A 60,948-nucleotide genomic window follows, 5' to 3' on the forward strand; every position below is an offset into this window, starting at 1 on the left:
ACAAAAATAACAAGTGTGAAATTTGTGTTGAGACAAAAATAACAAAAGTACCTTTCAAATCGGTTGAAAGGGAAACTGAACCACTAGAATTAATCCATAGTGATTTGTGCTATTTGAGATCAATACAAACAAAAGGTGGTAATAAATATTTTATCACGTTTATCGATGATAGCACACGTTATTGTTATGTGTATTTGCTTAAGAGCAAAGACGAAGCCTTGGAAAAATTCATTCTTTATAAAGAATGAAGTTGAAAACCAACTTAATCGTAAGATTAAGAAAGTTAGAAGCAATAGAGGTGGCGAGTATGAAGCACCTATTGGTGACTTTTGTGCAAGTGTTGACAGTGACGGAGCTATGTTATGGGGTAGGGGGCCCTGGCCCCCCACCCCCACCCTAAATTTTTTAGCAAATATGTATATATATATTGATATAGTAGAGATAAAATATACTTTTGGCACCCCCCCCCCCCCTCCCCCCCTCTAATTTTTTAAAATAAAACAATCTATTATGTTTATATTAAATGAACTCAAAATATATATTAAAGTTCACTATTTTTCATTAAATAAAAATAAATAAATCAAATAATTAAAGTCACAATTTTTCCTTATTATCTTATTTCTTTTATCAAGATTTTAATAATGAAGAGCATCAAGTATACATTTTAATTTTAAAAAATCTCCAAAACATAGATATATGCTTTGATTTTATTAGTTATGCTGATTAATTAATTAGTGATTCATTGTGTGTTTTAATTATTTATTTACATTTTTAAGATAGATGTACATTTGTTACTTTAAAACTTAAATGATTAGTTTTGAAATTGACAAAAATTAATATTGAATGTTTAATTCGTCTTGATTTTTGTCTTTATCTCTCAAATTTTGAAATATTCAGTTAATCAGTAAAATGAATATCAGTTAACTATGAAAAAATTTGGTGACAAAATAATTGACAAAACTTTTTATTTGATGTTAAGAGACCGTATATATTTAATAAATGTTGTTGCTATTCTTATTATTATATTTTGTGTTATGTGAAAAATTTATAAAGTAATGATCGACACATGTGTCGATCGTACTCATATAATTATGTATTTCATACTTTATTACACATAGTATAATTAGAAATTATTATCAATAAAAATCACAATAATGTATGGTATATATATAATAGTATGGTACGATTAATTATAATGCCGGCTAACATTGTAAATTTTCTCTACTACTCCCGCCCCCCAACTCAAGTTTTCTAGCTCTGTCCATGAGTGTATGTATCATACACGAGCGTACGACGCCTTACGCACCTCAATCGAACGGTGTTGCCAAATGAAAGAATCATATATTGAAAGATATGATGAATGCGATGCTTATAAGTTCGGGCCTACCTCAAGGTATGTGGGGTGAGACGATTTTGACAAGTAATTACCTTTTAAATAAGGTACCTTGCAAGAATCTCGATAAGACCCCTTATGAGTTCTGGTTGGAGCGGTAGGAAACCTTCATACCAGTACCTGAAAGTGTGGGGGTGTCTTGCCAAAGCGTTGGTGCCAACAACCAAAAAAGTAAAGATAGGTCCTAAGACGGTGGACTGTATCTTTATTGGCTACGCACATAACACTAGTGCTTATCGGTTCTTAGTACACAAGTCCCATAATCCGGACGTACATAAGAACACAATAATAGAATCAAGGAATGCATTTTTCTTTGAAAATGTATTTCCTTGTAGGTTCAACGAGGGACTGAGTACGTCAAAATGGACGTTTGACGAAGCTATGGATAATGATAGTGGGGAATCTGAGAAAGAACCCAAGCTCGAGCCGAGACGTAGTAAGCGGGCGAGAGTTGAAAAATCATTTGGTCCTGATTTTCTAACTTACTTGTTGGAGTATGATTCGAGTAATGTAACTTGTTTATTAGAAAATGAGCCTGATGTTCTATCTTGTTCGATAGAAAATGAGCCTCGAACACACACAGAAGCCGTGACCTCTACGGAAGGACCAATGTGGAAAGAGGCTATTAAAAGTGAAGTGAATTCTATTCTACATAATCACACTTGGGAACTTGTTGATCTTCCTCCGGGTAGTAAACCCTTAGGATCCAAGTGGGTCTTTAAAAGGAAGATCAAGCCGGATGGTTCCATTAAGAAGTATAAGGCTAGGCTTGTAATCAAGGGTTACAGGCAACGGGAGGGCCTGGATTACTTCGACACGTATTCTCCCGTGATGAGAATAAACTCCATTAGGATGATAATTGCCATAGCCGCGTTGCGTAATTTGGAAGTTCATCAAATGGACGTTAAAACTGCTTTCAATTCCTAAATAGCGAGTTAGATGAGGAAATCTATATGGAACAACCCGAAGGGTTTGTGGTTCCGCGCCAAGAAAGGAAAATGTGTAAGTTGGTTAAATCGCTCTATGGTTTGAAACAAGCGCCTAAGCAATGGCACGAGAAGTTTGACCATGCGATGTTGACTAATGGGTTTAAAATAAACGAAAGTGACAAATGTGTCTACGTTAAGGAAATGATAGACGACTATGTCATTCTTTGTTTATACATAGATGATATGCTCATCGTTGGTAGTAACGATCAGATGATCAAGTCTACCAAAAACATGTTACATGCGAGATTTGACATGAAGGATATGGGTTTGGCTGATTTAATCCTCGGGATTAGAATCATTAGAAGACCTGATGGTCTTGTGTTGAGCCAATCACATTATATTGATAAAATCCTTGAAAATTTTAACAAGGATGATGATCAAAAGACTATGACGCCATTAGATCGTAGCATTCATCTAACCAAGAACCACGGAGAGTGTATTTCTCAAGTAGAATATGCTCGGGTTATTGGTAGTTTAATGTATCTTATGAGCTGTACTAGGACAGATATTGCCTTTTCGGTTAGTAAACTCAGTAGATATACGAGTAACCCCGGTGCCATGCACTGGAAGGCAATAGTGAAGGTTATGAGATACTTGAGGTAAACTCGGGACCTTGGACTGCACTATGGGAGATATCCTCCTGTACTTGAAGGGTATATCGACGCTAGTTGGATATCTGATATTAAGGACTCTAAGTCCACGAGTGGCTACGTGTTTACACTAGCCGGTGCATCCGTTGCATGGAAATCCTCTAAGCAAACCTTGATAGCTAGATCCACGATGGAATCTGAGCTGATAGCCTTGGACAAATGTTGTGAAGAGGCTGAGTGGCTACGTCATTTTCTAGAGGATATTCCTAACTGGGAAAGACCTGTATCTCCAATATGTGTGCATTGTGATAATCAAGCGACAATTGGGAGAGTACAGAGTCATATGTATAATGGTAAGTCTAGACATGTGCGTCGTAGACATAATACCATTAGACAACTTCTCACAACTGGTGTTGTCTCGATTGACTACGTAAAGTCAAAAGACAATATAGCGGATTCGCTAATCAAAGGGTTATGTAAAGAAGTTGTTGAGAAGTTGAGACGAGGAATGAGTCTAAATCCCTTAGTATAAAGTTCTATAGTGGATACCCAACCTAGCTGGCACCTAGGTTCAATGGGACAACAAAATTATGGAACAGAGCGTGTCACTGTGGGGTCTCGAACTCCCTACCACTCCTTGTTAAAATAGTGGCTCCCGCACGAGGTTAGCACATTGATGCTTTAATGATTCGAATGTCGGTTGACATGTGTGAGTATGTGGGATACTCGGAAAAGAATCAACTATGTGAGAGAGAAGTGAGGGCCGCTTCGAGGGAGAATTGAATGGGGCTCAATTCTTCACAAACTCTTGCAGAACCAGGAACGGTGACCCACGACCAAAACGGGCACAGTCATGAGAACAAAGTATGGTTGGAAGGTTCCTGTGTGAGATATGTCATCGTCTACACAAACGGTAGTCGGTTCAAAGACATTGCGTTATACCATACAGCCAATAGAGTAAACATATCTTCACAAGGGAAGGTCCAAAGGGTGCGGTACCCCCTACCTATCCTATGTAGGGATCGACCGTTGAACACAGTTGTTTCTGATTTTAAAAATACCTTGAAAATCAATTTTTCATTCATGTGGGGGATTGTTGGAAAAATAGCATAAATTGGCATATAATGATATTTTAAGTAGCTATCTTGTGGTACAGATATCAGTGGGTCCACTTTCGATTTGGGTCGGGTCAAAGTGGATTCGGGTTCTTCGTAGTGAGACGAAGAGATTGATATATTGTACGCTCAAAACGGATAATGGGTGAATGAGATATTGATTCTCAAAGTATACCCATTTGAGTTGGGAAATGAAGGAAAAAGGTGAAGCTTTTGTCCCACATTGGTTTGGGAGGATTTGCCCCACAATTATACAAGATCTCTTTTAAAGCTTATTGAATTGTATAGCATAGAGGTTCTCTCTCGCGCGCAAGAAAGGGGGGGGGGGGGGGGGGTGCAAATCAAATCCCAAAATGAGATCGGAAAGGCTTGATCCAAGCCTAAACTCGTGTACGCCGGCACCTGCGGGCTATGTTATGCCAACCTTCCGAATAATTTTTCCAATGAGCTACTAGTCTGGCCTTACGCGGTATGTACCGCCCTGTTCTACCGGTACGGTACGGACCTGTACCGCCGATACACGCTTCCGGAACGGTTCGTGACTGTTGGGAGGATTAATTCAGCTGTTACGGAATTAATTTTAGATTAATTCCAATTTTGAATTCCAGAATTAATCTTCATATTCAATGGTCATTTTTGAAGGTTTTGAACATGGGTTTGAATGCCTAAGTAAATGCTATTTACACCATCTTCTCCTATATAAGAAGTAATAGTAGCAGCAGAATTTAACACAGAACATAGACAATTGTTTTCCAGCTCCAAAATCTCTGCTTCTACTCCTCTCTTAGCCTACTATGTTCTAAGCTTTGCTCTAGTTCACCGGGTTCAAATTTTAGGTGTTCAAACGTTGAACCGTAGCACGTTTTATCCTGGGAAACCTAGACTACAACGCTCCTAGCACTTCTGGGAGGTAGCAAATAAGGTTTTAAGGAAAAGAACAAACTGTTCAACTCATGCTAACCTCTAACCGAATAATCCACCATTTCCTTCCCTATTATTTGCCTTCCATATAATAACAATCTTTTCGTAGGATTATTATTTTTGGGGTATACCAACGGAAGTTACCCAACAACGGTCAAGTGCTAAACTCTAGAGGAATTTGGTAAGATTTCTGAGAAATGGGACAGGGATATTTTTACCTTTAGATCAGGATTGGTTACTTGATTCTAAACCATGAACCAAGTCTAGATTTACGGTCTTTCATAGGCTAAAGCCAGGGCCGCTTTTTAGATTTTGGTGGCCCTGTTCTGGTAAATAAATGATGCCCTACTAAAATCACAATCTTTAAAATCAATACCGTATTTAATAATAATAATAATAATAATAATAATAATAATAATAATAATAATAATAATAATAATAATAATAATAATAATAATAAGGTGATAAAATGTTGCATTGTGCAAAGAAAAAAAAAACAAAAAACATATTATGGAATAAATTACAATAATAATAATAATAATAATAATAATAATAATAATAATAATAATAATAATAATAATAATAATAATAATAATAATAATAGTGTGAGCAAACTCGCCATGCAAAATGATTAAAAAAGAAAGAAAGAAAAAACAAAAAAAAAACATATTATGGAATAAATTACAATTATAACAACAACAACAATAACAACAACAACAACAACAACAACAATAATAATAATAATAATAATAATAATAATTTTTTTTTTTAAAAGGGAGATGTTCGCAACACTCAAGTTTCAAACCTCTGACCTCCAAGTTGAAATACAATTGGACCCAAGTTTCAAACCTCCAAGTTAAACTACAATAAAAATGTTAAAATAAAATACAGAATAAACCAGGGAGAAAGGAGGATATCTCTTCATATCTCATTCATCATACTACAATGATATATATACAAGATACCATAAAGACATATAATAATGAATGATAATTACATCTGTTACATCCGTTACAAACGTTACAAAACTATTATTAATGTCCACCATAAATCTATTTATAACACTCCCCCTTGGACATTATTTGTCCATGACCTTGCCTCATTAAAAACTTGCTAGGAAAACCCCGTGGGAAAAACCTAGACAAGAAAAGAGTACAATAGAAAAAAATATTCATGTCTCATTAAAAACTTCACTAGGAAAACCGCATGGGAAAAACCTAGTTGAAGAAAAGAGTACATGATATTTGTAAAATCATGTATTGTATTGATTGCCTCATTAAAAACCTTAACTTAAGAAAACCCTGTGGGAAAAACTTAGTTAAGGGAAAAAGAGTACATGATGTATGTGTCGTTAGTCAGCAATCTTCAGGATTGATTCATGTAAAATTATACTCCCCCTCAAGATAACAATCTTGATATCCTATACATTAAATTTCCAAAATGTATAGAGAAATCTTGTAAAGAGTACAACCATAAATATTGACTGAGATAATAAATAAGTCCATTATCAACTCTTTATTGAGCACATAATGGTACATATTATTCATTCTATATGAGGATAATAACCCCATTCGCAACTCTTTAAAGAGTAAATAATGACACTTAAATAAATCATCATTTCGGGAATTATAAATCCATTAGGGATTTTTCAAGATGAACTAGAGGATATATTTAGGATATTTTCAAGAGGAAACAATATTTAAGTTTCCTAATCACATTTAACATTACTAGGCATTTTTATGATAATATGTTTTCATAATTTGTTATGGGGGAGAAAATACCTTTAGTCAATTTATTGACTATAAGAAAGATCATAGTTAGTAACTTACTAACTTTTATACTTCTTATTTTGTGATTTTCATTCATCACATTTTGAGAAAATCCATCAAGGATTTTAAATATAAGTAACAAGTTACCCATATAAACATGTGATAACTATAACTGTTAGCTACATATCTAATTTATTTACTGCTAGTTTTATTGAATAGCGGAATATAAAGCCATGACTAATATTGGGTCTCTGCGAAAACCCTCCACTCGCCTTTTATTAGCGAATTCTGATTTGTATGCCTTAATTGCTATTTTCTATGAAAACAGTTAGCACGCTGCAGGCGTTATACTACTATTTTCATTTTCTGGATCCAGACTTAAGTATTTATGAGCAATAAAGGCAAAATATGTTGTCGACAACTGTAACCGCTTTGTAAATATCTTTTATACACATGGCAATTTTGTATCAACCAAATATATGGCATTTCCCAAAAGTATTTGGATTTTGTTGTTCCGCTTCCCCAGTATTTTAGTTATTTGGTGCACCTACAATTTTACTGGGGGTTTTCGCCTCCTAGACGAATATCTTCAGGATAAAATTTCTATATTTTTGGAGTGACGAAATTTCTATACTAGATCTAGTTTTGTAAATTCTTAAACCAATATATGCTTCTGGCATAATGGTAGAGATGTTTAGTCCTAGTTGGGGATTTCAACTCTTAAAATATTTTTTTATGGACTTAGTCACTCTTTGGAATTTCTAGCAGATAATTTGTTCAATGTCTGAACTTCTGGTTTGATAAGGCTAGTACATGGGTTTGAAGATTTTTATCAATTTCTCGGCATTTAATTAATTAGAAATTACAAATCTCCCCCTAATGCCGAGAAAAGATCTTATAATGCAACCATCATTGTTGATTTCTCATGATGGGATATAGCTAGAAGGGTTGCATACTAAAAAAAATGAACGCAGATAGGGAAATGCATCTTGTACTAGCGTATGTGATATGTAGTGGATCACCATATTGATTTTTCAAATTTGAAGGTCCCCAAAAATATATTTCCTCCAAAAATGCTTAATTTACTTTCCGAAAAAAAAATGTCATAAATAATATGAGCAAAAACCTGCATGCATGGAGCTAACATCTCGTAGTATGTTGATGAAATTAGACACCAAACATTCAAAAAAAATCTTGTCGAATTTTCACTTCTGGTGAAGCCACAACTCTCATAATATAATCCCGCTCCATATCATTGTTAAAATTTTGCTTGAGCAAAGCTAAGAGCATTGTACAATGCCCGGGCAGCAGTAAGCCTAACAAATTTTATGCAAATAAATTTAACAGATCATAGTAGCATTTAATCACATGCAATCTAAGGTTTAGCAACGACAGGTGCACCTTAACAGAACTATCTCAATGTTTTATGATTTAAAGCTCAATAATACTATGCTTTTAAAAATATTTGTCTTAAAAGTTTGCTTGACTTTGTAGCATTCATGGCCTATAGCAAATATTTGTTATCAACAAGAGAAAACAACAAATCCTCTTTGTTTTATGGTTCACATAGCTACAAAGCAAATTTGAACAAATAGAAGTTATCAAATTCTGAGCACATTATGAACAAATGAAATTGTGTTGCCAACATCATAATTTGCTATCCCAAAAACTAATTAGGCATTCAAATACCAAGTCTGATGCAATGCAAGTATTGCTATCATCATGCAAATATATGTGTATATTCTCAAATAATCAACTTCTCAAGGTGCTCAAATAATTCAAGATACTGAAATTGATAGCAAATTTCAGCAACTTTAACCCAAATTGCAGAATTTTCTGGGGGGAAACGATAACACATTTTGGCAAAAAAAAATTTTGAGATACGAAGTTCAGCAAATCTAGAATGTACATAAAAATTTTCATGCCAATCCAAGGTCTAGAAGTATTTTTCGCGAAATTTTTCCCAAAACCGCGGCAGATAGAAAATTAACTGCCAGCATACTACCAAAAACTTTACAGAATTTTCTGGGATATCTGGAGCATATTTCAACAAAATATTTTTACAGATATCAAATAACACAAGTCTAGGTTCTCCAGAAAAAAAATCAGGCCAAAAGGAGTTCAACAGGCATTTTCACGAATTTAATTTTCAAGCTGTGCCGGTCAAAATTTTCAGATTACTATGTGTGAGGATCATTCTTTATAGACATCATACACTCACAACAAAACCACCATAATTTTTCGTGAAATATCAAATATCCAGATTATACCTCAAAATTTACACAAATAAATTTAATACACAAGAGGTACACATTTGACTAAACGACAGCTATTAAAAAGCAGATAACATGGCCTTCTAGGCACCCTAATTCCACATTGAAGTCACATCAATTATCTTAGTGTGATTATCTTATAGTTAAGAGTTATGAATTTTGCCTTCTTGGCAAAGCCATATCCAATATTCATACTATAACTTCACTTAAACATATGGTGTCAGATATATTATGTACAATATTTATATATATATATAAATCTTTCGGCACGTTGACATCAAGAAAGCGCATCATCACAATATCATATGTTTCACTTATGCTTTCAAAATTTAAGCATCAGCATGGTGCAAAGGCATATGACATATTTCTCACTTAAATAATGGTTATACAGAGACAAACTATCACGTAATGATGATCGCTCTTCAAGTCCTAATCATGTAATTGAAAAAAAATTTAAGGGTAAAACAACCATTTACACATAATAAACATTTATCATATATACGCATGTATAAAATTTTTGTTGAGAATGCAAATGCTTTAGCCTTTCAGGGAGTGGCAGAGAACCAAGAACCCCACACGCAACACAAAAGCATGCACTTGACCACCAAATCATAAAGCCCAGAAAGTTTATGCATGAAATCAGCAAATTAAAGCTAATTAAAATTTGAATTTAAACGTGTGAGAAAACATAGTGGAGAAATTAGAATTCTTTTGTCTGATCCTATCTTTTGACTTTTCTATGGAAGCCAGGTGAGCAGACATTAAACCAAGAAATTCACTGCAGTTCTCCTGGGAAATATTATGTTTAATCACAAAGTACCAACTCATATTAGCATAAACATTAGCATCTCTTTCTATCAGTGAGGCAATTAATGAGATGCCAAAATTCCAGCAGGCATATTAAAAAAAAACCCACATCCAATTATGAAAATTGTAAGCTAACCGTACCTTGCCGGAGTAAGGATGGATCCCCGGCCACATCCCAAAAGATCAATATTCTCAGTGCAAAGCCGAGTAAAAGGCGACTGTAAAACGCCACCCTAGCTCCATTCGCAACCGCCGCATTCGAAGGCAGATCGCCGGCCGCAAAGCCGATCTGATATCGTCTAGGTCGCCGGCAGATTCTCAGGCGAAGAGTTCGAGGAATACGCTGACTGCGTCTCTTGCCTCTCGGCTACGCGATCGACCATCGGCGTCTAGCCTGGATCGCCGGCTGATTTCAATGCGGAGATGCCGATGATCTGGAGATCGGAGGAACACCGCCGCAAGCCTGCTGTCGTTCCCGTCGCAGCCAGGTCCACCCGCTTCGACGCGTCCAACCTGGTCACCGGACTGCGAAGTCCGTTCGCTGGTTCCGAGGCGGTTCGGTGAGAAACTCCCAAACGCCGCCTCACGCCGGAGCGGGCTGGAGTGGTGATTGGTGAAGCAGACCAGGTCGCCGGATCGCGATAATCCGGCTGCGAATGTGGAGCCGACTGGGAAGGCGGACAATCATCCTTTGAGCGTCGAACGAACACGCTGGAGATGGTCCGGAGTGGATTGCAATACTTGGACACTCTGATCGCCGGCGCCTTAGCCGATGGTCATCGATCGGAAGGCGGGAATGATTGTACTGCATATTTAACGTTGGAGTGGATGTCGGCTACCGACGATGTAGAATCCCGTGCGTACGATCTGAAAACCGATAGCAATCCGGAGGCTAGCATCACGGTGGAGGAAATCAAAACCGATCCATGGCTCCGCAAAGAGTACAACTAAATGCATTCAATCTCATCTCCTTCTCCTCCCGGCATCAACTTCTTCCGTCTTTTCGTTACTCACAGCGGCATCGCCGACATCGAACGGAGTCTATCCGCGGAATCTAAGGATCAATAAAATAATCTACAGTATAGGCTAGGGAGGATAGCTAGGGCGTAGGGATTGATTGCAAAACTCCATTAGATAGAGCAAAGTACTGATAACGTGTTAAAATAAAATACAGAATAAACTAGGGAGAAAGGAGGATATCTTCATATCTCATTCATCATAGTACAATGATATATATACAAGATACCATAAAGACATATAATAATGAATGATAATTACATCTGTTACATCCGTTACAAACGTTACAAAACTATTATTAATGTCCACCATAAATCTATTTATAACAAAAAACAAATTCTTACCATTCCTCCACGGAGCCTTTTAAGTTTAATTGAAAACTTTTTGTTTTTATTTCTAAACTAGCTAAGTAAAACTTAAATATTGGACCAAGTTTCAAACCTCTAACCTTTAAAGTAAACTACAATAACCACAAGTTCCTACCATTCCTCCATAGAGCATTTAAATTTTAATGGAAAACCTTTAGTTTTTATTTCTAAACTAACTAGGTAAAAATTAAATATTGGACCCTCTAAAATTTGGGGGCCCTGTACGGTAGCCCAGCTTGTACATCTTAAAATCCGGCCCAGGCTAAAGCAACATGCAAATTATGCTGTGGACTCGTGTCCACATTGCATTGTGGACACGAATCCAAAACGACGTCGTTTTAAGGGAAAACGCGGCCTTTCAGTTAATTTTTTTTTTTTTATTTTGTCTCGGCGTTAACAGCGTTATTCGTTTGTAGCATTATGAATGTACAGTTATGGAATTATGAATGTACAGTTATGCAATTATGAATGTACAGTTATGGAATTATGAATGTAAGTTATGGAATTATGAACACAGAGCTCTGACATTATAAACTAACAATTATGAACATATAGTGATTGTACTAAAAAATGAACATATAGTGATAAAATTATGAACATAGAGCTCTAAAATTGTGAACATAGAGTTTCGAAAATTATGAATTTACAGTTATTGAATTATGAATGTACAATTACGGAATTATGAATGTACAATTATGCAATTATGAATGTACAGTTATGTAATTATGAACACAGAGCTCTGACATTATGAACTTACAATTATGAACATATAGTGATAAAATTATGAACATATACTCCTATAACAAAGTGATCTGAAATTAAAAAAAAAAAAAAAATGGAAGAGAACGGTGCCGGTAACGGTGTACCGTGACTGTGTGGACACGGGTCCATAGCATAACGATTGAAAGCAACAATCATACTCCCGGGTGCTATTTTTCATAAAATTGTTTTGAAAATTAAACCAAGCACCGAAATGATTTTCATGTGTTTATTATGATTATACTATTTTCAATGGATTTGAGCCACCTAATTAGATTGTGAAAAGTAGTGTGCCCTCCACCTTGATTGCAGTTTACCCTCATGGTAACTCTGGTACTCTAATAAACCAGCTCAGTGTTGTGGCTTGAGCATCGAGACTAATTCCATTGCCAAATAGCCCAATATGCCCAAATGGTAATGAACACCCAGAGATATATTTACAATCTAGTCCATAGATTTAACTCGTTCAAAGTTATTAGAAGATAAGTAAGATAATGGTTATACATAAAGGTTGCAGGAAATTAAAGACAATTAATTGGCATCAATTACCTCATAATCCCATCGATCATGTCATCTTACCATATTGCTTGATTACTATAAAAATGCCCTTGTTTTCACATTATAATTTTCACGTCAAAATTCCTGAGTTTATTTTTTTTCAATTTTTTTTATTTTTTAATTTTTATAATTTGAGTTCACGTTAGACCAACCCACATAAAACAAACATTGGCACACTATGTGGGCATAGATTCAAAAATTCTATTTTACTCTTATATATCGAGAATGTGCAACATTAGTCCTTGGTGTTAAATGGATGATTATTGTTATAATTATTATACTTATGGCCATTAAAATGTGAAGACTCTTCATTTGCTTTCTATTGATTACATTACTTATGTTATGTAGTTGAAGGGTTGTATGAACCATTATATAAGTGGGTGAAAGCTAAATGATAAGCGACACTTACATGATTGTTATGTTCTAATTTGTGGTGTTCTTCTTATTCTCCCTTTCCCTCTCTTTACGTATACAAACACACAAACATATACTACGAAACTCCGGACTAATTACCGTGCAATCATCACGCGAGAACCAATGAGTTGATAGACCAAAATTCAACACGTTATTAACACGAATCGCCAACATATTCCTCGGTGAACGGTATTCATATAATACATGTTTTATATGACACATATTGATTCTGCACATCTTGATATGGTTCTGAAAGGCATGATTGATATGATACACATTGATTCTGAAATTTGAAATATGAATTGCATATATTGGTTCGTATATATATGTACGTATAGTTTGTATATGTACTTGCAAATTCTAGAATATGGCTTTCCAAATTCTTTTACTTATGCGAATGAAATGTATGTATGGCAAATTGAGCGTTATATTTTGTTTTATTGCAAAATTGACATGTTGTTTGAATAATAGCCATAGTCTCTAAAAAAGGAGAATATTTTGCTTATTGCATTATGATAGTTTAATTTGATTAATTGTCTTAGCAATTAAGTTAATTTGCATGCATACAAAATTTCCAGTATGACATACATCATAATGATTAAAGGAAAATGACCCACTGTTTTTGTGTTATGTATGTATATGATGATCATGATATATATATATGCATGTTAATTCACGAGCCCCTTTCCAGCATGTGATATATATATGTGTAAATAAAACTGGTATTTACGTATGTAGATGTAATGTATGTACACCATGTATTGGTAATGCTTAATGATTAAGCACTAATTTGGCATTAAGTTGGCACCATTGCTCTAATGAGCACTAATCCATTACGGAAGGTGAATAATGCCAAAACTTGTATGCTAAATCATTACGGTAGCTAAGGTTGATGGTACTAAATTGTTAGATTCATGGATGTTGTTGCTAAATTACGTTCTGTAACAAAATGATTTATCATGGTTATTTTGTAATTTATTACTGCAATATGAGCATGTTACTAGTAAGGTTGCTATGCTTCAAAATATTTTTCTTGTTTAAATATGAAAGTTTCCCTCTTGCATGAATCCGAAAGGATAATCTGTTCTATCGAAAGTTTGTTTTCTCGAAAGGTCAACTTTATGATCTTTCGTGTTTGTTTCTTTCGGGAGGTCAATTTTATTGCTTCTTGTGTGTATCCGAAAGGTCAATTTGTTTTTCAGATTTTACCTTTTAATTTCATCTCTCGAAAAGTTTGTTTACATCTAGATCGAAGATGTTAAATTCCTTATTTTGCTATGAACATGTGATGTTATGAATATATGTATAAGAACATATGATATATGTTTCGTATATTATGTCTTCTATCGCCAAAAGAGAATTTAATGAGCTCGCACTTGACGGCAGCAACTTTTTGACTTGGGCTCTAGACATCGAGATTCATCTCACGTCTAAGGAACTAAGTCAAACCATTGTTGTCGAGTCACAATGTATTAACACCCATAAGGCGCAGGCTCTCATTTTTCTTACGTCACCACTTGAACCACGACCTGAAAAATGAATACTTGACTAAAAAGGATCCTTTTGCATTATGGAAGTCCCTGAAGGACCTTTTGCATTATGAGCTTGAAGACTTTGGTGATCAAGAATGATCTGTTTTATTTTCTTGGTTTATGAACCTATTTTTCTTCGTAGAATTTCTTTTGGATTATGAACCTATGTTTTTCATATCATTTTTATGACTTGTTATCCATGTCTTTCTATTTTATCATGGTAAATGGTTCACCTCCCTTTTTTTTTTAACCTTCACATGGTATTTTTTGTGCCAAGGCATTGGTTAATTAGTAACAAACAACTACTGTTCGAGAAGTAACCCCGAAGATCTTACAACATTGCAAAGTTGTTGTTCGCACAATGGAGCATAAACCAACATTGTGCTTGGTGGATAGTGCAACAACGCATACTATCTTAATGGATATAAGATTTTTTCGTACCTTAAACAAATCAAGTAGTAATATTACTACCATTTCTAATTATCAGGTACAAATAGTGGGCTCCGGAAGAGCATCTATCATCCTCCCTAAGGGTACAAAGCTACTAATTGAAAATGCTTTGTTATATCCTCAATCTAAACGAACCTTGCTGAGTTTCAAGGATATTCGTTTGAATGGTTCCCATATTGAAACCAAGACTAAAAACAATGAGGAGTTCTTAATCATGACTCAATTGATCACTGGTAAAAAACAAGAGGTTGAGGAACTTGCCTCCTTATCTTCTGGGTTATATTATACCTATATACAACCCAATGATTCATTTGTTGCACTAACCATGAAACTCAAAAATCCACATTCTTTTCAAATGTGGCATGACCGTCTAGGTCATCTTGGGCAGAATATGATGGGTCAGATCATATCTAATTCTGCTGGACATAATCTGTCGAGATCTCAGGTACTTTCGCCACATATGTTTACATGTGTGGCTTGTGCGAAAGGTAAATATATTGTACGCCCGTCGCATACTAAGGTTAGACATGAATCGCCTATATTTCTGCTAAGATTGCACGGCGACATTTGTGGACCTATTAGTCCACCTTCTGGACCATTTAGATATTTTATGGTCCTTATTGATGCTTCCACTCGTTGGACTCATGTTAGTCTACTGTCCACGAGAAACAAATCTTTCGCTAAATTTGTTGCAAAAATTATTGAGTTGAATGCCCAATTCCCAGATTATCCCATTACATCAATAAGAATGGATAATGTTGGAGAATTCACGTCAACGGCTTTCAATGATTATTGTATGGCCTTGGGCAACAAAGTGGAGCATCCTATACCTTATGTCCATACTCAGAATAGCTTGGCTGAGTCTCTAATTAAGCGTATTAAATTAATCGCTAGACCATTACTGCAGAAGTCAGGTTTACCAGTCTCATGTTGGGGACTCGCAGTATTACATGCTGCAGCTTTAATACAAATCCGACTTAGTGCATATCATGATTATTCCCCCTTGCAACTACAACGTGGTGTGGAACCTAACATTTCCCATCTACGTGTATTTGGGTGTGCAGTCTATACCCCCATACCACCTACAAACCGTACCTCCATGGGCCCGCAGTGAAAACTAGGTATATATGTTGGTTATGAATCTCCTTCCATCATTAAATACCTAGAGCCCAAGACAGGAGATCAGTTTACCGCGAGGTACGCTGACTGCATTTTTATGAAGATCATTTTCCAGCATTAGGGTGAGATAAAAGATCTTATTTATCGAAATGCAGGGAAATCTCATGGGATGAAAAGGATCTTCAGTATCTAGACCCACGTACTAGTCAAATTGAACTAGAAGTTCAGAAAATTATTAATTTGCAAAATTTAGCAAATAACCTGCCAGATGCTTTTAATGATAACAGATGAGTGACTAGGTCCCATATCCCTGCTGTGAATGCTCCTTCGAGAGTTGAAGTCCCCGAGGGACCAAGTATGCACACTGACACTCCCCATCGCTAGAAGCGCGAGAGACCACTTGGTGCAAAAGATTCAAATCTCCCAAATCCAAGGAAGACGAGAATTGGCAAAATATCATAGTCACTCCAGAAAAATGTTAACCGTCCTGAAGACGACCGTCCCGAAGACGAAGAACCCAGTGAATATGCACGTGCTTTAAATAATATGAACACTGGGGATGCGGAACATCCAGATCATAATATTTTGGGAAATGACGATGATCTGGTTGATGTCAATATAGAAACGGCCATAAATTTTGTTGATACAGGAGAAACATATAACAGAGATTTAATAGTCGTCGACGACACTTTTGCCTATGCAGTTGCCTGTAATATTCCACAAAATAATCTGGATCCAGAACCAAAGTCAATAACCGACTGCCGGAAGCGCACTGACTGGTTGAAGTGGAAACAGGAAATTGAGGCAGAGCTCAACTCGCTTAATCAAAGAAAAGTTTTTGGTCCCACCGTACTTACCCCAAAAGATGTGATCCCAGTAGGATCTAGGTGGGTATTCGTACGGAAGAGGAATGAAAACAATGAGGTGGTTAGATATAAAGCAAGTTTTGTAGCTCACGGGTTCACGCAGAGACCCGGAATTGATTTTGATCAAACAAACTCTCCTATTATTGATGGCATCTAATTCCGCTATTTAATATCATTGGCAGTAAGTATTAAATTAGATAAGCAGTTGATGAATGTAGTGACAGCTTACCTTTATGGGTCACTAGATGCTGATATATACATGAAAATACCCGAGGGTATTCAAAATTCTAATATGAGGGATAAAGATCGAAACATGTATAACATCAAACTTCAAAGGTCATTATATGGCTTGAAGCAATCTGGTAGAATGTGGTGTAACCATTTGAGTGAATTCCTCCTGAAGAAGAGATATGTTAAAAAGGATATTTACCCTTGTATATTCATTAAGAAGTCACCTAATGGCTTCTGCATTATATCTATCTATGTCGATGACATGAACATTATTGGAACAAAGGAAGACCTTATAGAAGCATGTTCTTGCTTAAAAGCAGAATTCGAAATGAAAGACTTGGGAAAAACTAAGTTCTGCCCCGGCCTGCAGATCGAGCATCTTCCAAATGGAATTTTCATTCACCAAGCTAACTACATTAATAAATTATTGGAGAAATTCTATATGGACAAATCTCATCCCCTTAGCACCCCAATGGTAATCCAGTCCCTTGAAGCGGAAAAGGACCCATTTAGACCTAAGGAGGATAATGAAGAGGTACTAGGACATGAAGTTCCTTACCAGAGGTACTAGGACATGAAGTTCCTTACCTAAGTGCTATTGGAGCCTTGCTTTACCTGGCTAATTGCACAAGACCTGATATTGCCTTTTCAGTGAATTTACTTGCTAGATTCAGTGGCCCTCCAACCAGAAGACATTGGAGTGGAATAAAGCATATCTTGAGATATCTCCAAGGGACAAAAGACCTTGGTCTTTATTTTGAAAACAACCAGGACATTACTTTGACAGGGTATTCAGACGCTGGTTATATGTCTGACCCTCATACTGCTAAATTGCAAACTGGTTATGTTTTTCTTTGTGGAGGTACATCTATATCTTGGTGGCCCATGCAGGTCCATACAAGTCCATTAAACAGACCTTAGTTGCTACCTCATCTAATCACTCGGAGATAATTGCTTTATATGAAACCGCACACAAATCTGTATGGTTGAGATCACTGATACATCATATCCATCGCTCATGCAGAACAATGAGCAATGTTGATTCCCCGACTGTCCTATATAAGGACAATGCGGCATGTGTTGCACAGATGAGTAATGGGTATGTTAAAGGAGGTCTTACTAAACATATTGCTCCTAAGTTCTTTTTTACCCACATGAATTCCAGAATAGTGGTGAAATACTCATTGAAAAGGTTCGCTCTAGTGAAAATATGGCAGATTTGTTCACTAAATCCCTGCCTACATCCACTTTTGAGAAGTATGTTTATAAAGTTGGGATGCGGAGGCTAGGAAGACTGTTGTCTTCAGGGGGAGCGATAAACTCGATCCAGGAGACTTTTTAAATCTTGAAGATGATGCCCGGAAGGCTTATGGTTGTACTCTTTTTCCCTTAGCTAAGTTTTTCTCCCACTAGATTTTTCTTAGGCTAAGGTTTTTAACTAGGCAACCGATGCAACACATGTTTGATACTACATGTACTCTTTTCCTCGACTAGGTTTTTCCCACAGGGTTTTTCTAGCGAGGTTTTTAACGAGGCATGGGTATAGTCATTTAATGGCCAAGGGGGAGTGTTATAATTATTATACTTATGGCCATTAAAATGTGAAGACTCTTCATTTTCTTTCCATTGATTACATTACTTATGTTATGTAGTTGAAAGGTTGTATGAACCATTATATAAGTGGGTGAAAGCTAAATGATAAGCGACACTTACATGGTTGTTATGCTCTAATTTGTGGTGTTCTTCTTATTCTCCCTTTCCCTCTCTTTACGTATACAAACACACAAACATATACTACGAAATTCCGAGCTAATTATCGTGCAATCATCACGCGAGAACCAATGAGTTGATAGGCCAAAACTCAACAATCATGCATATCCTATTCAAGTCTATTTATATTTGTTACCAATTTATTTATTTTATAATTTGGGTTCATGTTGGGCTAACCCACATAAAACCATCGTCCCCAACATGAACCCAAATATTAAAAATAAATAAATTTTGAAAAATAAACAAACACGAAATTTTTTACATGAAAATGATAAAGTGAAAACTCCTGGCTTTTTATAGCACTACCAAGTTAAATTCACTATATATGTTTCAAGGAATTTTTGTACATGTACATTTTGTATAGAGTGTTATTGGGCTTAGAATATTTTAAGATTTTTAAAGGAATGTAGGGAGTTTTTGGAAGAACCCGAGGATGAAAATGCTGAGGGTTGGAAGTCTGAATAGTATTCACAATGAACAGTACAAAGACAATATAGGAATACAAGAGAGAGTCCTAACATAACACAACTACAAGACTTCTAACACTCCCCCCCCCCCCCCCCCCCCCCCCGCTCCCCCTCAAGAATAAGGTTGATGAGCAGCAACATTGAGCTTGCTACGTAGAAATGCGAAACACGAACCCAACAAAGCTTTAATAAAAATATCAGCCAACTGATCCTTCATTGAAATAAAATGAATTTGTAGCTCCTTCTTAGTAACCTTTTCACGAACAAAGTAGTAATCTATCTCAACATGCTTATTTCATGCATGAAACACCATATTAGCACACAAGTAGGTGGCACCCAAGTTATCACACCACAACTTGGGCGAAGAGACAGGAGCCATACCAAGCTCCATCAGGAGCGAGACCAACTAAGTTACCTCAGCAGATACATAAGCTAACGCCTTGTACTCAACCTCAGTCGAAGAACGAGCCACGATGCGCTACTCCCGACACACATACAAAATCAAGTTCTGACCCAAGAAAACCACAAAGCCGCTAGTAGATTTTCGATCATCCGGATCGCCAACCCAATCTAAGTCAGAAAAAGCATGAATATCAAAAAAAAAAAGCAAACTTACAGATACGCAGAGTGAAGACTCCCTTTAACATAGTGAAGAACACACTTGAGCATGCCCTAATGAACAATAGTAGGCGCATGCATGTGTTGGCACAACTTATTCACCGCAAATGACAAATCAGGCCTCGTGACCGTGAGATACTACAGAGCCTTGACGAGACTCCGATACTGCATGGGATCAGCATATGGAACAGCAAAACCATCATCCATACGATATAAAGAAATAGGCTTGACAAGAGCCTTGCAGTCAACCATATATCCACGCTTCAGAATATATTTCATATACAACTGCTACAAAATAAATAGACCATCCGGGACCAGAATCGTCTCAATACCGAGGAAAAAAGACGGGGTACCCATATCACTAATCTTAAATTCAGTACCCATCTTGACAACAAGATCACACACTCGAGCAGAGTCAAACCCCATCACAAAGATATCTTCCACATACACAAGCAAATATAGCTGAACAGATCCACAAGCATAAATGAACAACGAAACATCAGTCTTTGACGGTTTAAAACCAACCAAAACTAAAAAAGAATGTAACCTATCAAACCAAGAACATGGAGCCTACTTTACGCCATAGAAGGGTTGCTGCAATAAACACACATGATCCAGAGCAGCCTTGTCCTCATAACTAGGCGCTTGCCGCATGTACACTGTTTCAGCAAGGTTACCATTCAAGAAAGCATTGTGAACATCCAACTGTGTAATGGACCAGCCACGCGAAACTGCCAACGAAAGCAAAAGCCCAACTGTAGTTAGCTTGACCACCGGACTAAATATCTCGAAAAAATCCTATCCAGCTACCTGGTTAAAGCCCTTGGTAACCAAACGGGCTTTGTGACGCTCCACTATTCCATCAGCCTTCCTCTTTGTATGGAAAACTCATTTACATCCAACAACATTCATCCCAGGTGTAAACGGCACTAGTCTTCAGTTCTGATTCTGCAACAAAGCATTGAATTCGAGGTCCATACCCTCACGCCATTCTGGATACACAACCGCCTACGAGTAGCACGTGGGTTCCGGACTTCCGGGATACCAACCTGAGTAACCAAAGCTGATAGCTGTGAGCCACGACCGACTCCGCAATGCCATATCATGAGTCAGAACTAGAGGCCGATTCACACTACGAGCACGAACCAGCTTGAACTGCACCATTGTGGGAGCTGGATTAGAAAAAGTGCGCTAGCTGGACGGTTCCGGAATCGAGCCAGGCCGAAGACATGAATCCGGTTGAGGAACCGAGTCAGGAAAACCAACAAGCGCAACAGGCAAGTCATTAACTGGAAAGGTGACTCGACCAACACCCCATGGCTCCTCCTTCTAAGAACAAGTACCCTGTACAGACATAGCAGAAGCAAACAGAGAAATAATTTCATCAAACCGCACATGGAGACATACAAAAACCCTATTAGTATTAAGATCCATACAACGGTAGCCATGAAAAGACACAAGATATCCTAGGAAAACACACGGGGCTGATCGGAACTGCAAATTATTACGATTCTATGGACACAAAAGAGGATAACACAGGCACCGAAAACATGCAAAAATGAATATGAGGGACGAGAGCGAAAACCCGAAGTGTGGACTATCATTATTCAACACACGAGTTGGAATTTTATTAATCAAATAAACCGCAGTTTCAAATGCATAATCCCAAAAACTAGTGGGAACCGAAGCTTGAGCCATCAAAGCAAGCCACGTTTCAACAATATGACGGTGCTTGCGTTCAACCGACCATTTTGTTCGTGGGTATACGCACACGACAACATATGATTAATCCCAAGAGAAGACAGTGTATTATGCAACTTTTTGTACTCCCCCCAACCCCCACCCCCCCCCCCCCCACCCCCCTCAAAAAAAAATCAAGGTGAATAGAAATAATTTTGCGATTGAAAGAACGCTCATCAAGACAACGAAAATGATCAAAAATAGCATATAAATTGGTTTTCACATGCATAGGATAAAACCAAACATATCGAGTAAAGTCATCCACAAATAACACAAAATATTTATAGCCAGTAGAGGAAAAAATAGGCGTTGAGCCCTAAATATCTGTATAAAGCAACTCCAAAACATGCAAAGTAGATGTTTCAACACGCAGTGAAGGAAATCGTGAGGATTTTGCTAGCTAACACGTAGAACACAATGAAGAAAGACTACTAACACTAGATGAACTAAGATAACTGAAATTTAAAATCTGTCGCAGAACTCGTAGATGTGGATGACCCATCCTATTATGCCAAATCGAGGGAGAGACTCGAGCAGCAACAAATGCAACAGGATCCCGAAGCCCGACTTTAAACAGAACCTCCTTAGTTGTAAGGTCCTTCATAAAAAAACAATCAGAATTGAAATTCAAAAAAGACATTAATATATTAGACAAACCAGACATTAATGACGCAGACAAACCAGTAACGTGTAATATATTAGCCAATTTAAAAACCCTACGGGAAGTAGCTACCGAAGCAGAAACAATACTAACGATGCGCAGACATATACCATTGCTGACCCGATGAGTGTCAGGCCCGGTGTAATCAACTGAAGAGGACATCACGGAGGTGTCCAGAGTGGCGTAGTTGGATGCGCCAGTATCTGGGAACAAGTGCTGCGGCGCCACCAAATTCGCATCATCTGCCGAGAACGCCATATTGGCCTGGGGACCTGGTGCGTCGGTGTAGCAGCGATAACATGTCAACGCCGAGTGCCCACTGCCATTGCAAATCTAGCAGTGGACGTCGGAACGATTGCGCCATCGGCCACGACCATGCTGCCGGCCACGACCTCCACCATGCTGATTGGACTGATAGCCACCTACTCTGCTACCGCACTGAGCAGCCATAGTGGTGGGAACCGCCGCCCCTCCACCATCATCCGCACAAATAAATTTATGTGCAACCAGAAAGACCGACAGCTCCGTTAACGTCACCGAAGCACCTCATGTTAGTCCGGCTACCAGAGGCCAGAACTCAGGGCGGAGATCATGAAAAACATACAAGTTTTGGTGGTCCAAAATGACCGGACGTCGGCCAAACGCGAGGTCCTCGATCAAAATTTGGGCGCGGCCGAGGTACTCGGAAAAGGACGCATCACCCTGCCTCAACGCCTGGAGCTGACTAAGAAGGCTAAGTGCGCGAGCCAGTGTGGTGGAACCTAGCGTTTGCTCAATAGCCATCCATAGCTGCCGAGACAAAAACCCTCCCAACAACAAGATGTATGATTTCCTCGGACAAAGACGAAATCAGCAGCGGCACCGGCAGATGAGAGGAAGCATCGTCGGCCGGCGGCTAAACCAGTGGTGCGTCGACCGGATAAGGGAGGGAGCCATCAATGAACACTAATAGGCATTGTCCACACAGAAACATAATCAGCTGGGTTCTTTAGAATAGGTAATTTCGGGAGGATAATTTGATAGAGATGAAATGGTGCGCAGAAGAAAGGGAAGTATTGGATGACATCGAGACTGACATGGAAGCCTCGGAGACGGTCCGTTCATAATAAACCCCAACAGAGCCGTCATGAGAACCGGAGTTTGCCATGCCAAGCACCTGGAAACCTACTTATACCAGATGAGGATTGGAAGTCTAAATAGTATTCACAATGAACAGTACAAAGACAATATAGGAATACAAGAGAGAGTCCTAACGTAACAGAACGAACTACTCTTTATCCTTGGTGAACCTAAACGGTTCCTATTTGCAGTCACACACGGCGGCGCCTGGTGGTTCATATATGTCTAGACTCTAGTAACGGATTATTGGATATCGTGGGCTCTTCCTCACCCAGGTTTCGGAAGCTCTCCCCAACAAAGGAGGAGACTGTTTTGATCAAAGGCTGACTCCGGAGCCGATCAAGACCATCCCCACACTTAAACCTCCGCGACGACATAAACTCTAGTGAGGTCCCTAACTTCAAGTCATCCCTAACATGCCACAACATTCCACCACCATCGCCATCTCTCACTCCCCACACATTGTCTCAACATCGACATGATGGAGCTCTGGAGCGTCATGGACGCCAATGTGAACATAAAAATCACGAAGAATATACAAATATAGAACCAGGATTGCCTCTGAACTAGAAGAACTATGGCATCCTCCTAGTTAGGGACCGGTGGTGGTGAGATCAACCGCCACCCGACGCCTTCCACTGCCGATGATTGCGGCTCTTTGGAGACGCGTGGGAGGATGCCGTTCTAATTCGGCGCCGGCGCAAGCACAAAATTGATCTGTCCGGCGAATTCTAGGTGCAGCAAATTCTAAACAGAAAGAGAGTTAATCTCTAATGTTGCACAGACAGTCGTTGAAATGTTTGTAAGTATTTTCCCTAATATAATATATTATAATATATTGTATTAATTAAGTGGTTGTGGTGCAAGTGGAAGATTAAGTCATGGCTTAATCTGTTAGGTAACTCAGGATATTCAGTTAAGCTTTAACTGAATATCTGCCTACGTTGATGGGATGTAGGCTTCTAAGCAAAATAGTCCTCCCACAGCTCCCGTGTTCAGCATACACGCACCATCGAGTATTCGGGAGAGAAGTGGTAGACAAAATATTAGTCTTTATTCTGCAGGTTTACCGTCCCATGGCAACAACAACAACTATGGTTGGGGATACCCGGGCGATCCTAAAGCTTCCGCTGTAACGAGGCAGGTTACTCGTTTACTACAGTTCATGTTAGACTAAATTTATTATCTAACATTTGGTATCAGAGCCCTAAAAATCTCTGCCTAGTTGTTTGTATTGTTGAATACAAAATCTGTTTTGTTTCTCCAAAAACTAATATCATATACATTAATTTTAGTATATGTTGTTCTTCGAAATATTGTATTTTGATCTCAATTTATTGTTGTTTCTATTTTGTTGCCGTTTTTTTGGAATCCACCGCAATCAAATTTTGGACAGAGGAATACGGCTCGAAGGTAACAACTTGCAGAGCAGCCTGGTGACAGAGGAGTTCGTTGGAAATCAGTCATCGATTTTCCAGTAGTTGCTGCTGCTTCTTCATTGGGCTGCAGTGGAGAAGGGGAAGAACTGTTCATCCTCTCCGTCTTCCCTTCAGGCGAGCCTTCGATATGGCGCTGGTTTCTGAAAACGGCAATTGGACGGCGGCCGTTAGTTGCAATGCAGATGTGGCGTGACGTTGCGCCATTGTGTTTTTGGAAGAGGCTGGAGACGCCATGCGATGATCTTGTGTCTCCGGCTGGGCGTCGCCATGGAAAAGGAACATCTGGCATTTTTTTTGGGTGACGAAGGTGCGACGATGGCGACAAGCGAACGACTCGCCAGGCGCTATCGATCGTCAGCCGGTTGTGGCGTCGCGATGAAGAAGACTGGAGCGGTAGGCTACAACGTGACTGAGTTCCCGGCGACTGTCGCCACTCTCCGTCTTCCTCCATCCGGCGGCGCTGGTCAATTGTTCTTCATGCTTTGGGCGACGTTAGCGACTTCGGACGACGGCGACATCGGACTCCAGTGGCGTCCCTGATTCTTCGCTGCTTCAGCTAATTTTCCGGCGATCAATTTAAGATGACGGATGCATGTCTGGTAAGTCTCCCTTTTAAATTGCAATATCTTTTATTTACCATATTAATATTTGTCTCATTTAAGAATTACATATTAATTTTGATAAATGGTAATTATATTAGGATTTAATATTACCGTATTAATATTATCTTAATTAATATTGTGAATTGTTTAGGCAAATGGTAAATATTAGTAATTGTTTAATTTTGAAATAATAATGTCCTTTAGTTATTCTTTAAATTTTGGCATTAAAAATTTCAAATTGAGATTAATTGTGACATTATTTGTGATTGAATTGTTGTCGCTATTAGTTCAATTACAGTAATTCATGTTACAATTAAATTATTATTCATTTTTTGAGCAAATATGAAGTTTTGATTTGCTATTTGAATTTTAATTTAATATTGAGAGTTGTATTAATGCCTTTTAGTTTTCTCTCAATTTTGGCATTATATTCACAATTAAATTATTATTCAATTTTGAGCAAATATTAAGTATTAAATTTGATACTTGAATCTTAATTTAATATTGATGTGCATATTAAATTGCTTGAATTATTGCAATTTATTTAGTATTTATGAGTTAATAATATATTAATTTGAAAAATCCAAACATGCTTTGTATATTTTTTAAATTATTTTATTATAATTGTACATTTAGAAAAGCATTTATTAAAGTTGGATATAGCATATTATTAACTCATAGATTTTATATCAAATATCATTCAATTTTGGATCCTTAGGCTAATTTTGGACAATATAGCCTATTAAGTTAGTTTGTTGGTTTCTCATTTAATTTTGAGCATATTTTAGTCCTAATTTTCACTTGAGACTTTAAAACCTATTTTGAACAAGCTATTTAGGACCTATCTTGGTCAGCATGGATCCTACTATTATTTGATTGATATTTTAATAATAATTGTAGCACATTCTTTTTATTTTGATTATAACATGTTTATTTAGTTTCAATTATTACTAACTACCGTATTTTGTTAACGGTATTTATCGTTGGTGATAATATAATGTTTGGATCTATTTCCATATTAGAGCATTTATCATTTATGTTATAATTAACTTGGGACATTAAGGTTTATGGGTCTGACTTAAGCAATTTTGTGCTATAATTATTATCATTGTCTGATTTTGAGTCATTAAGTATCTAAGGATTACAATTACCATTTGAAGTCATTAAGACTTATAATTATTGTTTTGGCCATTAAGAATTATAACTATTATTTAAGTTAATTATGTTTTTAATCTATTAATAGTTTTCAGGGCCTTAACAATAATATTATGTTTTCTTAATGGTAAGCAATGTACATAATTATGTTGCCTTTACATTATTGGTAATTTGGTTATACCTTAATTTTAGTCTCCGACTCATTACAGTCTTGATTAATTATTATGTGGTAAATTGAGATTAGTATTTAGCATCCCTTAATTACAGTTTTACATTTATTGTAATTATTATTAATTAATGTTATTAAATTTTGGGGCTAATCTCATTTATTATTTTTCAAAATAATTATTCATTCATGGTAATCTACTATATTTGGTTCATTGGTAAGATTACTCATGTCACTTCATTTTTCAATTATTATTAATAATGGTAATTAAGTTTTACCATTAAACTGTTGCGTACCATTGAGCGATTCATTGAGATTACTAGCATCGACGTGTCAACTAAACTCTTCGCGAAAGTGGAAGATTTTGGAGCTATCGCTGTTAGTGCTATCGATAGATGCAGTTTGCATCATTAAGGTACACAAATCATTAATTACAGTTTATTATTATTGGTAACTACTGTTATAGCTGTTAACCATTTTGAACTAGTCACATTTTATCCTTAAGAATATGGAAACATTAAGATATGTATTACCATGTTTTTCATTATTAAAAATGTTCATAGTGATTATAATGCTCCTTATTATAACATTATTTTTATGGTATTAAGTCATGCATTGTTTCCAAATTGATTTATGTGACATTTATTTTCGGACTTAAGTTTTATTCCATTTTAAAGTTATATCCAAAAATGTTTTAAAGGTTAACAGTATTAACTATTGTTTTCCATATTTAGTCTCCAAATTAGCATAATAATATTATTATGACTATTTATTGCTTTTTTGGTTTATTTGCAATTTTATGCCATTAATAATATTATTAATTGAGTTTTGGAGAGTGATTTTTTGAATAAATTCAGAATTTTGGAAAAACATGTTTTCTAGGCATTATTATACATCTATCCCATAATTTATTTCGTATTTGAATTATGTTTTTAGATGTTATTGCCCACATTTAGTTAAGTATGAATAATTGAATACACATTTTGTGTTATTCATATTTTTTAGATTGTTTTATGCCTTTAATCACAAAGTGCATAACATTAAGTTTAATTATGCATTAGGATTTGTGAGTTTTTTTATTTACGAATAAACATATACTATGACTTGATATTTGTGAGTTCAGCCCGTTTCTCACAAATTTGATTTTATGCAATTAAAACTTTTTCATGTGGGCTTATAGTTTTTTAACCTTTCAAGTATATATCTATTACATTATTATTCAAATTTTGGATTTCTTTTGGTTAGAAATCATACTAGTTTTGAATATTAATTGTATACTTTGAGGTTATTGCTCATATTTAAAATTTTTTGGTTTATGCAATTTATTTAGAATATATGAGTTTAATGTTTGATTTTATGCATACTTGTCCACAGCATAATATTATGTTTTTTTAAATTATGCAATTTTATTATGCCTTTAGAAATGCATACTTTAGGATGGAATTATATTAGTTCCTTATTAAGTTGGACCTATGCATAAACTTTAGTTGCGGTAGTGCTTGAATTTACGCACGTTTAGTCCATCAATTTAGTTCATCAATTTAAAGCCTTATCCATAGGTGAATCTACAATTTTATAGATCTCCCAAACGATTTTACTTCAAACATGAGAACACATGACTTAGGGAAGTTTTTTGGGGAGGAATACTAGTTCTATGGCCCTGGCTTAAAAGCCTTGTTGCTACTAGTCCCCTTGCGACGCTACTCTGTCTAAGGAGTTGGTATTTAACCGAGCTTCGTCTCGACCAACTTTCCTGGGAGTATACCTAATAATTGTCTATCATGTGTTGGTTTAATTCGTTTGTTAGGCTTTAACTTCCCCTTTTGCCAAAGTGATTACAATTTCTAGATTAATTAAAGAGTAGCCACAGCATCTTTAATTTACTAAAAATTGTCTAAAGTTCAAATCACATAAAGATGGCAATGATAAATGTTTAGTGATCCTATAATTTTAATTAGTTGGGGAGTAGCCACAGCATCCTTAATCAGTTAAAATTATATATTGAGTTGTTGGGTCACATAAAATTTGATAAATGTCTAGTGATCTTATAATTTTTTAATTAGTTGGGGAGTAGCCACAGCATCCTTAATCAGTTAAAATTATATATTGAGATGTTAGGGCCACGTAAAGTTTTAGACATATCAATTGTGATTAATTGTATGTAATATGACAGAATTTAGCCCACAGGTAATTTCGTTATATTTGTATGATTAATTAGGATGAAATACTGAACTATGATCATAATTTAGCCCCAGGCAATTATGTATTGGAATGTAGTTTAATAGGTTTATCAGTGATGATAGGAATAAAGATTCACCTCTATCATGAAGCTTAATTTTATGATGTAAACTTTAGGTCATATATCTTAATTTGCCCACAGGGATTAAGATAAAGAACATGATCTCTTAAGTTTTTTTTGTCTTAATGGTTGTAATGAATCTAATTGAATTAAAACTTCAGCCCACATGCAAGTTTTATGTCACTTGATTCTTCAACCCATTTGATAATTGTATGGTTGTAATGAATCTAATTGAATTAAAACTTTAGCCCACATGCAAGTTTTATGTCACTTGATTCTTCAACTCATTTGCTACTTGTTTCATCATAAAATTTCAGTTGGATCTAATTGAGTAGAACTTTAGCCCACAGGCAAGTTTTATGTCACTAGATTCTTCTGACTATTTAGTAATTGAGATAAAATACTATCATAAGTGTTTAATTGAATTTAATAGAATTAAAACTTTAGCCCACAGGCAAGTTTTATGTCAATAAATTCATCAACCCATTAGATAATAACTTTATCCCAATTTCTTAGAATTTATAAATTTAGTTCAATTATAATTCTAAGTTTTCATGGTTTGCATTGGCAAAACATGTATTTAGTCACTTTCCAAAATTTAGATACACCTTTTATTAATTATTTTTCACGAAGCTTACTTGGTTATTTGGACTAACTATAGTAAGTTGCGTGGTATGATATACCTCTTATGGATTCCAATAATAAAATATATCTTCTGAGCCGAATTCCAACTTGGTTTTGGAAGGCGTATTTTATTATTTTAGTATGTCCAACTATGGTGGAGAATCATGTCCTCATTAATTATTCATGTAGTTGGACTATAATTAGAACCAAATATTGATTATTTAGTATGCCCAACTAATGGTGGAGAATTATATCTTCATTATTTAGTTGGTCAAATCAATTATGAGTGTTATATCATTAATTTGGCTAAAGAATATCTTAATCAGTGGGAGTGATCATTTAGGAAAGATCATTAAGATGCTCCACTAAAGCTGATGGATTTAGTTGTTTTCATACATTCCAAATTGGATTGTGCGTCTAACAATAAGTCCAAAAGTTTCCACAAGTATTAATTTAGTCTTTTGTTCTTATAATTCATAAGTTCATTTCATTGAACGTTTGGTTGTACAACATATTTATAAAAATGTTGTAACAATATTAATAAATTTATTAGAACGAAAACATTTAACTTGTGGTGCACTGCCAATTAATAAATTCTTTAGCAATTAACAGAGTCTTTAGTTTCTTATAAATTGATCCTGGGCCATTTTTGGTTTGTAAGGCTCAAAACAATTTTGTAAGACATAATAAGACTCGTAATGTTCAATTAATTTTGAGGTGGACCTTGAGATTATTTGGGAAGTTGGTGTATGTTTAAGATTCCAAATTATTGACTTAGACCTTATGGTTTATGTTATTGGAATGTTTCTGTGACTTGACCATCTTTTGGCTATCTTAATGAGTGGGAGTGACAGACGTGTCAACTCCAAGCTCTTAGCCGTTAGAGGTAGTGTTTATGTAAACTTATAAAGAAGTCATAGAATATAGTTAGCATTATATATGCTAACATTAAGAGATCTCTACTCAAGGCATGCTTCTAAGATTTTAGAGATCATACAGTGAATTTGGATGGTTTCTTCTTTCAGTTGTGCACATAATATATTTTGAGAAACATCCCTTAAGGGACTAAGAATAAACGTAGGGTTTATTCATAAAGAACCTAAGTTAGGGAATTTAAAATGCATGTGATCATAGAAGATATTACTCACTTGATTAGTAGATGACGTATTACTATGGTTCATGTATTTTGTTCTTTAATGAAGGTTGTACCAGTACTTGCACCAAGTGGGAGAATGTAAGTATTTTCTCTAATATAATATATTATAATATATTGTATTAATTAAGTGGTTGTGGTGCAAGTGGACGATTAAGTCAGTTAGTGGCTTAATCTGTTAGGCAACTCAGGATATTCAGTTAAGCTTTAACTGAATATCTGCCTACGTTGATGGGATGTAGGCTTCTAAGCAAAAAAGTCCTCCCACAACTCCCGTGTTCAGCATACACGCACCATCGAGTATTCGGGAGAGAAGTGGTAGACAAAATATTAGTCTTTATTCTGCAGGTTTACCGTCCCATGGCAACAACAACAACTATGGCAAGGGATGTTCGGATGATCCTGAAGCTTCCGCTATACGAGGACAGGTTCCTCATTACTACAGTTTATGTTAGTCAAATTATTATCTAACAATGTTTGTACTCCCATCCCACGCAAGTTTTCTCATCTCTCACACAGTACGTCGTAGCTGTGTTCTTAGCCATTGTCAACAACCACTTCTCCATTATATTATATATTGTATTTGTGTGTGTATATATTGTTGGGCTGACAGTATACTACAGGGATACCGTGAATGAAACAGTAGCAGCTGACAACACTTGTTAGAATGTGGCTCAAATCAAATCCATGCATGTAGACCATAAACTGTTCCGTTGCCGCATTTATCTCCCCCACATAGCATGCATTCTCTATTACATGCTCAAATCTTTCACTAATCCACCACATTTGTCTCTATATTTTAGTGTATAAATTGTCAAGCATTTTTGCTTTGTATTCACTCATCAATATCAATTCAATTGATTCATTTCATTCTTTCCTCTTCTCACGTGTGATTGTGTGTGTGTATATATATATATATATATATATATATATATATATATATATATATGTATGTATGTATGTATGTATGTATGTATGTATGTATGTATGTAATACATACATACATACATACATACATACATACATATATATATATATATATATATATATATATATATATATATATATATATATATATATATATTTCCTTTTGTGTTCTCTCTTGAGATTAATATATATATTTATTTTATATTATCCCAATTTAGTAATTTTTTTTGTCATTTATATATTTTCTCTATTATTTAACTTCTATAATTCTCAATTTACGATTATTCGCTTCCATATTATTCCGCTATATTCCTAACAAGTCGTATCAGAGCAGTTTAGCTTTTCAAAGATGTCAACTGTTACCAAGTTTGATATCGAGAAATTTGACGTGAAAATTAGCTTTTCTATCTGGAAGGTTCAGATAGAAGTCGTTCTAACCCAGAACGATTTGAAGAAATCGCTAGCTTGGAGGAAGAAGAAACCAGCTACAATGACAGATGAAGATTGAGAAGATTTGGATGACAAGGCACGTTCAACCCCTCAATTATTCTTGACTAAGGAGGTTCTACGAGATGTGGTAAGTGAGACGATTGCATCAGATTTATGGTCCAAGCTAGATTCACTTTATATGGCCAAATCTTTGGCGAACACACTGCGCCAGAAGGAGCGTTTGTACACAATCCGTATGACGGGAGGTACTTCTATTAAATCTCACTTGGATGAATTCAATTCTATTTTATTGGACTTGGAGAATATTGGTGTCATAATTAAAGATGAGGATCATGTTATTTTATTGCTTGTCTCTCTCCCTAAATCATACAAGCATTTCAAAGAAATTATGTTGTATGGTAATAGTAGTGATACCCTTACTTTCGACAATGTTAAGTCAAACCTATTGTCCAAAGAAAAGTTTTACTTAGAAATTAAGTCTAAGGACAAAGGTGAAGGCTTGACTGTTAGGGGGCGTTCACTTGAAAGAGAGAGTAGCAGTAAAAAATTTAGATCCAAGTCCAAAGGACGTAAGTCGAACAAATCATGTAAGTATTGCAAGAAGAATGGTCATGATGTGACTGAATGCTTCAAACTTAAGAATAAGCAAGAGAGAGAAAGAAGTCCGTTGAAGCTAGTGTCGTTGAAAGTGAGTGAGAGGGCGATGTTTTGTTATCTGTTAGCTCCGATGACAAACGGAGCGAAACTGAGTGGATTCAAGTGGAGTTGTCTTAATGGGTAATGATACCCAATGCAAGGTTAGTGGAATTGGAAGTGTTCAGGTTAAAACTCATGATAACTTTGTCAGGACTATTACTAATGTTTGGTATATTCCTGATTTGAAACGGAATCTTATATATATATCCCTGGGCACCATGGAATCTCTGGGTGCAAGTACATAGCTGAAGGTGGAGTTCTGAAGGTCATAAAAGGCTCTCTTGTTATCACGAAAGCTTCTCGTTCTGGAAGCTTATACATGTTGTATAGCAGTACTGTGATAAGTTCAATAGCGGTATCCCCATCGATGTTTGATGCTGATCTCACCCAACTATTCCATATGTGTCTGGGGCATATGAGTGAGAAAGGCATGCATATCCTGAGCAAGAAAGGTCTCCTGGGTGATTCAGGTACTGGTAAATTACAGTTTTGTGAGCATCGTGTTTTTGGAAAATAAAAGAGGGTTAGTTTCTCTATTGCTACACACCGTACCAAAGATGTATTGGATATATACATTTCGATTTATGGGGACCGACTAAAGTCTAGTCTATGGGAGGTTGCAGATATTTTATGTCTATTATTGATGACATTTTCTCGTATAGTCTGGGTCTATTTCTTGAAACACAAAAATCAAGCATTTTCTATTTTCAAAAAGTGGAAAATACTTGTTGAGACTCAAACAAGGAAAAAGGTGAAGAAGTTTAGGGGGACAATGTCTTGGAGTTCTATGAGTCAGATTTCAATGAGTTCTATGTAGCAAATGGAATTGCTAGGCACAAGACCTTGCCTGGTAAATCCTAGCAGAATGGTGTTACCGAACATATAAATAACAATCTATTGGAGAGAGGTCGTTGTATGCTCGTTTTAGGCCGATGCCGTTTCTACTACGTGTTATTTAGTGAATAGATCTCCACATTCGTCCTTTGATTTCAAAATTCTAGAGGAGGTTAGGTCAGGTAATCCTATTGACTACATTATCTTAAGAGTTTTTTTGATGTCCTGCATATGCTCATTCCAGTACGGGTAAATTAAACCCTAGAGCTGTAAAATGCATTATCATTGGTTATGCTTCTGAGTCAAATCTATGGTTTCCTGACTTGATTCTCAGAAAATCATTCTGAGTCGAGATATCACTTTTGATGAAAATGCACAACTTTTTTCTGGAAAAGATTGTGTTGTTCCTAGTACAGATGATACACAGAGTACTATTGAGAAGATGGAGTTCCAGTTGAGGCCTAGTGATAGTATTACTGTTGTTGATAGTATGTAATACTAAAGATGATGCATCTACAATTACCGCACCTCTCGTAGAGCCACAACAAGAGTATTCTGTTGCCCAAGATCGGCCTAGGAAGACAACAACAACAAAACAAAACAAAAAAAAAAAACAAAAAAACAAAAAAAAAAACCAAAAAAAACCAAAAAAAAAAACATGCTAGGTAGGTTCAATGGACTAAATTATGGAACGAAGCGTGTCACTGTGGGGGTCTCGGACCCCCTACCATTCCTCGTTAGAACAGTGGCTCCCGCACGAGGCTAGCACGTGGATGCTTTAATGATTCGAATGTCGGTTGACATGTGTGAGTATGCGGGATACTCATAAAAGAATCACCTATGTAAGAGAGAAGTGAGATCACTTCAAAGGAGAATTGATGTGCTCAATTCTTTAGAAACTCTCGCAGAACTTGGAAGGTGACCCATGACCAAAACGGGCACACCCATGAGAACAGAACAAAGGTTGGGAGGTTCCTGTGTGGGATATGTCATCGTCTCCACAAACGGCAGTTGGTTCAAAGACATCAAGTTCTACCATACATCCAGTAGAGTAAGCATATCTTCATAAGGCAAGGTTCAAAGGGTAACACCTACCTATGTTATGCAGGGATCGACCGTTGAGCACGTTCGTGTCGATTTTTCTTCGTCCCGAAAATCAATTTTCATTCATCTAGGCGATTGTTGGAATTTTTAGCATAAATGGCGTTTTGAGTGACTATTTTGTGGTACAAAATATATGTGGGGTCCAATTTCGATTTGGGTCCGTTTAAAGTGGATTCGGGTTCTTCGTAGTGAGACGAAGAATTTGATATAATGTACGCTCAAAATAGGTAATAGGAGAATGAGAAATTGATTCTCAAAGTAAACCTATTTGAGAGAAATCAAACTTTTAAGCTTAGCATTCGGGTTATTTATAGCACTGAAGGTTCGTGCCAATAAGGCATGTTGATGTTGAGCTTAATTTGTTAATTAAAGCTCATTAAAGCTTAAGCTTTGGAATTTGGACGAATGATGATTGATGCATGGACGAAAGATGCATGCACGAACTATGGTCTTGAACGCTTCATTTTAAGCTTTGGTTTTGATGCCTTTGATTTTTGGAGCACGAAGTAATTAAGCTTTGGCTTAGGCTCCTTTCGTGCTGTGGATTCGATGAGCACGAGTCAATGCTATATGCATTGATTCGTGCTGCACCGTTTCGGTGCTTGCGCACCACTAGAGTGTGGTTTTTGGTCCTAATTCGTTAAACCTTTCGGGTTTGTACGGACTTCTCAGTCACTCAGGTATTTTGAAATGAATTGTTATAGTCGGTACGAATTAACCGTATATTAATATCGTGACCGTTGATATTATTTCAATAATAAGTATGACCATTTCAACGTTATAATCCTATTATTAAATTGGATTAATGTTGGTTAATGAGCCATTATAATGCTATTTATTCTCTTTTCCCTACAAATACTTAGTGGGTGGTAGAATGTTTTGGACTGCAAGTTTTGAATCTCTCAAAATAATTTTTTGTTTTCTCTCAACACTCAACTTGTTTACAAAAGAAAAGAATTCTGGTAACACTTCTATAAAACATCGGAGTGCTCAACTTGTGTTCTTGTTCGCCGGGCTTTGGATTTGAGTGCTCGAACGCCAAAGTCGTAATCCGTTTTATCCTGGGAGACTGACGCTACAACGCTCCTACCACCCTCAGGAGGTGGCGAATCGGTTTTAAGGAAAATGTGTGTAAACACGACTCGAATTTCTGCTTCTTCTATTTCTTCTCTATGGGTTAAAACCTCAGTTTAGAGACCCTTTCTTGTTACTTTGTTCTTGGTTTCGTACCAAGTAGTGGGATTAATCTAGTAAAGATTAAGTCCCTTGTACTAGTTTCGTACTAGTTGTGGTGGGATTATTTTTTTGATAAAATAGATCCCTATTTGGTTAATATATATACGTCGTATAGATATGTAATTTTGGTTTTGTACCAAAATTGGTTGGAATTAATTTTCTATAAATTAAATTTTATTTTTCTATATATATATATATATATATATATATATGTGTGTGTGTGTGTGTGTGTGTGTGTGTGTGTGTGTGTGTGTGTGTGTGTGTGTGTGTGTGTGTGTGTGTGCGCGTGCGTGTGTGTGTGTGTGTGTGTATCGTTTTATTGTCCAATATCCAACACTATCGTCCTATGTTATTTTCATAATTGGAACTTTGTAAGCAGGACATTACAAAGTGAATGAATTAACATCCTTTCTTAGCCTTCAAGATTAGTCATTTTGACCCGCATAGGCAGCTCAACTAGTCACAGAGGTGAAACTTTGGAAGAATGACCAGGGATCGAGTCTCACCAGCGGCAGTGTGGGAGCAACCTCTCAGAGTGAGGGGGATTCCTTGTGCACAGTGAGCACCGGTCTAGCCTCTGTGGTTCATGTTCAGTTGAGTTACCATGATTTACATCCTCCCAAATGCTCTGCCGGGTCGGGGTGTGGGGGGCCCTTAGGGTTGGGGTTCAGCCTTTTTAGAAGATTAGTCATTTTGTCTTTTATCCTAGTCACCCTGTACTACAGTAGTAGTACATAACGAGACTATATTATAAAGTTAGTCACATCAGGTTAGTTGGACATTCAATTTTAGATACTAATGTTTTTTCCAAATCTGACTCACTGCATATCACAATTATACCCCTTTCACCTAGTCTTACACCTAGTACATGGTTTTAAAATAAATATTTCCCTATCTACGTTATTATTTTTATTTTTTAGTATACAGTCTATTTTCATATGCCACCACCATAGCATATTTCTAAGGGCTATTGGAGACTCTAGGTATATATGTTGGTTATAAACCTCCATATGTTGTTTACCTAGAGCCCATGATATGGGATCAATATATAATTAGGTACGTTGACTGCATACTTAATGAAGATCGTTTCTCGGCATTAGGGGGAGATAAGACGCCAAATTTAATGGAATGCCCAGAAATTTCAAAGAATGAAAACATCTTCATTATTGAAATCCATGTACTAGTTATACTAAACTAGAAGTTCAAAAGATAATAACCTATTTGGTATTTTAGGAAATAATCTGTCAAATATATCTATTGATCATGCTGATCAGAAAAGAGTGACTAGGACACATGTACCTTCCTCAACTTGGACCAAATATATCTACCGATACTCCTTGACACCAGAAGTGTAGTAGATCTACCGGTGTAAAAGATGAGAATCATAATACTAGATCTAGTAAAGAAACATTGTCATTCTTGAAATACCTTCAATAATTATGTCCTGGAAACGTTCGTCCAGATGACGAAAAACTTAGTAAATTTATAAGTGCACCAAACAAACATAATACTAGAGATGCGGAATTCCCATATCTAAATATCTTTGGGAAATGGCTAGAATCTAGTTGACTTAAATATTGCCATGAATTATTATAAATATGAGATGAATTTATGAAAAGATTATAGTTGTCGACATCACACTTGACTTTACAAATTGCTCTCGTTATATGATAACCTGGATCCAGAGTTAGACACTAGAAGTGTCATGACTATTTAACATATAAAGGAGCAATTAAGGCATAGCTCAACTCGCTAAAATAAATTCTCTTTATAACACGTACACTATTGAATTTTAACCATGTTGGTTACAAATGGGTCTTTGTACATAAGAGGAATAAGGATAATGAGGTGGTGTGATAAAGCGAGTTTTGTAATTAAGGGCTCATGCACGTAGATACCATAATTGATTTTGGTAAATATATTCACCCACAATAGATGGCATTAAGTTCCACTACTTAATATCGTTGGCAGTACACAATTAATATTTTCCAAATTCTCCCTTTTAGTGTCTCTTTTTTTTCTTGCTTTCTAGTGATCCTCTGTATGCCTTCAAGTGCTCAATTTCATGCCTACAAGTGCATGTGTGTCTTACTATTGTGAAAAAAAAAATACTTTAGCATTCCATTGAACCATTTTTTTTTTCCTTCTAGTGCATGTTTTTAGCCTTTCAAGTGCATGTTTTGTAGCCTTCAAGTGCATGTTTTCCTTTCTAAGAGTGCACAATTAATTTCAATTGAATTTTCCATTTTAGTGTCTTTTTTTTCTCCTTTGCCTTCTAGTGATCCCCTCTATGCCTTCAAGTGTTCAATTGCATGCCTACAAGTGTATGTGTGTTTTACTATTTGTGTTAAAAAAAAAAAAAAAAAAAAAAAAAAACTTAGCATTCCAGTACAGTGAACCCTTTTTTGTCTTTGAGTGTAGACAAAAAAGGTGCATATTTTTTTGTCTTCATTTGCACAATTCTGGCCCAGTATTTGTTATATCTTTTGCATTTTTTTCAATAGCATATAACTAAATTTCTAATGAAATTTGTGATATTTACAAATGATTTGTATGGGTAACTGTTTTAATAACACTTATAAGTTGAATAACTTCTCATTTTGATACCATAAATTGCATCAATTGCACATCTATTTACCTTTGAGTGCAGAATTTTTGCATTCAAGTGCACATTTTTGTATTTTCAAGTGCATGGTTTTGAGCTTTCAAGTGCACAATTTTTATTAATTCAAAAGAAAATTTTTATTTAAAGAGCATCAGATCTGGATGAATTCAATGGCAGAGATTTGTGCGCATTTTTTTTTTTTTACCTCTGAAGAGTCATTCGCACATGATCGTAGACATATATATATATATATATATATATATATATATATATATATATATATATATATATATATATATATATATATATTGGTTCCAATGAGAACAGGCCTTCCCGTGCGGTCAGTGCGATATACACCATATGTATGCATAAATGCACCATACAGTGTTCGAGAATACACCAGAATGAAATGTCAAAAAATGCACCACAAAAAAAAAAAAAAAAAATACACCACACATAATGGTGTATCTTCAAACACTGTGTGGTGCATTTGTGCATACCTAATGGTGTATGCCGCACTGACCGCACGGGGAGACCTATTCTCATAGGAACCTGACCATATATATATATATATATATATATATATATATATATATATATATATATATATATATATATATATATATATATATATATATATATATTGATGGAATATATCGGATTGGGCCTGGCCCATAGGCCCAAGGGGGAGCCCAAGAGTAGATGGATGGGCTCGCAGGCCAGCCTGCATGCATGGAGGATAGCCGCATGCTGTCCACACGCAGAGGATGGCTGCATGTAGCCCGCGCGCAAGGAGGATAACCGCATCGAAGGCGCGTGGTGGCTACGGCGTGCATGGACGTGCGGGGTGGCGGTTACGGCATGCATGGGACGTACGTGGGGTGGCGGCTACGGCATGCGTGGGACGTACGAAGAGTGGCGGCTACCGCATGCAGGGACGTACGCAGGGTGGCGGCTAACGTATGTGTATGGAGGAAAGGGGACGATGGTTGCATGCAGGGGGCACGGGAGAAGCGGGAACGCGCGTCCAAGGACCATCGTGGGCGCACGAAGCGACGTGTGCAGCATGGAAGGCGGGGAAGGAAAGTGGGCACGTAAGATGCGGCCGGGGTGTGCGATGGGGGTGGCACGTGTGTGACGCTGAATGAGGAACACCGATGCCCCACACGTGGCTGGTCCAGAGGCGCGCCTTCATAGTATATAGGGGGGGGGGGGGTCGAGATTCGTTGAGGGGGCGAGAAAAAGGACGAAAGAGACTGGATAATTGGATGGTAGAAGCCTTTCTCTCTTCATGGGTGGAGCCAGAGTTCGACTTCGAGTATCAGTATTAGCTTGTGTCTATTTCATTATTTAGTAATCTAGTCACGTCATATATCTCCAGTGTTACACTGTCCTGGGCCCGGTGTTGGGCTTGCACGTATGTTCATTCTTGTTTGGGCCGCGTGCCCGTTTAGCTATATACGCTGCCTCGTTTAATTCGCGTTGTGCACTCGGTTTATGGTGGATCCTGATTTCATTAAAACCATCATATATATATATATATATATATATATATATATATATATATATATATATATATATATATATATATATATTTATTTATTTATTTATTTATTTATTTATTTATTTATTTACACTAACACTAAATTTAATATTTCAATAGAACTACTCCGTATATTTTAATTTACTTATTTGATATTTTATTTCAATCTCAATATTTTTTAAAATAAAAACAACTTAGATATTTCGATCTTTAGACTCTAATTAATTGTGATTATTATCTTAGCTTGACTAATTGATTGTAACTTTTACCTACTAAGATGATGGGAATGTCTTTCACGGTAGACTCATTCAAATTGCCCATTTAACAAGTGAAAGAAAATTTAAATCCAAACAACAATAAAAAATAAGTTAAAGAAACTTCACTTGTCCAATTGTCATTTTCAAAATTAAATGAAGTACGGAGTAGAAAAGTATGGCTTGTAGTCTTCCCTAGAGAAAAGTAATAACGAAAAGGACATTTTCGTCTTGTGGGCTAAGTAGGACCACATCGCATGAAACTCTTGTGCATCTTTGCCATATGTTTTCGAGGATTGTTGTATCATTCTAAATTTTTCTTTGACTTTCACATAACTTTCCATGGTTTATAAAATTTTCTAGAAGTATATATATATATATATATATATATATATATATATATATATATATATATATATATATATATATATATATATGAAATTGTTCAAATGCGGTCGCACCCTGCCGTGCGGTCGTTTTTAAAATACACCAATAGTGTTAACGAAAGACACCAACATTGTAAGGTAAACACACAATGATGAAGTACAAAAATACACAACACACCAAAAAAAAATACATTATATAACTCACCACTCCTAATGGTGTATTTTCGAACACTGTGTGTTGCTTTTATTCATACCTAATGGTGTATTTTTGGTGATGCGTACTTAATTTGTGTGTTCTTTTGTAGTGCATTTCCTAATGTTGATGGTGTATATTCGTTTAACCATTGGTGCGGCCACACTCACCCCACGGGAAGGCGCGCCGCACATGAACTTAACTATATATATATATATATATATATATATATATATATATATATATATATATATATATATATATATATATACACATGTGTGTGTGTGTGTGTGAGGACAAGTATATTATAGAGCACTGTGAGGACAGATGTAGTGTGTGCCATTAGCCAGTATGTTGTGTGCATGGCCGAATGTAGTTGTGTGCCACAGTTTGTATATCGCGAGCTAGATTTGTTAATTTATAGAGCCTGGATTCGAAACCTGATGTTTACATTTATTCTTGTGTGTCATTATGTATTAAGTTGTGTGCCTGGTATTAATTTATTGTGTGCCCATTATTTGTCCTCACAGTCCTCTATATATTGTTGTCCTCATTTGAACTCAACCCTATATATATATATATATATATATATATATATATATATATATATATATATATATATATATATATATATATATATATATAGAGAGAGAGAGAGAGGGGGGGGGGGGGGGTTGTGTTCACATGAGGACAACAATATATAGAATACTGTGAGGACATGTAATGGGCGCACGACAAATTAGTAGCATGCACACAATGGCACAGTAGCATACATGTAAATATCAGGTTTCAAACTCAGGCTCTATTAATTAACAAACCTATGCACACGACTACATCCGGCCATGCACATGACGTACAGACAAATGGCACACGACTACCTCTGTTCTCACAGTCCTCGATCAATAATATTGTTGTCCTCATTTGAATACACTTCTATATATATATATATATATATAACTCTAGTAGTCGTAAAGATATGTCGAATATTCTAGAAACTTGTAGCTAGAACCTTAGGTTTCTGTAGAAGTTTAATGAGTCTTCTAGAGAATGATTCCTAGCTGTAGGATTTAGTAGATCTCCACCATCGATTAAGGAGGTGAAATGGTATAATTACCGTTTGTAATCAACCTCTAGAATCTAAAAGTTCAAGCAATACAAGTTCCTTTCAAATCTTTCTTAACTTTTTTGGAAGATTCTTGCCTTACTCACTTTTCTTAGACATCCCATTCAAAAAGAATAGTTAAGGCGGCATGTGACGTCATTAGCGAAAACTAATCCGTGACACCACAGTTGTCTAATTTGAATCCAACGGTATATTTTAAAGGGTGTGTTTCGTTGGAAGGAATTTTTTATTAAAAAATAAAGTTTTTCTTAAATTAGAGAAAATTTAAATTTTCTTTCGTTTGATGGAAAAGCATTTTTAATCCCAAAAAGTTTTCCTCAAGAATGAGGAAAATTGTTTCCCTAGCTTACCCTTTGTATTTTCAGTATATTGTTTTCTATAAAAAAAATTAGGACAATTTCGCCCTCACCAAAAGTTTTCCTCAAGAATGAGGAATTTTTTTTCCTTTGCTCACCCTTGGTATTTTCACTATTTTATTTTCTATAAAAACAATTATTTGGACAATTTTACCCTCACCAAAACTTTATTAAATATTGTTGTTGTTGTTGTTGTTGTTGTTATTATGTAAGGATATAATTGTCTTTATACTCCTTATTCATTACCAATCCTAATCCAACCAAAAAATAAAATTAATATTCTCAGTAATTTTTTTCTACCAACCAAACAATTTAATTAATTTTTTTGATTATTTTTTCTATTAAATTTCTATTTCATACATTCTCAACTAATTCTTCCGAACAAAAATTAAACTTCAGCTATAATTGAAAACTAGTGTCTTACCCGTGCGATGCACGGCAACGATTATGATATGATAAATTAATGGAGAAATTTAAAAAATGGAAAATCATCGTAGAAGTGTAAACTTGATTAATATAACATGACTTACTCATGATCCTGAAGAACAAAGTGGATGAACCATGTCTCCCATCCATTAGTTATATACTTATAGCACTTTTTCCCCCTGAGTTATTTATGTAAGCACATTAGCCCCTTCAATTATTCTAAAAGTGGCGATTTTTCCACCTGATATATTAAATTGACATTCCTACCCTTTAAAGTTAACATTTTATTTATTTTTCTTCTCCAACAAATTATTGTTTATACGTAGGGATGACTACGGTTCGGTTCGAACTGAACCGGACACTATAGCAATCGAATTGAAAGTTTTCGGTTATGATTCAGATCTAGAACACAATATTTAGATTTCAGTTTATTAAAATTATGAATCAAACAAACTGGATTCTGAACCGTGAACCGACGGTTCCGGATCCGGTTCGCGATTTTGAATCATCTTTATTTTAACATTTTATTTCTATTTTTAAAATAGTCTAAATTCAACAATAAATGTATTTTATTTTTTTCCAGTTTGGAACATGAACCGGCCATTCCGGTTCGCGATTTTAATAAACTCTAAATATCAAGTTTCGATTCTAAATTGTAATTGGAATATTTCAGTTTAGTTGGTATAGTGTTTGTTCGGTTTGAACCGAATCGTGGACATAATTTGTTGGAGAAGAAAAATAAATGAAATATTTATTTTAAGGCTAAATATGTCCATTTAACATTTCAGGGAGAAAAAATAGCCACTTGAATAATTCAGAGGGGGAAAAGTGCTATAAGTATATAACTCAGGGGGAAAAGTGTCATTTTTTCTTAAATATATATTACATACTTAAAATGGTAAACGAAATGAGGAACGTGAATTAGTATTACCAAATAGTTTGGATGCATTAATTTGGGTAGGACCAAGTTGATCAAAAGCTTTCAGCATGTATGTCATGTTTGGAAAGTCGTTGTTGTTATACTGAAAGACTTTTGTAGAATGCATGAACAAGATCTTGAATTTGTGGTGCGTAATTATGTATCTCATGTCATTTGTAGCAACAATAAAGTTTTTAATGGAGTACAAATGACCCTCATAAAAGATTTTTTTAAATTCATCAACTTGAGCCTTTTTTTATGGTTGCAATCTTAGAGAAGAACCTTAGTAGCCAAGGATATTGATTAGGGCTAAGAGGTAACCCATGTCTTACAAAACCAATTTTCCTTGCTATATCTTATTCATTGGCTCATTTGATAATCGTATGTGTAATTCGGTGATTGAGTCTTGATAGAGCCTTGCCTAGGGTTTATATTGTGTTTATTTGATAATCTTGATGTTCTTGATATTGTGATTGATTATATGTGTGATCTTGTATTTTAATTATGTCTAGAGCTTGTCCCTAGGGTTTATATTGTGAATCTCGTTGTTGTGATGTTCTTGGTATATTTGGGTGGGATTATGCATGATCGGTGTTGAGTCTAGCCTAGGACTTGTCTTTAGGGCTTGTATATAGATTTATTGATATTCTTGTGGTTCCGAATGCTCCTGAACCGTTATATGATTAATGTTGAGTCTTGACATGTTTAGGAGTCGTGTTAGAATGTATTTGGTACGATTCTTGATTTAATCCCGTTAATTGAATCTGTGGTGTTATCGTTATGTGTTTAAATGTGTCTGGACATGGTTTCGGGTTCCACGAGAGATCCCAGGACCGAAAAGTTGCCCAAGTATCAGTGGGGGGAAGGTGGGGGCACGGGTACCCGCTGCCTGGGAACATTGTTCCAGCGGGCAGCCGGCGGGCGGTGGTCTGCCCGCCGGCCACCCGCTGGAATATGTTGGTGCGTCGTGATATTTTTCCCCGTTTATGGTTTCCCCGTGTCCCGTTGTACCCCGTTTGAAGTATGAGTCTTGTTTGGGGTTTTGAGTATCGTTCTAGGAATTTATGTGTAGTACGTGTCGTTGTGGTTATGTCTTGATTGCTATTGATTGATTATGTGTTGATTGATTGAATGATGATGAGTATCGTGGTCATTGCGCAATGGCCGGTGTGACTGATGATGATGATGATGATGATGATGAGATTGTGATTGGTGAAAATGAATTGTTGGCGGTTGGCACAACGAGTGCCCGGTCATTGTACTAAAGGTACAGGCCTAGCGGTTACTGTGCTAAAGGCACAAACCCACCTTCGACTAGCTTGCCGTTGAGCATGGGTCAGGTTATAAGTGTTGCGGTGTCATGTCGAGGCTATATGCGTTGTCTCTTTGATATTAGTACTAGTGGTACGGATCATGCGAATGGAACTGCGATGAGATCTTGATATGTTGGTGGTTGAAAGGTTGTTTTTCGGTGGGGGCATGTAGTTGCCCGGAGAAATAAGGGAGGCAATATAAGGGTGGCCTGGAGGTATAGATTGGAACTGATATAAGGACGGAAGGGGAGCTACAAGGTTGGAACTTGGTATAAGGTTGGAAGACGGATTGTGTGCCTTGATGTTTACTTGCCAATTGACTGTCTTGAATTCCTTTGTTGTCTCTATTTGCTATTTATATGTTTATCTGTCTATTATGTCTTGTATCGTGTTCTTAGGACGCATGCTAGTCTTTGTGATTGTTCTTTATTATCGAGTCTGTTGTTGTGTCTTGAGTCTTGATCTTGGATTTAAATTAGAGTCCCGTAAGTATATATGTATTCCAGTTTCAAAATGATTTCTTGTATCTACCTATATTGTACTTAACGTGTTGGAGTGAGTTACCATCATTATTCGCTGACGGTTGTTACACCGTATGTTTTTCAGGTGGAGACTAGTAGCTTGGAATGCGCTAGTTGGATCCCCCGAATCTGGTCTAGATAGTCTTAGATTCAGTTAGTCGGCCTGCGTGCCTTGGTTCGAACTCAATTATGGATTTATGGATTTTATTTGGTTAGTTAGTGTAGCATGTGCATCTAAGTTCTCCACCTTAGATGTGGCATAGCACCCCGGCTATTATGTTTCGTTTATGCTCTGTTTGGGATTTAATATTATATTTGCCTTTATTTTACAAGTTTTAAATATTTGAAAATTTAGGGGTGTTACACTTAGCGAGTTTTGAAGTTCCTCGGGGGCTCGTAGGCAGCCAGCCTCGCCCACGGAGGGACTTAGCGAGTTTTGAAGTTCCTCGGGGGCTCGTAGGCACCCAGCTTCGCCCACTGAGGAACTTAGCGAGTTTGGAAGTTCCTTGGGGTCTCGTAGGCAGCTAGCCTCGCCCACTAAGGGACTTAGCGAGTTTGGAAGTTCCTCGTGGGCTCGTAGGCAGCCAGCCTCGCCCACTGAGGGACTTAGCGAGTTTGGAAGTTCCTCGGGGGCTCGTAGGCAGCCAGCCTCGCCCACTAAGGGACTTGGCGAGTTGGAGGTTCCTCGGGGGCTCGTAGGCAGCCCAGCCTCGCCCACTGAGGGACTTTGCGAGTTTGGAAGTTCCTCGGGGGCTCGTAGACAGCCAACCTCGCCCACTGAGGGACTTAGCGAGTTTAGAAGTTCCTCGCGGGCTCGTAGGCAGCCAGCCTCGCCCACGGAGTGACTTAGCGAGTTTTGAAGTTCCTCGGGGGCTCGTAGGCAACCCGCCTCGCCCCTCGAAGGATGTGACAACTCTAAAAGCCCGTCCGTGCCATGCGGGCGAACAACTGTACTCAGAAAATAAACTGGCCAGAAGAAAAGGAAAGCAGTTAATGAACAAAAGGCCCGTCGGGCAGGTTTCGCATTCAAAAGTCCCGAAGGGCAGATTACATTCAAAAAAGAAGCGAAAAGAAAGAGAAAACGGACGACTAGTCTACTCTAAAGTTCACCCCCGCCCAGTTGGAACGCTCTCGTGGCAGGCTCGAACCTCGGTTTGGGGATGTGACGGAGACGTGTAGGCGCTCTCTCAACCGTAATAAGGAGCACGGCACAGTCCAGTTCAAGCTTAAATTTGCTCCGTAGATATACCAGAATGTCGGCTCCTTGGATGTTCACCGTCCCTTCGATAGGTAGTTACAGGGGAAAAGAACTTTCTTTCTTTTGAAACTGTGCTGGCTCCACTGGTGAAGCGCCCATCAGATTCTACGCCAGCTTGAGGGATCTTTTCCCTCTGCTTAACTCCCCTGTACGCACTCAAAAGATCGGTCTGGCGGCCGTTGATCCTTTTGGTGGGTTTCCTTCTCGACGCGGCAGTGACTGTACTTAGCCTGGGGAGACTTGGCATGCTTGTGCAAGCTTGGAAAGCTATTGGAATAGAAGCATCCACCCTAAGGCGATGAAAATAGGTGAGGAAGGTGACCGACGAGCAGCCAGCATTGGGCGTCAGCCAATCGGCCATTATCCCGTAATGTTGAAGAAGAGAAGGTGGAAGGGCAGGGTAAGGATGAGAAGCATGAGGAGGAGAATGTGAAGAGGAAGAAGGGTATTTATAAGGTTGAACGGGCAAGGAGATCGCGAAGCGTGTCTCAAATCGGACGGACCGGGGGCGCTGATGTTACATTTGAGGTGATGGTTATGAAGAGACACGTTTTTAAGACGTAATCGGCGGAATTAGCGTAAGAGTCATGATTACGCCTACCCCGACTGTATCGCTCCGCTGAACCAGTTAGAAGCAGCGTGACCAGTCGAGAACAACGCAATAAGCCAGGAACCCGCTCGGGTTGCAGACGAATCAGGGCGAATCAAGAAGCCAGGCGGCCAGGGTGCTTGGGGAACTTATGTTCTTTCTTTATTTTTTCAGGTTAACGATCAACTAAAACCTAAAAAAGGTGATGGACTGGTGAAAGATACTCCAAATCAGCCACCTGGGTTAGAGGTCAGACAACGTAGAGATGGCTCATTACTTAACAAAGGGAGGATCCCTAAGGACCCCTCAGCCACGATGCGAGGCGCCTCACAATGGCCGTCGAGCACTCTTAAAGCGGCAAGCCCGCTAGCCGACGCGTCCCTGGGCGGGCTCTTGGATGCGCTACGGTTGGGTGACCAGTCACGGCGGCCGACGTGTCCCCGACCGGACGAGGTAAATTTTATTATTTAATCCTATTATCTCTTCTTCTTTTTTTTGTCTACAATGAGAATAATACATATATTACGTGCAAACAAAATGTATATAGAAATTAATTAAGGTTATGAATATACTAAATATATAGATACGTGCTAACATCACCATCACCATAATAATAATAATAATAATAATAATAATAATAATAATAATAATAATAGTAATAATAATAATAGTAATAGTAATAATAATAATAATAATAGTAATAATAATAATAATAATAATAATAATAATAATAATAATAATAATAATAATAATGAACAAAATGACTTGAAATGCTCTCTCTCGAAGAACGTCCGGTCACCGGCTTTCAACCACCGACTGTTCAAGAAGTCCTTGAACGCAATCCGAAAAAGACCAAACGTGATGACGTGAGCTGCTGCAGAAGAACATGTACTCGTCCGCAGTTCCTCTAGGGTGGCATTATCAGATCCATCGTTCATCACAGTCCTAGACCCCCGGAGCTAGGATCCTCTCACTGCACTACTGCTCCGATCTTGAACGTCCCTCCAGAAGAGGGGGGATATTTCTTTGATTGTGATACACCGAAGGACACGATGGAGGAAGATAACCAGGGCGAGGCCAACTTTGGCTCTCAGGGGGATCCTCGCATGCTCTTTTGAGCATGCTTCTTTTTCTCTACTTTGTTTTTATGATAGTACTCTCATGGAATTGCCAAGGTGTGGCGTCACAAAAGTTTCACCGCACCCTTAAACAATTAATCCGAGATCACAAGCCTGACATCCTTTGTCTCTTTGAACCAAGGGAGTCAGGCGAACATGCTGATAAAATTTGTTTTTCCATCGGTTTCGATGAATGGGCTAGGATTGAAGCATTTGGCTTCTCCGGGGGCATTTGGGTATTCTGGAAAGACACCACTATGGTAGACATCCACTTCACCCATCCCCAGTTCATGTTGCTCAGGGTCTCACATCTGAATGAGCAGCATTGGTTCCTATCACTTGTCTATGGTAGCCCAGACTATTCACTCAGAAGGGAACTCTTTGCCACTCTTTCCCAGGACTCTATAAATTTTCACGGGTATTGGCTTTGCATGGGGGACTACAATGCAGTCCTAAAAAAAGATAAAGTATCAAAAAATAACTCTTTTTCCCCTACTCGTTGTGCAGACTTCGGCAATTTGATTTTCAGAGAAGACCTCACTGATTTGGATTTCATAGGAGCAAAACTCACTTGGTGTAGGGGACTTGAGTCCTCCTCCTTCAAAGGTGCTCGGCTAGACCGCGCACTCTGCAACATTGGATGGAAATCTAGATTCCCAGATACCGAGATCATTCACCTGCCAATGATTAGTTCTGACCATACTCCTCTTCTGCTGAGAACTACAGCCAGAACTAATGGGAACAATGTTAAGAAATTCAGGTTCAATGCTATGTGAACTACCCATCCGGACTACTTGAACATGGTGAAAGATGGCTGGGACCCTGCGTCTAGGATTGAGGCTAACAAGAGACAACTAGCACAAAAGTTTGAGTCCTGGAATCGTGACACTTTTGGCAACCTTTTCCAGCGAAAAAAACGGGTTATTGCAAGGCTGAATGGTGTTCAACATGGTCTAGCAGCTAACGATAGGTCTGATCTCATCAGATTGGGGAGAAAACTCTGTGATGAGTACGAATTGATTTTGCATCAGGAGGAAATGCTTTGATTTCAAAGGTCTGGAGAGGATTGGATTTCTTCAGGTGATCGTAATACGAAGTTTTACCATGCTGCTATAGCCGTGAATAAATCGAGATCATCAATCAACACTCTTAAAGATGACCAAGGGAATCCCTTCCCCAACAAAGAAGCGGCACTTGATCATGTTAGTCAGTTTTTTAAGATTCTATTCACAGCGGATCCCTCCTGTCCAGAGAATGTTGATTTCATAGGAAACTTTCCCAGACTTAATGAGTCTGACTGCAATGCCTAAACTGACCAGTTAGTTATGAGGAAGTGAAGAAGGCTAAAGCACCCGGACCGGATGGTTACCATGCGGGATTTTATAAACATGCTTGGCATGTGCTTGGCCAAAATCTGGTGGATTATGTCATGGAGTTCTTCGGCAATAGTGTGTTGCCAGAAGGAAGTAGTGATACGATAATCTCTCTGATCCCTAAAGTATCATCTCATGAATCAGTTAAGCAGCTTAGACTGATTGGCCTCTACAACACATCCTACAAATTAATTACGAAAGTCATGGCTTCTAGATTGAGGCAAGTAATGCCCAAATTGATTAGCCCCTCTCAATCCAGTTTCATTCCCGGACGGCAGACTGTAACACCCCTAAAATTTAAAACTTTCAAAGCTTATGAAATTAAGGTAATACTATCATTAAATCCCAAAACAGAACATACTTAAACAGAAGTGTTTGGGGTGCTATGCCACATCTGAGCTGGAGAACTTAGATGCACAGGCTAAACTATCTAATTATCCTCAAAAAAAATGACATTACATCATCATGGCACGCAGGCCGAAAAGGAAACTAACTATCTAAGCCTTGGGTCCTCTAGCGCGCTCCGGAGCTACTCATCTGTGCCTGAAAGCCAAATATATCTGTTCAGCGAATAATGCTGGTAACCCACTCCAACGCGTTAAAATACAATATAGGTATTTTTTTTTTTGAAAAATACAATATAGGTATATATATATATATATATATATATATATATATATATATATATATATATATATATATATATATATATATATATATATATATATAGGAAAACCATTTTGAAGCCGGAAGATATATACTTAGGAGACGCTAGCTTTAAAACCGAGAATAGACTCAACAGGTAAGGACAAGCACATATAACAGTTATAATCAAGCATATCAAGATACTAGCACACTCCCTAAGGTCACAAGAATATTTCAAATCCTTCGCATCATCATTCAATCATTATCTCAACACATAAGCACACTTAAGTGGCGCCACAGGACCAATCGCATACCCATACATGAGGGTCAGCGCATATAGCTCTAACACGGCCCCGCAGCACCCTGCATCGTACCGCAGCACGAAGCGGTTGATCGCAACCAACCAATGAACCGCAGCTCATCATAACGTTTGATCGCAACCAAACGGTGGACCGCAGCCCAAAAAGTGTATTTCTGATCGCAACCAGATTATGAACCGCAACTCATGTGTAACGTTTGATCGCAACCAAACGGTGGATCGCAACCCTATATAATATTTATATACCTGACCGATCGCAACGGGCCTGGTTAACAGCCGATGGTTCTCAACCCATCCAACTGCCCGTATAGCTAATTTGATCGCAACCAAATTTGGGTATCACGCACACATAACACATAGCAAGCACATGCAACCCACATTAGCACATTGGGAAGGGGGAAAACGTATAAATAAAACTTATGTGTGGTCAATTACATACTAGGAATAAGCCTAAGGGGTAATACATCTTTCACCTAGGTCAACGGGATACCAATACCACTAGCATGCAATACACAAGACTCTTTTATCTTACGAATAGTACCCGAACATCAAACTAGACTCAGGCACGACGAACGGGGTCCGTTGGGACACCACATGGGATGGGGAAACATCAAACGGGGAAAACCACCATCCCACACTGGGAATACCAGCGGGTGGCCGGCGGGTGGTGGACCATCCGCCGGCTGCCCGCCGGTGGCGTGCTTCTGGGCAGCGGGTGCCCGGCGGGCAGTCACCTGCCCGCTGCCGGCGACACCAATAGGGACAGCGGGTAAGTGGCAGGTTCCCCTACCCCTACCTATCCCCCACTGACTCTTTTGTAATATCTTGGTCACAGGATCTTTCGTGGAACCCGAAACCATGTCTAGACACTTTTAAACGCAAACGACAACGCCAAGTAGTCAAGTAATGGATCAAAACCAAGAATCACATTAACTGAGTTGGTTTCTGATTCTGAAATATGTAGGGGTGTTCAATCACCGAATCGAATTAACCAAAAAAAAATTTCCTTTAACCGTTAAACGAACCAAAGTTTGCTCTACCGAATTCACCGAACCGAAATTTTTTTCGGTTAACCTATTAACCGAACTTTTTAATGCTAAAATTTAAAATTCTAAAAATAACACCTAAAATAATAAATCCAATTAAAATAAAATACATACCATAATAAATTAATAACAAAATATACAAAAAGATCAATTATAAACTCCAAACATCCATAACTTCAAATTAGTATTTATATTTATATTATTATTTATATATATATTAAAAACTTCGGTTAGCCGACCTTTCAAACCGAATTAACCGTTAACCGAAGTTTTAAAATTCATTTAACCACTAACCGAACCGAAAAAGTTCGGTTCGAAAAAGGTTAACCGAACTTTGTCGGTTCGGTCGGTTAACTGAAAATTATCCGAAGTTTGCACACCCCTAGAAATATGGTCTTTGGGTATCCATTGTTTGGAAGCTAATCATAGGGAGTTAGAACTTTGGGTTGTAGGTTGTGAAGAAGAAAGTGACAGGAATTCTGGAGATGATGATGAAGAAGAAAGTGATAGTGATGATGAATTTTTGGAAGACTTTATTGATTCTGATTATGATATGAATGAAGGGATAAGGGACGATATGGAGTTTGAAAAATATGTTGATGAAACAGATGAGTATGGAGGTGTGGGATCAGTAGTAGTTTGTGAAAAGAATGGTTTGCATGTTACTAATGGAGGTGATGATGGAGTTAATTTATCAGATGAGAACCCTGTGAGTGATGATGAGAAAGAAGAGAGCAAATGAACCTTTTTTAGACCAACTGAAATGACAAACCCTATATTTTGCAAAGGGTTAACATTTGCTACCAAAGAACAGTTTAAGCAAGCTATAAAAAATTATGCTATCAACAACGGAAAAGATTTGAAATTTTCAAAGAATGACAAGCTTAGAGTTACAGTAAGTTGTAAAGGTGAAGGCTGCCCTTGGAAAATCAACTGTAGGAAACTTCAAAATAGTTTTAATTGGAGAGTTTTATGTTACAATGATAAACATGAAGGTTGTGGATGGGAATATGAAAACAAGTTGATCACTTCTTCTAAGGTTGCAAAGAGATGGAAAAGAGAAATAAAAAGTAATAGCACTTGGACAATTGAAGAGTTTCAAAAGAGAGTTAAAACTGATGACAAATACATCCTAACAACTAGGCAATGCTATAAGGCCATGTTACTTGCAAGGGGTGATTTAAAAGAAGAACAAGAAGATCAAATTAAAAAATTGTGGAGTTATCGTCTAGAAATTGAGAAAACAAATCCTAAGTCTGCTTATGACGTAAAACTTAGTGATTTGAAAGAAATTGTAGGACAAAAGAGATTGTTGAGAATTTACATGTGTTGGGAGGGTTGTAAGCAAGGTTACAAATACTGCAGACCTATTATAGGGTAGATGGTTGTTTTCTAAAGGCAAAAATTGGAGGTCAATTACTCACAGCGGTTGGGATTGATGCAAATGATGGAATATTTCCTTTGGCTTATGCAATTGTTGAAGGGGAAACAAAACAATCCTGGATTTGGTTTTTAAAACATGTTAAAAAGGACTTGGAGATTTCATATGAGCATAATGTGGCCTTTATTTCTGACAAGCAGAAAGGATTAATACCTGCATTTGAGACTATGTTCCCTTTAGCAAATCACAGATTTTGTGTGCAACACTTGCACAGCAACATGAAGGTTGCTGGGTTCCAAGGTAGAGCAATAAAAGATTGTTTATGGGCAGCAGCTAGGGCAACAACTATAAACAGTTTCACCCAAGCAATGAGGAATATTAAAGAGTTGGATGTAGATGTTTTTGCCTGGTTATCTGATAAACATCCTAGTGAATGGTCGAAGTCTCATTTTTCCACAACTCCACAGTGTGATATCTTGGTGAACAACATTTCTGAATGCTTTAATTCTATGATATTAGAGGCAAGGAAACAGCCACAAATTGCATGCCTTGAGGGTTTAAGGAAGCAAATAATGGTAAGACTATTTGACTGTAGAAAAAAAGCTAGTGCTTGGAAGTCTAAAATATGTCCTAGAATTGTTGCAAAGATTGAAGCTAATGAAAAGGCCGATGCTGGTTATTTGTGTGATCAATGTGATTATGAGTTATTTGAAGTTAGAGGGAAGTGGGAGGATCAACAAGAAGTTGATTTGTGTAAAAAATCATGCAGTTATGGGAAATGGCAGCTGAAAGGAATCCCTTGCAAGCATGTTATTCGTGCAATTTGGATGAAAAATGGCAAGGAAACAGTAGTAGATTATGTTAGCTTATTCTACTCCACAGATAGCTATTTGAAAACTTATGCAGGATCCATTAAGCCCATGTCTGGGCCTGAAGAATGGCCATTGACAAATAACCACCACTTCCACCATTGTATAAGACATCAAAGTGTGGTAGGCCAAGAAAGCTAAGGAAAAAAAGTGCAGTAGAAACTATCAAGCAGTCAAATGAGTCAAAAGATCCCACTAAAGTCAGTAGGAGTCAAATCAAGTTGCATTGTGGTAAATGTAAAAAAACAGGCCATAATTCTAGAAGATGTCCAGAAGATCCTACTGTGAGAGAAAAGTTGGTAAGTTTAAAATTTCAATTGACAAATTTAATTACTTTAGTTCACAACTAACTTTTATTTTATTTTGCTTATTATTGTTTATAGCTAAATCCAAAATAGGGTAAGAACCAAAACGATACCACAACCTCATAATCATCATGCATCAACTACAGAAGTTAATCAAGGACATGAGAATGAAGGAGCTGATAATGAACAACTTATGGATGGAGGATTTGGTGCAGGAATTGCTGAAGTTATTGCAGTCCATACTCAGCCTGAGAATGAAGATGATGCCAATGTTCAAACTCCTCTTGTGGTTGCTTGTGAAGAAGTCAATGTTCCAAGGAATAAAGAAAAGGTGTCCAAGCTACCTATCATCAAAAGGACAAAATTAGACAATATTAATTGATTAAGCATTAGTATGAAATATTTTTATATAGGATGTCCCTTTTATTTTGTATAACACTGTTAATTGATGTACTAGGGCTCTTATGGCATATTACATGTTTGATGCATATTGTATGACAAATTGACACTTGAATGTGTTTGTTTTGGATTAAGGTTATATGGAGATGTTTGTGCATTGGATGTAAATTTTAATTTTATTAAGGTGTTTGTGCATTGGATGCAAGTTTTAATTTTATTAAGGTGTTTGCAAAGGCTGTTGAGTGCTTGTTGATGAGGCAGTGGTTCTTCACTAATTAATTTGGTTCTTCACGACTAGGAATGCCTCATGGATAAGGAAGCAGAAGAAGGAGAGAAATTAAGGAATGCCTCATCGACAGGGAAGCAGAGAAGGAGAGAAATTAAGAAATTTAATTACTAATTAATTTGATAAAAAAAAAAGGGAAATGAAATTACCATATTAACCTTGTTATTAACAGCCAATAAACAGATATAAACTAACCCATATTCCTCAATCTCAAAATACTGGTTGGTGGAATTCATGCAAACGCTCTCAATTCTCTCCTAATTTTGGAAAGTTTTGGCGCGATCCGTCCTTCACGCGGTTTCCTTCTGCATGCAAAGTCCGGCGGTACCTTCGCCGGCGCCCGGCGCTCCGCTGGATAGTGAGGCTAGAAGGACCTTTAAGAAGTTTAAGGCCATGAAGCGTTCGTTCGCTGATGCAATCTCATCTTCTCCCCGTTTCGGAGATGAGCCCATGGTTGAGTCTGATGATGGCGAGTGGTTCAAAGACGAGATCGAGATCGATCCCGATGTCGAGGATGGAGAAATCGACAACCCCCTGGGTCTACCGGTGGTGAAGTTCTCCAGGGAAATCCGAAAAGAACTTATAGAACCATGGAAGAATGCCCTTACACTGAAGTTCTTGGGCAAACGAATAACCTACAATATACTTCTGAACAGGCTGACCAAGTTGTGGAATCCGAGAGGAAAGTTTGAGTTGATCGATCTTGGCTTCAACTGGTTCATCGCTCGTTTCGAAGTGGCTAAGGAGTGCATGAGGGCTCTTACGGAAGGCCCGTGGAAGGTTTTCGATCATTACGTAGTTCCCCAATGTTGGTCGCCGAAATTTAATCCGGCGAAAGCCACCGTAGAAAAGATGACGGTCTAGGTTCGGTTCCCGGGGCTTCCGGTCGAGTACTTTCGCGATCACACTATCAAGGCGATATTAAACCAGATCGGCTAACCAGTGAGACTGGATCGAACGACGGTGGGGGTAGGAAAAGGCCGTTTCGCAAGGGCCGCCGTCGAGCTCGATCTTCGTAAACCCCTGGTGTCGATGATTATCGTCGAAGATATGACCCAGCAGGTCAAATTCGAAGGATTACACACTATATGTTTTGACTGTGGAGAGGCTGGCCACCGTTCAGCCGACTGCCCCAAAAAGACACCTCCGGCTACTGAGCAACCGGTCGACAACAACGCTGATTCACCTCAGGAACAGGGTGAGACAATGGCAGATGCTATAGTGGTGGAAAAACAATGTAACCTACCCCGTTATGGGGAATGGATGATCGTGAAAAATAAAAAACACGTACTGGAAAATCAGGAAAAAAAAAAAAAAAAGGGGACCAGCAAACAGACACAGAAGGGGAAGAAGCCGGCGCAATCTTCCAATCAATTTTCAGTGCTCCGGGAGACTAGGGAACAATTTTCGCCGGAGGAAGTGATGCATCCATCGAAAGGAGAGCGCTATAGATAGAAAGGAAAACAGAAGGAGTCTCTAGGTGAGTCCCCACCCACAGTTGACCTTGCTAACGTTAATCTTAATTTTGTTCTACAGGGACAAAAGAAAGATCAAGCTGGGAAAGCAACAGTGGAAGGTCCTCGCAATTCGGCCAAACAGAAGGGAAATGGCACTAAGAGGAACAACAGTTTGACTAGGATTAATCGACAGGTTACTGCCACTAATCCGTCAACTTCGAAGGAGGCCAATACTGGCCTTGTCACGTTTGTTTTTAGGCAAACAGATGCGGTCAACGGGCAACCGATGGACCTGAATTGCGCACCGGAGGAGAGCGGTAATCCTGTCGCCCCCACCCCCGTCGTTTCTCAATGATTTTAGTGTATTGGAATTGCAGTGGTGTTAAGAGTGGTTGCACAAGGCGGCATGCAAGGGAGATTCTCAAATCAACCGAAGTGTGTGGTGTTTGTTTCTTAGAAACTAAGACTAAAGCTGCTGATGGCTTATTAAAGATGGTTGAGAAGTTGGGTTTCAGTTCATCTTTTATGGTGGACCCTATTGGGTTCGCGGGGGAGTCTCCTCCTTGTTTGGAACAAAGACCGGATTTCTCTTTCGGTGGTGGGACATAACTCCCAAACAATCCATACTCTTCTCACGCAGGGAAATGGTAAGTGTGTCAGGTACTCTTTTGCTTACGTTAGACCTAACCTCAAGGCAAAGGAAATTTTTTGGCAGGATTGCAGGACCTATTCTAGCTCTTTTCAAGACCCCTGGATCATGTTAGGGGATTTTAATAACATCATGGGCCATTCGGATCAGTGAGGAAATGGGGACATTATCCCCGGAGCGGTGGACAGATTTTTGGAAGCGATTAATGATTATAGACTCATGGATCTCGACTCCTCTGGACCTAGGTTTTCTTGGCATAGGAAACTCGGAGACAGGATCACCCTTCGGAGAAAGTTAGACAGGGTCTTATGGAATATGGAAGCTCAACTCTTGTTCCCTGAAGGGAAGGCTCATATCCTGCCTTGCACCCACTCCGATCACCATCCCATTCAGTTCTCTAGTGCCGACATTTCCCCACCTCTTAGAAAGGATAGGCCTTTCAGATTCGAGGAAGTGTGGCTGTTAAGGGAGGACTATCGGGACATTTGGCATCAGGCCTGGAATGCTCACCCGTGTGACATTTTAGGCGCTATTAATCAAATGGCTACTTTATCCAAAGATTGGAATCACAAAACCTTTGGGAATATTTTCTACCGGAAAAAGACCATTCAAGCCAGAATTGTGGGGATCCAAGCGTCTCCAAGATTTGGCTCGGACAGGGGGTTAGTCAAGCTCGAGGTTGATCTGGTCAAGGAGCTCAATACCATTCTCAAAGAAGAAGTCTTTTGGTTTCAAAAATCTAGAAAAGAGTGGATCCGAGATGGCGACAAGAACACTAGTTTCTATCATCGGGCCACCCTTATTAGACGTATGCTTAAGATTAATGGTGAGTGGACTTCTAATACCCAAATTATTAAAGACCACATCGCTAATTATTTCGAAACGCTTTTTGGCAGGAATCAAACGGTTAACTCTCTGGATTCGCCGTTAGAGTCTGGCCGTTCCATCAGCAATAGACAGGCTTTGAGCCTTATTAGACAGGCCCCCTTGAAGTCCGGAAAGCTGTTTTTGTTATAAAGTAGTTCGGTAGCCCAGGACCTGATGGGATTCAGGCGGCTTTCTACCAGCACTTTTGGGACATCATTGGGACCTCGGTAACTGATTTCGTTAACCATAGTCTTGTTTCAGGAACGGTACCTATTGGGATGCTGGAGGCATATATAACCCTCATTCCCAAGAAGGATAGGTCTGAAAACGCGGGGGGACTTTAGACCCATTACTCTCCTCAATGTGGCCTTCAAAATCATCTCTAAGGTCCTTGTTAACCAGTTGAGACCGATCATGCGGGAAATTATTGGACCTTTCCAAAATAGTTTCTTACCGGATAGGTCAACTCTGGATAATGTGATCTTAACTCAGGAAGTGGTTCACAACATGGAGAAAAAGAAAGGCAAGAAAGGCTTTATGATCTTAAAACTGGACATCCATAAGGCTTATGATAGCCTTGATTGGCATTTCCTAGAAGAGGTTCTTTCGGTCACGAACTTTCCTCGGAGGTTGATTTCTCTCATCCTCTTTGCACTCAAAGAGAGCACCATCTCTATTAATTGGAATGGCGGTAAAATACCTCCTTTCGGTGTTGGTCGAGGTGTCCGGCAAGGCAACCCCTTGGCTCCCTATCTTTTCATTCTTGCTATGGAGATTCTCTCGTGGGCAATCCAAGAAGAAGTTCGGAAGGGCTATTGAAAACCGTTCAAAGTGGCTCGAGGGGGCACCGACATCTCCCATCTCTTCTTCGCGGATGACCTTATCCTTTTTGGCGAGGCTTCTGAACAACAGCTACGGATCATTCTTACAGTGGTTGAGAAGTTCTCTAAGCAGTCATGTTTGTCCATTAATTTTAATAAGTCCTTTATCTATTGTTCCCCTAACACTAATGACAGGACTAAGCGCCAGCTCGGGGAGATTGCCGGAATCCCGGTGATGGATGATATGGGAAAGTATTTGGGCATTCCTGTTCTTCATAAACGGGTTACCAAACATACTTTCGGGTATATTCTGGATAAAATGAAGAAAAAGCTCTCGGGTTGGAAAAGAGACTCTCTCAGTTTACCGGGTCGTAGAATTCTTACCCAATCGGCGCTCGCGACGATTCCGGTCTATACTATGCAAGCATTGGCCCTCCCTAAGAACATATGTGACACGATTGACAAGACCTGTCGCGATTTCTTGTGGGGCGACTCCAAGGATAAGAAAAAAATTCAACTGGTCAATTGGGATGGAGTCTGCCAACCGCGAATTAATGGGCACCTCGGTCTCCGAAAAGCTAAACATTTTAATGATGCTCTGCTTGCAAAGCTTGCTTGGAAGATGTGCTCTAACTCTGACAAGCTCTGGCCAAGAGTCATGAAAGATAAATATATTAAACAAAGGTGACTTTCTATCATCTCCTTTACCAACCTACGGATCATGGGCCTGGAAAAGCATCATCAAAGGGAGGCACACGATCGCCACTAATGCTAACTGGAAAGTTGGAGATGGGCAGTCGATTAGCATGTGGAATGATTGGTGGGTTGGATCCAAAGCTACAAGAGGTTCTCCCAGAAACGGCTGTTGATTCCATTCGAGCTATAGCAATACCGATTGAAAAGCAGACCCCTGACTCCATTGGCTGGCCAAAAGGGGATGCAGGTAAGTTCTCTGTGAAGTCTGCTTATCTTTGTCTTATAGGTACTGAGGAGACCGACGAAGATTGAAGCTGGCTTTGGAAGCTGGACTGTGAGGAGAAGATCAAAACCTTCCTTTGGTTAATTCTGAAAGGGAGGCTGCTTACTAACGTGGAATGACAACGGCGGCATCTTGCGGAGTCCAGCCACTGTCCTTGCTGCGAATCTGGTGAAGAAACTCTCAGACACCTCTTGTGGGAGTGTAACACGGCCCAAACTGTTTGGTTTTTCACAGCGACGCCTAAAAAATTTTGGTTTCCCGATCCATTGGACTGTTGGAGAATGGATCAAGGCCAATTTTTCCAGGCTTACCACCAAGAGCTGGCGGGAAACGTTCGTGCTTACCCTTTGGATGAGATGGAAGAGCAGGAATGAATGGGTTTTCAATAAGAAGAAAATGACTCCTCCGGCATGTGTCTCTTGGGTGGCTGCCCAGCTTAAGGAGAAGAGGGAGGCTCTAACGCCGATCAACACAGACACGACGTCCTCTACATTGGTCCAATGGCGTCCCCCTCGTCACGGCTGGCGAAAACTGAACACGGATGGAGCTATCAAACAAAATACAGGGATGGCTTCGGCAGGTGGCCTTGTGCGAGATGAATCCGGGGAGTTGGTTTGGGGGTTCACAACGAAAATAGGAAGGACCAATAGTTCATGGCGGAGTTGTGGGGCCTAAGGGAGGGTTTACGGCTCTGCCTTGAAAAGGGAGATTCTCGTG

The 60,948-nt window shown here is 38.0% G+C and overlaps 3 protein-coding genes across 3 annotated transcripts; all 3 read left to right on the forward strand.

Moving 5' to 3' along the window:
• The first annotated feature begins 47,498 nt into the window (after positions 1-47,498).
• LOC109157159 lies at positions 47,499-49,611 on the forward strand. The gene is made up of 3 exons (XM_019305075.1): positions 47,499-47,528; positions 47,892-47,976; positions 48,872-49,611. The coding sequence occupies exons 1-3, from the start codon at positions 47,499-47,501 to the stop codon at positions 49,609-49,611; spliced, it is 855 nt and encodes a 284-aa protein (XP_019160620.1).
• A 3,370-nt stretch (positions 49,612-52,981) lies between these two features.
• On the forward strand, positions 52,982-55,155 carry LOC109157166. The gene is made up of 5 exons (XM_019305087.1): positions 52,982-53,126; positions 53,214-53,512; positions 53,617-54,591; positions 54,718-54,752; positions 54,867-55,155. The coding sequence occupies exons 1-5, from the start codon at positions 52,982-52,984 to the stop codon at positions 55,153-55,155; spliced, it is 1,743 nt and encodes a 580-aa protein (XP_019160632.1).
• Positions 55,156-57,783: 2,628 nt separating this feature from the next.
• Positions 57,784-58,581, forward strand: LOC109157174. Its single transcript, XM_019305101.1, has one exon. It carries the CDS (start codon positions 57,784-57,786, stop codon positions 58,579-58,581), a length of 798 nt encoding a protein of 265 aa, XP_019160646.1.
• The last annotated feature ends 2,367 nt before the right edge of the window (positions 58,582-60,948 follow it).

The sequence above is a fragment of the Ipomoea nil genome, unplaced genomic scaffold, assembly GCF_001879475.1.
Source record: "Ipomoea nil cultivar Tokyo-kokei standard unplaced genomic scaffold, Asagao_1.1 scaffold0298, whole genome shotgun sequence".
Classification (NCBI taxonomy): Eukaryota; Viridiplantae; Streptophyta; class Magnoliopsida; order Solanales; family Convolvulaceae; genus Ipomoea; species Ipomoea nil.

Bases quoted from the DNA above. Each gene is read 5' to 3' on its own strand.
- LOC109157159 (XM_019305075.1), top strand. From the start codon at position 47,499: ATGTTGAAGAAGAGAAGGTGGAAGGGCAGG. The intron at 47,529-47,891 runs GTAAGGATGAGA...TTATTTTTTCAG, and splicing joins AGAGAAGGTGGAAGGGCAGG to GTTAACGATCAACTAAAACC. The intron at 47,977-48,871 runs GTAGAGATGGCT...TTTTTATGATAG, and splicing joins TGGGTTAGAGGTCAGACAAC to TACTCTCATGGAATTGCCAA.
- LOC109157166 (XM_019305087.1), top strand. From the start codon at position 52,982: ATGACAAACCCTATATTTTGCAAAGGGTTAACATTTGCTACCAAAGAA. The intron at 53,127-53,213 runs GTGAAGGCTGCC...ATAAACATGAAG, and splicing joins AGTTACAGTAAGTTGTAAAG to GTTGTGGATGGGAATATGAA. The intron at 53,513-53,616 runs GTAGGACAAAAG...TGTTTTCTAAAG, and splicing joins TTAGTGATTTGAAAGAAATT to GCAAAAATTGGAGGTCAATT.
- LOC109157174 (XM_019305101.1), top strand. From the start codon at position 57,784: ATGGATCTCGACTCCTCTGGACCTAGGTTTTCTTGGCATAGGAAACTC.